General features: G+C 35.6%; 1 protein-coding gene across 1 annotated transcript; it reads left to right on the top strand.

Moving 5' to 3' along the window:
* Window positions 1–17,330: 17,330 nt before the first annotated feature.
* LOC129244962 (uncharacterized) lies at window positions 17,331–60,702 on the top strand. Its single transcript, XM_054882892.1, has 4 exons — window positions 17,331–17,683; window positions 17,762–18,019; window positions 51,599–51,817; window positions 59,298–60,702. The coding sequence occupies exons 2-4, from the start codon at window positions 17,968–17,970 to the stop codon at window positions 59,708–59,710; spliced, it is 684 nt and encodes a 227-aa protein (XP_054738867.1). The 5' UTR covers window positions 17,331–17,683; window positions 17,762–17,967; the 3' UTR covers window positions 59,711–60,702.
* Window positions 60,703–66,531: the final 5,829 nt, after the last annotated feature.

Raw genomic sequence — 66,531 nt, 5'->3', positions numbered from 1 at the left:
TACTGACAGGACACTGCTTTACTCCACATCACGCAGCCAAAGTGAGATTAGCCCGGAGCGATGCATGTAACACATGCAACGAGGCGAATGTTAGAAATACTTTGGAACACTTACTTTACCCCTGCCCTGTTCTTTATAGGACTCGTCAAAGTTGCCTAGGATCAACAAATTTTTTAACCTTGAAGGATATTCTTGGCAAAATCCTGAATAATAGCACTAGTAACACAATGCGGCCGCCGTAGCCGAATGGGTTGGTACGTGACTACCATTCGGAATTCACAGAGAGAACATTGGTTCGAAACTCGGTGAAACACCAAAATTAAGAAAAACATTTTTCTAATAGCGGTCCCCCTCGGCAGGCAATGACAAACCTCCGAGTGTATTTCTGCCATGAAAAACGTTCTCATAAAAATATCTGCCGTTCGGAGTCGGCTTAAAACTGTAGCTCCCTCCATTTGTGGAACAACATCAAGACGCACACCACAAATAGGAGGAGGAGCTCGGCCAAACACACAAAAAGGGTGTACGCGCCAATTATATATATAACACAATGGACCCTAGAGGTATAAGTGAGATCTTTTTACAGAGCAACCAGCGCTACCTACTTAACCTAGTAAGGAAAAAGCACAAACAACAACAATTTTGTAGATATTCAAAAAAAAAAAAAAAAAGAAGCATCATAATGAAAAACTATCCCTTTTTACAACAGTTTCATATGCAATTTTCTTTTTTAATTATTCCTAAATGCAACAATCACAATACTAGGCAATTCCCTCGATTTCTTTAGCTTACAATTACAATGCTCAACTCTTCTTTTCTTCTTAATTTTTTAGAAAATGATCAGTAAAATATTCACTCAGAAGCATTTCTTACGAAAATACCAACATTAACACATTTTACTATATTATGAGTAATTTTGCATGATTAAGATACCTGTACCAAGAATCATTTTACTTTCAAACCTATTCGTCATCAAGCTTGTATATCTACTTACATATATATATGTACATATCCACATGTGTGAATTGAAGAGGCGAATCGAAGCTTTTGGTTTCAAATAAATGAAAGCGCGCAGAATTCGGCGACATGGTAAATAAATGTTGGTTCAAAAGAGTCGATTCATTTAACGAGATTTTAGAGCCAGTTGAACCAAATATGTGCCAAATTAACTACCGTTAATTTTTGAAATTGATTGCTTATTTTGCTTTCCCGCTTTTTGATGAGCGACGAAAGTTTTCCTTTGTACAAATATTTACGATTTCTGAAATTGGTATACGCAATACAAAGTATTTACTTATGTACATCTACGAGTATAAGTTTGGGGAAAAGAAAATCCATTAGGTAGGTAGGTAGGTTAGATGGCAAAAGTACCACAGGTACACTTCAAGTAGCACTTACGTGACGTTTTGATACCACAATGTGGGCCACTACCTGCGGAAAAATGTAGGGAAAAGAAAATCAGCCATCCAGTGCTGTTGATGTAGTGGATCTAGGCTGGAGAATTTCCTCAAGCCATCCCCAAAGGGCACGCTAAGGAATATCAAGCATCTAGCCGCCAGAGCCGGACATTTGCAAAGAAAGTGCTCAACAGTTTCTTTCTCTGCGGGATTCCCACAGCTTCTGCAATAGGGGTTGTACGGAATTCCAAGCTTCTCCGCATGAGTACCGATCACCCACTGACCAGTGAACACCGCAATGAGTTTGGAAATTGAATGGCGGGGAATTTCCATCACCTTAATCATTCTGTTTCTGTCGTTTTGAAAGAGTACACGATGAGACAGACCTCCATCTATCTACCTTGCGCTTTTTTAGAAAGAAATTATACAATTCCCCTTTAACCTTCCTATACCCGCGTTAATTTTTGTAACACATATACCCGCGCACGGTCTCACAGACCGAAAGTTCAAACTACATAAAATATTAGTTTTTTCAAACAAAACTAAAAACAAATTATTATTTTTTACTCCCGTAGATGTAATAAAAAAATAAAACTACGCATTAAATTTGTATTCACTTATTTTATTGATTTTAAGTGATTAACAAAAAAGCCATCAAAATCGATAATTTTTTCTTAAGTACTACAAAAACAAAACAATAACATATTTTTTCATTCACATAAATAAAAATAAGTTATAATAACTTAAAAACACTTCTTGGACAATACATAAATTATAAATTATATTAGTTTTTAGTCTTGAAATAAAAAATCATGGCATATCGCAATTCATGTAAAAATCTGCCTTAAGAAGAAAACTTACGCTTTTACCTCTTCAAAAAAAAAAAAAAACAAAAAATGCCTTTTCTAGCTTAAAAAATATTTATTTGCAATAAAACGTCAAACTAAACTGGGAAACACTGTAGTATTTTTCAAACGCGGCTACAACTTCTTCAAATGATTCCCTTATTGGAGCTAGTTTATCTACGGCAGTCCTTTCCGCTCGCGTGAATTTATTGTCAAATCTTAGACAACGCATTAATAAATAAAATCGATTCCAGCTCATAATTAATCGAAATATCTCCGAAGAGGAACCATCTGTTTTGAATAAATCTTTAGCATTGAAGCGACTATTTCTCCTAACTCCAGCAAAGATTAAAAGGCCTAAAAGGGCTTCGATTTCTATGTTGCCTGTATAGGTACAGTCGCTTTCTCTTGAAAAATTAGGTTTTATGAGATCAATATGTTCATTAGTATACTTTACAATACGGTTTATAACAACTTCAGTAAAAAATAATCTCCAAACCTCGCCTATTTCCTTCAAGTTTTTTGCTGCTTTTCTAGGCCCTGGCAGTTGAGTGACTATATTCCTAGCGAGACGTCTTAAACGATTTGACGGAGCATCACCACCTAGTGTGTCCATCTTTACCAAGATAAAATTCTCTATCATCTATCTCATTCAACTCCTCGTCGATTTCTTCATCATCTGCTTGCTGGGTATCATAACTTTCTACATCTCCTGCAACAAAGTTTTCAACGTCGCTGTCATTTTCATCCTCATAATCAGAAGTCGAATTTTTTTCCTCCAAAAGTAGTCTGATTTGCTCTTCATTCATTATAATATTAAAAAGTACCTGCAAAATAGTAAAACGTAAAAAAATAAGAAAGAAACAAAAAACAAAATAACTGCTTTAACTTCACAAAAAATTACACATATACCCGCGTCGGTCTCACAGACCAATTTTTATAAAAATCACCAACACGCCTGTCTAGTGCAAACGCCAAATCAGCACTAATATAGAGCTTGCAAGAAAACCGGAAGCTAGCAGTAAATTCAAATTCTGGAAAAACAAAAATTTAGGTAAAATCATTTTCTCGGTCTCACAGACCAACGCGCGGGTATAGGAAGGTTAACAACGGTCAAGGGGACACCGATGTCTGAGAAGAGGAAAACTGAAACCGATTCTGTCGACCCCTTCCTGGCAAGCGCATCGGCAATTTCATTTCCCTCTATATTCCTGTGCCCAGGAACCCAGACAAGGGAACTGTTTCCTGCACGTTCGAGACGTTTGAGTTTCTCCTTACAGGAATTTTCCGGAAGAGAGCTGCAATACGGCGACGACAGGGCCTTGATCGCAGCTCGACTATCGGAATAAATATTAATGTCTCCCTCCCAACAGCGATCCCTAAGCATTTTGCATGCTAGCAGGATCTCGAAGACCTCTACTTGAAAAACGCTACTCTTTTCCGGCAGTTGAAAGGAGACCGAAATGTTGGCTGATTTAGAGTAAGCTCCCGCTCCCGCTCCAGATGCCATCTTGGATCCGTCAGTGAAAACAGAGGTACGTAAAGGGTTTTCCAATAACAGATGTTATCTATCGCTATCGAGAGATGATTAACGATTTATTATGGCCGGAATTAGATGGTATTGAAGGGGCAACGTTTCCAACAAGATGGCGCTACGTGCCACACCAGCAACGAAACCATTGATCTTTTACCGGAAAAGTTCCCGGACCGTATTATCTCTTGAAGAGGTGGTCACAATTATCCACCGAGATCTTGTGATTTAACACCTTGTGCCTTTTTTCTTTGGGATCACGTGAAAGAGAAGGTCTACGCCAACCGCCCCTGGTCGATTCAAGACCTCAAAGATGGAATTCGTGAGGCTACCGAGGACATAGGGCAGCCACTTTGCAATTCGGTTATGGAAAATTTCATGAAAAGGATAATTTCCTGTAAGCTTGGTCGTGGTGGTAATTTGCCTGATGTTATTTTCCACTATTAACGACATACCTTCCTCTTTATAATGAAATAAATCGGATGTTTATTTTGTATATTAAAAAATAGCATTTTCTTTGAATATCAAAATAACACCTCTTATTGGAAAACCCTTTATATCCGTGCCGACTCTCCCCTCTTTCCAATCTTGCCTGCTCGGAAAGATAGCCTTAGCACAACCCTCAAAACCCAGTTTGCGGATGGAGAGATCAGTGCGAAGTATTGAGAAGGAAGGAGAGATCTGCTTCAAGATGCTACTATGCCCTACAGGGAGTTACCTCCAGAGGCCAATCTCCTTAACCTAATAGCGCTCTGAGCAGCAATGGATTTCACGTGCAGATCCACGGAAAGTAAGTGCAGAATGACGTTGAGGGCAGCAGTGGGACATGTTCTACAAGCACCAGTGATGCTCTCACAGGCAGTTCTCTGCAATCTCTCTAGTTTAGTGGTATTGTAGCCCTCCTGAAGAGCTACCCACAAAACTAGGCAACCATATGCCAAAGTTAGCCGAACCACTAAGTTGTACATCCAGAGTACGACACGTGGCTTGAGAGGAAATCCATTATTTGTACGTAAAATTTTTGCGTAAAGGGTTTAAAGGTGTTTATGGTCGATATTTAGCTCCTGTTCGATGTTACGACTACTAAAGTGCGGGTCAACTTCGATTATTTCTATGATTTTATCGACATTTTCGACAATATCGGCATTTTCTTCAACATTAAAAATGACTGAACGGAAGCGACGAATCAAAATCGCACGTAATTAGCTGTTACAGTATCGGCACCATAAACACAATTCAAATTCAATTTCAGCGGCCTAGCTTGTATTTTCTCCTTTATCAAAGAAGAACTGTAAAGTGTACTGAATTTTCTCTTTGTTGACTTCCATTGTTAACACTTTATAACTCTCAACTGAATGGAACAAACAAAAAACAACAAAAGAATTTTTTTAATATGAAATGTCACCCTGACAACGAGCATACTTTATTTTAAATTATTTGATCGATACTTTACGTGATATCGATCGCTATAGCCGTCTACCGAGAAAATAATGGATTTCTATTTTTCTGTTAGCTTTCTATTTGATGAAAGAAGTATAGTGGACGACTAGCGTTCGCAATTTGAGCTGTCAATTTCTTTGACTTTGAGTGAGAAATTTAGTTTATGGTTAGACATTTACAGAAGGGGTAACTTTTTGCTTGAGCAAAGATGGGAAACATTGAGAACATTCGAAAATTCTGGAATATCGAATAATCAGAAAAAAAGGCGATGCCCATTGACGTACAAGGTGCAATTTGACCCAATTAGACTATACTTTATGGGAAGGATAAAGGAATATACTTTATGGGAAGGATAATAAGGATAAGGAATTAAGGATAAATTATTCAGAAACGATTCAAGAGCTCAAAAATAAAATAAAAGTTGCCATTGGTGAGATAAGTGCCGAAGTGAAAAAGTGAGTTGTTAAGATGGCAAATTTAGAGTAAAGCTTTAGAAATGAACTATAAAACCAACTATGGAAGCCAATTGATTGCAATGGCAATAAAATTTGATTGAAAAGTATTCACGTGCTTTATTTATTGCCGAATTTAATTATATTCCAAGCGATAGACGTATCACCCTGTATAATAATGGCCCATTATTGTACGTTTAGATGTTAGTGACTTTGTCTTATGAATATTTAGAAATAATTGGGGGAAATGTAAGCCAGAGTTTTCATGTTGTGAAAAACTTTTTTGAACCAGGGTTGGGCATTTTTGCACTACCACTGTCTATTCAGTTAAAATGTAAAATTAATTATCATTATCACTAAAAATTTAGTGATGATGGAACAAAAAACAAATCCTCCTGTCATTAAGCAGAAGGGACTGCACACAGCTGGTAGGACTGATGACGGGCCACTTTCTGTGGGCGAAGCACATGGAAAAGGTAGGCATCTCACACAGTGCACTCTGCCCAGCTTGTGAAGAGGAGGATGAGACGTCTGTGCGTCTGCCCCGCCTTTGCTCGGATTAGGTTTGAGGTCCTTGGCACTGATGTGTTAAGAAGTGACCACCTTGGCTCCTTGGCAGAAATTTAATATTTAAAAAAATATGCAAGAGTAATGCAACCTATCGCGGAAGCTGTCAACTTTTCTTTGGGAATTTTATTCATGCTTTAGTGCCTATCAAAATAAAAAAAGCGACGTTTAGCTTCCGAAAACTTCAAATTTATTTCGGAAATTAATATTCAAATGCAATCAAAGTTACTGCAAAATAGTTTCGCTTGCACCCTGACTCCTGATGCAGTTATTGCAGCAATCAACATCACCGACACCAAATTAAACTTTTGCAAAGTCTTGCTGGAAAGTGCTGAGTCATACGCTCTATGTGATTAAAAGACAATCGATAGGAGAAGAAAGTAATTGCAGCCTTCTATAAGTGCTAATACATCATTTCTCAAATTTGAAGAGAAGGTGAAATTTTTGTAAATAACTTCTTTTTCTTAGATGAACATTATTATAGGTACACTTATAGACTCCCATGGCGGAAGTAATTTTGTACTTGAGGAACGATGATCGCTTTGGTGCGGTACAATAAAAGCTTATACTCAAAATTATGATTTATTGTGAAAACATTTCCCTAAACTGCTTCAGCTCATATATTCTTGCATTATTGTTCAAGAAGCAGTGTTCTGTTACTTAAAAATGTTAATTTTCGCTAATGATAGAGCTTTAGCTTGTAATGCAATTTTGTTTTCACTGTCACTAAATATTCAGTGATAATGAAATTCATGTTTTAACTACCACTGAAGAAGTAGTGGTAGTGAAACGCTTGTTGCATTTATTTTGTAATGTATTATGCCCAACCCTTATAAATTTCTAGTTCCTCCACGTATCATGAGCATGTAGATGCTTGCATTAAAAAAAAATTAAATATGCAATTACATTTCATTCGTGGTTCTTATTGCCACATTGCTTGCGATTCTATTTTTAGAAGCACAATTTATGGCACTTTGATAAGGCTACTGGCAAATAAACAATAAATTTATGAAAACGTGTTTGTGTATTTGCGCTTGAACAAGAAACCGTATTAATGAACGTTAAGCAATAATTTTGATTCTTATCGGCGGCGCAAGGCCACTGACCAACAAATCGATTTTATTTCTTAAGATGTTGAATTTGTACAATCATCAGTACTCAAACGCATGCACTTTGCGTCACGTAATACGCCTATTTGTATGTACATATGTACATATGTATATTGTTTTTGCATATTTTTATTCGTATGTATGTGCGTAATCCTAGAGTACAATGTTTGAATTTCGGGGAATATAAAGGCCGTTAGATATGCGAAAGCAACATCGCGGACAATGTCGGCTACGATATCAATTATTCTTCCCCATACATACAGGTGCATGTGTGTGGCTGTATTTATCCGTAAGAGCTAAAGTAGGTTAATATATAAGTCAATTGGTCATATCTTAAATGGCAATTAGCCTGAGCAACGACAGCGTGACAAAGTTCACGTTCTGGTTTGCTAAGGAAAAAGCGAAGGTGAGGTCATATCCAAATGAAAATGTGCATTGCCGTTAAACAATACGAGGTGTGTTCTATAAGTAAGGTGGCTTTTAAAATTTCGCGGAAAGCGTGCATTCGATTTTTGTTTTTTTTTCTTGTGTTGGTACACATGTCCTAAACATACGAGGTGTGTTCACAAAGTATTGCGAATTTTGTGTTTTTTTCGAAAATTATTTATTTATTCATTAATATCTATTTTGTCCCCTTCAAAGTAATCCCCATGAGATATTAAGCACTTGTGCCAACGTTTTTTCATAATTTTCATTTCAGCGCCGTCAGAATTGGGAAGGACCTCTCCGAGCCGTTTGATACCAAACGAGGTTTCAGACAAGGTGACTCGCTGTCGTCTGACTTCTTTAACCTGATGTTGGAGATCATCGTACGAGCCGCAGAACTTGATCGCTCAGGCACAATTTTTTATAAGAGCGTACAATTGCTGGCGTATGCCGATGATATTGACATCATCGGCCTTAACAAGCGCGCTGTTAGTTCTGCCTTCTCCAAACTGGATAAAGAGGCAAAGCGAATGGGTCTGGTGGTGAACGAGGACAAAACGAAGTACCTCCTGTCTTCAAACAAACAGTCGGCGCACTCGCGCCTCGGCACCCACGTCACTGTTGACAGTTATAATTTCAAGGTTGTAAAAGACTTCGTTTATTTAGGAACCAGCATTAACACCGGTAACAATGTCAGCTTTGAAATCCAACGTAGAATCTCTCTTGCCAACAAGTGCTACTTTGGACTAAGTAGGCAACTGAGCAGTAAAGTCCTCTCTCGACGAACAAAACTAACACTCTACAAGACTCTCATCATGCCCGTCCTAACGTATGGCGCAGAAGCTTGGACGATGACAACATCCGATGAAGCGACGCTTGGAGTGTTCGAGAGAAAGATTCTGCGTAAGATTTTTGGACCTTTGCACGTTGGCAACGGCGAATATCGCAGACGATGGAACGATGAGCTGTATGAGCTTCACGACGACATAGACATAGCGCAGCGAATAAAGATCCTCCGGCTTTGAAAGTATTCAATGCGGTACCAGCTGGTGGTAGTAGAGGAATAGGAAGGCCTCCTCTTCGTTGGAAAGATCAGGTGGAGAAGGATCTGGCTTCACTTGGTGTGTCCAATAGGCGCCGGTTAGCACGAGAAAGAAACGACTGGCGTGCTTTGTTAAACTCGGCCAAAATCGCGTAAGCGGTTATCGCGCCAATTAAGAAGAAGAAGAAGAATATTCCTTATTGACCGTTTTACCCTGTGGCAAGAACTCATGACGCATAACGCCCCTGCAATCGAAGAAAACAGTAAGCAAATTTGGCGCGCTTTTTTCGGTCTTAGCTCGTGCGGCAGCTTCCATTGAGATGATTGAACTTTGGTTTCCACGTCATAACCATAAATCCACGATTCATCACCAGTTATGACCCTCTGGAGCAAATTGGGATCGTCGCGGGCAGAGTCCAACATTTCATTAGCAACGTTCGTCCGATGCTGCATTTGGTCGAAATTGAGCAGTTTTGGTAAGAATTTTGCGGCGACCCGTCTCATGCCCAAATTGTCGAAAAAAATCGAATGGCACGAATGTCTAGGACCTCAGCAACTTTTCTAACGGTGATTCGACGATTGGCCAATACAATTTTCTTCACTTCATCAATTTTTTCGTCTGTTGTTGCAGTCCTCGGGCATCCGGCACGCTTTTCGTCGTTCACATCATCTCGGCCTTCTGAGAACATTTTGTACCACCGATAAACGTTGCTTTGATCCAAAGTAGCTTCTCCGTATGACACAGTCAACATTCGAAATGTATCCGCGCACTTAATCTCGTTTTTCACACAAAATTTGATACAGGTTCTTTGATCCATCTTTTTGAATAGGTAAACATCGAAGACGAGCCGAAACACGTGCAAGCAAAGCAGCTGTCAACAATTAACTGAACATTCAAAGTTGCCGAATTCGTCAGCATAAGTGAGAGACATGAGTACCAACATATCGCCACAAAAAAATCGAAATTCGAATATACGTAACCTGCGAAAATTCAAAATTCGCGATACTTTTTGAACACACCTCGTACATATGTATAATATGACCTGTTTAGTTTGCTTTTGACAGATATAAAGTTTAGAGGTGTTTTGGTGTATTCGACGATTTTCGGATAAAAAATGTGATTTTTTTTGGAAAAAATAACACCGTAATCTTTCCTCAAGCAACCGTATTCAACGGGCTTGTTCTGTACTCGAAACAGAAAATATATTTGAAAGAAGGGAAATTTGCGACAATCGACCGCTTTTTGGTTAGAGGGGATTCGGGTATTGGAAAAATCATTAGCACAAATGTATTAGGTCTGAGGGGATCACTTTGAAGGGAGCCAAATAGGTATGTATGAATATATAAATATTTTTCGAGAAAAATAAAAAGTCCTTATTTTGTCAACACACCTCGTATGCAATGAGGTAATAAGATATTCCACAAAAAATAATTTATTTGGTTTTTTTGAGTGCTGTTGTAGCAACAAGCCATCTTTGACCGAATATATTTAGCTAAATCTGGCCAATCCAGTATTCGCATACAACCGCCGTGGGAACGTTTCTTTATTTCGGGTGTTGTTTTGTGAGCTTGAGAACGTAAAATGATAATACAAAGCACAAATATTGTTGGAATGAACCAAATGACGTCGATGTTTAGCTGATTATTTTTTGGAAACGTTCGATAGCGTTCGCCATTCACCGTAACGGCAGCTGCTTCATCATTTCGAAAGAAATAAGGCCCGATGATGCCGCCATTGATCTATGAAGTTCGCAAACATTTAGTTTTTTTCCAAGTAAATTTCCGGATCGGAAGCGTTGTTCTTCCGTTAAACGATTCATAATGACTTGCTAAACCTTACTGAACGGAAATGTCAACACAGTATGCCATTCTCCGCTGTCAAACCCTAGTTAACGATATCAATAGTTCTCATGCAGTTAAAAACCACCCGATACACACATACTAGTACGAGTATGCACATATTTTTGTATTTATTGAGTGCATGCCAATGAGACCAATGTGACGCAATTCGGGTTGGGAAAAATTTAAATTTCAGCACAAAAAAGCAAAGTTTTTGAACTCTTCAATTAATGAGTTCAATTGAATCAACACTGCTACCGGTTTCGTATTTTTTTTACTGGCCGTGATTGCTTATTGTTTGGAGCTTGTAACAATGCTTCTATTTCACTTGTTGCTTAATATTTTTATTTTTCTGTTTACACTTCATGTGAGTGCCCGTTAATTATGTGCACACGTCTTCTCAATTACCTTATGTGAGATTTTTATTACTTTCACACACTCTTGTCACTTCTTCAAGAATGCCCATTTTGTAGCTTATTAAGAAGTGCCTTAAGTAAGTCGGATGCTGCAGGCATCTACATAAGTACGAGTACATATGCATATGAATATTTATGTGTATGAATATTCATATGCGATTCCATGTGCACACCTAAATATGTTTTAAGTAGAACCCAACCAGAAAAATTGTGAATGCTGAGAGAGGTGTCTTTCGTAAAAATCTCATATGTGCATATGTATTTATGACCGAAAAAAGGGATAAGTAAAAATGAACATAAGTAAATTAAATTATTAAGCGCCTTAGACTATGCAACCTATTTTGTAGCATTACGTAACGCATTACACATGCAGCCCACATTAAGCCACATTCAATAAGGTAGGAGTCATTTCGACATTTTTCTATTCTGAACTGCGACTGAAATGCCAATTCTTAACCCCTTACAATTCGTAATTTTAATTCTTTGACTTCAATTTCAAATTGTGAGTTGCGAATAATAAAATGAAAAGGAATTACGAACGGTGCGCTGTGTATGAGCTTCAATACATAGCTGGGTTTTATTATACGAAAGTTATTGATTATTTATATTAATATTCAAATAGTGGTATGATAAAATCTACACCAGAATAGCTAATGGATATACAGGGTCCGGTAGTCGAAGAGCAACCAACTTCAGACCGCTCGCGCAGCTGATGCACGGGCGCTTGGCCGAAAGCGGTCAATTTCCGAGCATTGTGCTTTCTGACGAGAAAATTTTTCAGATTGAGCAATTCGTAAACTCCCAAAACGATACGGTTTATTTGACCGACCGTTCATACGAGAATTTGACCATGATCATCGATTGACCACCAGGAGGCAGCACCCGGCACAGGCAATGGTTTGGGTCGCTATAGCCGCAGGTGGGCGCTCTCCAATCGTTTTCATCGAGCCTGGTGTCAAGGTAAATGTGAAATGTTATCGGAAAAGTATTCCGGAGGTTGCTTTGAAGTCGTGGGCAGACAAACATTTCGGTGGCAGATCATGGATGTTTCAACAGGATTCGGCACGCCTCACAAAACTCAAGTTAACCAAGAATGGCTCAAAAACAACGTTCCGAACTTCATAACGTCCACACAATGGCTCTCAAATTCACCAGACGCTAATCCGATGGATTATTCTCTTTTGGCCATTTTGGCAAGGGCCGAACTGAAAGATTCACCAGTCTCGAGGCGCTGAAAAAAGCCATTGTCCCCGAGTGGGCCAAATACCTGCGAGTCACAATTTGGGCAGCTTCCGATTCGTTTCTGGGCCGTCTCGAGGCCATAGTCAAGGCAAAAGGTGATCATATCGAGCAAAAGTAAATGGATTATTAATTTTTTATTATTTTCACATATTTTTTACTTTAATTTTACAAAGCAAATTTATGACCTTTTTAATTGGTTACACTTCGAGTGCCGGACCCTGAAGGAAAAATGGAAGTAATTTTTAATGCTCTTTTTGCGAAGGAAGTTTCGTACAACAAAAAATTAGAAAAATAAACGATTTTTTTGCGGCCGGAAAAGATATATATCCTTGGATTTCTATCAGCTCTACTCAGGAAAATATTGGATTGAAGCGATGAGTACCTGCTATTAAGTACCAAAGCAGCAGGTACAGCAACGTACAAAGAGTCCTCGAAAAAAATTCTCCGAAAAACCTTTGGTCCTTTTTGCATGGGCGAGAATGAGTTTCGTATCCGCTGTATGAGTTATACCGAAATGTGGGCATAGTGAAGCGTATTAAAATACGGCAGTCATTTGAGAGGGAATCCACTTGTGGACGACGAGGAAGAGGAAAACTTAATCTACCAAGTGGGGAGACCAAGTGAGAAATAACCTGGGAGCACTCGGTGTCAATAATTGGCGCAAGCAAGCAGCGAACCGAGTTAGATGGCGCAATGTTTTAGATTCTGCCAAAACTGACATACGGTTGTAGTGCCATCTGAGTAAGTAGGTATGTGAAGCGGTGAGTTTATGTTAAGCTCGAATGCTAATGCAAGTGTAGAGCTAGTATTTCGATTGGTTTGTCAAGTGACTTTTAAAGACTTGATGCATAGCAAAAATTTGATATATTGCAGAATTTCGAAGTCTCAAAAACGTACTTATAGGATCTAATCAGCTGGTTCACGATTAACTGCATCCATTTACTCAATATCAGCGATAGGGGAGTTGATACGTTATAGAGGAAATTAATCCAAAGGCTACAGGAATATAGGATTGAGGATCCCACTATTCCTTATCATGCTTCCAGTCGTGGAGTACGGACATATAGCACTGCTGTCACAATCCAATAGTACTTCCACACCTCAGGTGCGCCCCGAAGTAGTATTTCCCTATTTTGTCTTGTTTTTTGGTCTCTTTGCGAGCACTGTTCTATAAAAATGTAAAAACTATAATTTGTACATATACAAGTACATATAAATATGTTAGAAAAAGTACAAGACAAATTTTAGTATAAAAAATTTATAATGCACTAGAAACTTTGAACTAACCTAATATTTTTGGCTTACAGGGTAAAAATAGCAGCCAATCGTCTAAAACTACCAGCGCATATGTATGCATGTATGTGTGGTCACAAGGTAAATGCAGAGCAAAAGCTGTGCGTGATGCGAGTCGTCTAGTTAAAAGCATCTCCGAATGGAGGTATTCGGCAAGCGACCGATTGTATACTAAGGTTGTTGTTGTTTTAGCAGTTCATCTTACACTAAGGTGGTCAATTAATCCACAGTCATAGTTGTTTTTTTTTTACAAAATTGACGTAATATGATATAAAATCGTAGAAGCGAATTTCAATTAATAATTAATATAATGCATATCTGTTAGTCTGTAGGTATAATCATAATGAGTTCCGAAATCACTGAACGGATTAGGAATCACGGATTATAGGAATGTAATAAAAAATCAATAGAAGCGAAAAATAGTTTAGAACAAAATTTACATTTTACATTATAAAATAATATTAAAATGATGGTGAAATTATATTAAAAAACATAGTTCCAATTTGAAATCAAACAATTTTAGAGAAAATCATATTCATTCTATCCAAAAGCATTTAGGCTTTTTATTTTCCTATTAACTTTTTCTGTACATTCTCTTTTTCTTTATATTATTACATTTCATAAATTCACTTATCGCAAAATGTTTTTATAATATCCATAATAAATGGTAGCCGCCGTAACCGACGTGCGTGACTACTATTCGGAAGTGCAGAGGTGGGGAACCTCGGTCACAAAACACCAATTGGTAAAAAAAGTTGTTTCTAATGACGGGAAAACCTCCGAGTGTATTTCTGCCATGAAAAAGTTCCTCATAAAAAATCATTTACAGTTTGGAGGTGGCTCAAAACTGTAGGTCCCTCCATTTGTGGCAAACATCAAGTAGCACACCAGAATGAATGAATTTTCAGGAGAGAGTTTGAGTAGTCGTTTTTGGGGTAAATTTAAAATATTTCCCAAAAACGATTAAATCGAAAATAAGACAAATTATAATTTGTAGCAAACGAATTAAAATTAATAGCAAAATATAAAACGAAAAATCGAACCAAAGGTCAAGTAAAATGGCGATTCAGCCAAAATTGCCTTGTCAAAAGGGAAGCACTTATCAAAGTACAATTTATTACCATTTTGGTACATTTTATTTCAACTATGTTAACGTGAAAATAAGTAGTGTATCCACAGATTACAAAAAAAAATTGATAATAGATATATTTTTTATAACGCGTTTTGTAATTAAAAGCTAGTACGGAACTCTCAAGAAAAATATTGCCATTATTCTTTGCGTGTGAAGTAGTACTCGCAGTGCCGAAGAAACTTTGACAAGCTCATAGAAGAGGAAAACAACACTGTCAGTTTTTTCTCAGAGAAATAATGAAGCACGTCCATCTTTCTGTTCAAAGCTTGGTCTTCCTTTTGCTCTTTTCCCAAAAAAAAAGTTGACAACCTTGGAAAATCGTAATACTAAGTGTAGCAAAGTTTATGACAACTGCGTACTGCATAAGAAAATTTGATACAACATTTTTTGTGGATTCCTTAAGCGTTTTCCTTTAAGAGTTTTTTATATGGAGTTTTTGAGTTTCTTGGGATCTGCGTAAGGACTTTAACAAAAAAAAAATTGCATTCAGCTTATTGCACTAAGCGTGATCTTTTTTTATTTGATAAAATGCTTGAATATATATATGTTTGTAGTATAAAAAATAATTATACGAGGTGGGTCATCTTGCAAATGGCGTCGTAGGTCAATCATATTTGAAATTTGTGAGAGCTAGAGAGCTGTAGTATACAAACAGAGAAGCAATGGAGCGCTTAAAGGCTAAAACAGATTTCCATTGCCTAAAATCAAATTTTTCATTTATCTAAAAAAAAATATTCAAAATCGGATGATAATTTCCATGAGTATGCATGGAAACATATTTTTTTTTTTTAATTTTATACATTTGAACCCAATATTTGAGTACAAATGCTTTTTTTTCTTATGTTTTTCTTTTTTTTAATTTGAAAGTAAATATCATTTACTTCGATAGTCAGGCAGCTCTGAAATCGCTACTATCATGTAAACACTCGTCTGAAACAGTAAAAGAGTGTTACAAATTATCAAAAATACTTGCACAGTATTTTTCGAAATATCTATTATTTTTGCCTAACATTTGTGCGCAAATGCTTTAAAACTGTTTTATGGTCGATTTTTAGTTCCTGGACGAAGCTACGAAGATGCGGTCAACTGTGATTATTTCTGTGATTTTATCGGCATTTTTTTGACATCAAAATTGCTGACTTCCATTGTTAACACCCTGTAACACAGAACTGAACAGAACACACAAAAAATAACAAAAGATTTTTTTAGTGTGAAATGTCACCTTGACAACGAGCATAAATTTTAAATTGTTTGATCGATACTTTACAAGATATCGATCGCTACAGCTGTCTACCGAGAAAATATTAGATTTCCTCCAAACTAATATTAACATCGAAAAAATAGAAATTAAAAAAAATTAAATTAAAACTCTAAAAATCCGGTAAAAAAAATCGTCCCGGTCAACTTAATGTCTACTGTCTTGCGTTCATCACTTTGTTAGTCAGCTGAGCTTGACTTGCCGGCGCGGGCTTGGTCATTCGAGAACGTGACTCCACTTAAAACGGGTGTGTCGTACCAAAGCACTTACTTGTACGCAATTTAGGTGGTATTCAGTGGAACAAAACGCATGCCTGTAAATCTAGAACGTACGTATGTATGTATTTACATACGTGCACTTTTGAAAATCGACGATTTGGCAATGCACCTTTGACAAAATAAACAAACATTACAATAAAAAAATACATACGAGAGCAAGAGTAAAAAAAACTAAACTAAAGTAAAAAGTAAATGGAATAGAAAAAAGTGTCAGTGATAACAAATTTAGAGCGTGATCTAGAAAATAGCGCTAAAACTTATTTACTGAAATACGCACATATTAACAATGTTTAACGTATACATAGATATATATGCATAGGTATTTGTATGTGTATATGTATAAGTATGTTTCTTAAATATTAATTTTAGGATTATTATTTAATAGATGTTTGCCATAAATGCGCTGACAAAGATAAGATTTCATCACTTTATGTATTAATTGCAACCAGATACAGGTGCACACACACACATACGCATACATGGGCATGAAGAGGGATTTTTTCCTACTGACAATAAGGATCATAAAGCAATCAGTGCTAGCGCTCATTAATATGAGAACTTCAGACTTTAAGATCATAAGAAAAAAAAAAAATGCAATCCGTCAATAAACTTTGCAAATACCAACAGCAGCACAAATAATATAAAAAAGTTAGAAAGCGACAGTTAAACTTAATTGCAGTGAGCCCCTTTACCCCGCGTCGTTGAGTTAGCTATGTATATAAAATCCGGTTGCGCGCCTTCTGTAGCCTGTACTACTTATGTATGTATGTATGTATGTATGCAGAATCAGCAATTTGTGATACGTACATATATTCGCGGTTTCCAGATTGCAATCAAAGTCATTCTTACGAAAAAAAATTTATGCAAATTTATTATTTGACTATTTGAAACAAATGCCACAAATTTATTCACCGATATTTGTTCACATATACTCGTATGTAATATATGTACATATGTATGTAAGCATGCACACATGGAATTACATAAGTATGCACAAATGGCATTAGTCATTAGGGATTTTGCATGATCACAAAAAGGGTACCTACATTTTTACGAACGCCAGCGGGCAGTGATTCAGTTAATGCTTATGATTTTTTTAAAGTCATTGGTAGAGGCTGATAACTGCTATATTGGCTTGGGGACGCCCCGCTCTTCGGCTATCATCTCACTTCCCAAGATCGGCTGTTAGCGCTGAATCGTTAGCTGCGAGATGATCAACCGACCAACCGCCCGACCGGTCGACCTACCGCTTAGCCAGTCTACATAAATGATCTCTCAGCCGGTTTAGCTGCTTTTTGCATTTTAGTCGCAAAGTGTTATCGTTGTGTGTCGCACGTAAACAAAATTTTATGTGCTAAACAAAATTTATTTCACTTTAGTGCGTGACTGTGTTGCTTAGACAGAAAGACAACATATGTAAGTACATATGCATGTACTCGAAAAAAGCGGCTAATAAAGAATAAATTCTAAATTTTATTCATTCTTCTCAATCAGTGTGCCGCCGCCAGTAGGCGATCAACAAGTGCTGTAGTGCGCGTGAATCGAGGAAGTAAAAATATCGAAGAAGTGTGAGAAATAAAACCACGAAAGTCATTAATCAAAACAATAACAGCGAATACAATAAAAATAAAACAATACATAGTAAAACAATCAATTAATTTAACAAAAAAATAAAGAAATAATAACAAACAGGTGCCAAGATGTCAACGTACGCCAATCGAAAGCTGAAATTTATTTTTAAATTAATCACAGGTGAGCCTCAACATTTGAACTTAGCAAATGCTTATAAATAATACTCGAAAGTCTTTATATTAAGCTCACACTTAAATATGTACTTGCTCCTGAAATTTCCTTAATCTAATTTTATAGTTGTTAAAAGCTGATAAAAGATGATTGGTTTTCTAAAGAGTTTTGTGCGCAGATACATACGTACATACATATATATTGAACCAAAGGTATGGCGTTTTCTGGGAAATACAGCTGAGCTGTATACAGTATCCCCCGATTAAAGTGCTTCCCCGCTTATTTTGACCAGCCACTCGGCCAAAAATATAATATAAAGTTTACAAAATACTCGTTTATCGCATAATTGGCACGTGTTGTCTAAAAGAAATGCGCCCTTAAGTATCTCTGGTGAAGCGAGCAAAAAATACCGGTAAATATACGCAATATGGCATTACAAAAACATCCATACAGTGGCTCAATAAAGAACTCGGACATACATAGCATGCAGCTTCAAATTCAAAATTTTTGTAAGAAATGCAGTTAAATATTTTTTATTTTTATATTTTTCTATGGGGTATTCAAATAGTATTTAGAAAATAGTGCAGCATTCGCGAAATTGGTGTCAAAAAAGAAGTCCGACATCTGGCATTAATGCGGTTGTTTGGGAGTTTAAAACGAGGAGTCCCACAATTTATTATCTCTCACTAGAACAGTGCAATGAAAGAACCAAACGTAATAACCTTAAATCAAATTTAGTCGCGTTTTGTTGAATAAAAGTCCAAATTCTAAACATGGGTAGGCAGCTTGGACAAAGCTCAATTGAAGTCAGAAATTTAATTATTAGTCATCATAAAAAGGGTAAAACCGTTCGGGGAATAGTGAATAGACCCTGGTCGACTGTGTACCACGTGATATAACGTTTCAAAGAAACAAAATCCGTGGAAAATAAGAAGAAAACGAGACGAGTTCTGGAAACACGTTTTATTTGCAGATGAAAGCAAGTTTAACATATTTAGGTTAGATAGACAATCATATGTGTGGCGAAGACCTCATTAGAGCTGCTGGAAAAAACTAACGTCCGACAGTTAAACATGGGGGTCGGTAATAGTATATCCACTGCTGGTACTAGAAATTTGTACTTCTTTAACACACACCACAAACAATACCTAACAATTATGAAAGAAAATTTGGTCCAAAGTGCTAACAAGTTGAGAATTAAGGACAATTTTTAGTATTATCAAGACAACGATCCCAAGCATTAGGCACTTGATGTCCGTCTATGGCTTATGTACAACGGCCCTAAAGTACTTGAAACTTAAATGGACATCTGTGGGGGGGGGGCTCATTTTGAATACCAACTGAAAAAGTATGTTAAGAAAAAAGAAGGAAAATATATCCTTTATCATGCAAAAAGCTGGTCGAATCCATGCCAAAAAGACTGAATGCTGTGAGAAAAAATAAAAGCTTGTCGACTAAATATTAATTATATTGTTTTTTCTTAAATATTATTTATAATGTTCGCGTTCTTATTTTGCCATGTATATTAGTTTGCTAAGTTTTTATGTTTGTATTTTCTATGTACGAATAAGTTGAAGTTTGTTTATGTTTTTTGTTGTTTTGAAAAATACGTTTGAAGAACGAAAATAAATGTGACCTATAAACGCATTAGATTTGCATTCTAATATATATTTTTTTATTTAAAACCATATCACTTGGGTGTCCGAGTTCTTTATTCAGCCACTGTACATATACAGTTGAACCAAAAACAAACAGGGACTAATATTCAAAAAAATCAAATTTATATACATAAGTAAAGAAATTATTCACGGTTTTTAGGAATTCATTTGCGGGGAGTATATTTCATTTTTAACTATTCAATATGCACAATTGTTGTTTTAATATTAACGATAACTCCGTTTATTTAAGTAATAGCTGCAATAGCATAATTATTCAAACAAAGAGTGGAACACCAACATTTTTTAGCACATTTAAGTAAAATATGTGTATTCCGTTATTTTTTTCATAACGGCATTGACGAAGTTACTTCTATTTCTCACATTTTGCCATTGACGTTGGAAGTTTTTAAGAGTGCAGATGAATAAGCAAACATAGAGTTATTTAAAAAAAAAAAATGTGGGAAAATGGGAAAAATGTGCGTCGAATCGCGGAAATTTTGAAAAACTTAATTTCGACAGTATTTAATACATTGAGAGCATATAATGAAAACCAATTTTTTTTTAGAAAAAGTGGTACTGTAAAAATTTCCAAAATTAGCTCAAAAACAACCAAATGAATAATTATACGTTTAATAAAAGAGAACTCGAAAATGTTTGCAATTAACATTTCTAACTCAATCGAAAAGTCGTGAATTGTGGACGTACACCCACAAACTATCAGAAATTTTCTGCACAGTAACGAATACGGCTGCCGAACCGAATGGTTTGAGCGTGACTACCATTCAGAATTCAGGGAGAACGGAGCCCAAACAATCGAAAATGTGCTTAAAAATTGGGTTGATCGAATGGCCTACTGTAAAGACAGTCGTGGCAGTCATTTGAACGATATTATTTTTCATTCACAAATGACAATGTTCAACCTTCAAAATAAAACAAAAAGTTTGAAAAAATATTGATTAGTTTTTTTTTATAGCCGATTCAAAAAGCAAATTTTACATGGCTCACCCTATAGTTATGTATGTATGTTTGCGTTTGTGTTAGGCATTTATGCTCATTGATGCTCATGGTAGAAAATTCCATTATTATACATGATGTACTGAATGCAGAGGTGTGGCCAATATCAGATCGTTAACCGGCTTTCAGCGATTTTTAAGGAATCAGCTGATTTCCTGATGTAATTGGGATTATGGCGGGGGTTTTTTTACGAAAAAACTGAGATTGTGTTGGTCATATACGAAAAAAAATCAACGCAGTTACTCCCCATTTTATTTCCTTGACGTCTGAACAACAACTGACAAAATATAGTACAAAAATATAAGTACAAACACTCTTCTTCTTTCTATTTTTTGACAGGCACCTAAGTGTGTAATAGTATGAGTGCTTGGTCTGTTTGCTTGAGTGTATTGGCGGGATTGATATGCCAAATTAGAATTTTATTGTAACATTGAGAACAATAGAATATCGACAAAAAAAATACAAAATAATATCTTTGACTTGGAAAATTTACAGTAACAAATATTTCTTAGCTATAATAACTCCTTTTTATTGAGATATATTTAAATTCGTACGACAATTTTTAGCATATTGTATACTATTTTTGTTTTGGAATTGTAATAATTTTTCATGCAAACATGTTACATAAAAGTGCGGTTTGGAATCAGGTGATCTCAGCTGTGGCCATTTTTGACGACCAACTGAAAGCGTTTTTACTTATGGATCTATACAATGGTTACTCTTATAATTTTGTTTGGCATGGCCAAACCTGGTAATTTATCATTCTTGAGTATCATAGTTATTGAGTGAGAAATCACACTTAGGGCGAAAAATACAATATAGCACGTAGAGAAATCTTTCAGATCGTATAAATTCGAAATTTTTATGTCCCAGCCAAAACGAATCTATTGAAAGTGACATCTCTTGAGCAACAATAACATTTACATGTACTTTGCTTTTTTAAAAGTGATGCTTAATGCCAAAATTTCAATAGGAATGTCAACAAACAAGCCAGCAACAAAGGAACAGGCTGCCTCGACAGTCAAGACACAAATCAGCTGCTATAGTGATTGACCAACTTGAATGAATTCAAGTTAATCCCAGCCACAGTCTTATAGAATCATCATTAATTGTTGCTCGGGCTAGATAAGTGGGTAGACGCACAGTGGTGGTTTATCTCTAATTTCTTTATACATATTTCAGATATTACCATTTAAATACCAAAATCTAAAAAAACACCATAATACTAAAAATACTAAAATGAAATGCAATGCGGGTTGAAAGTGTTTGTTAAAGATGTAACAGTCGTATTCTAGAAATTTAAAAAAATCAATCAATTCTTCGGTTATTATAGTAATATTAATTTTTTAAAATTATCTCATTTTTGATATTGAATACCTATCTCAGGCCACAGAGTAAAAGGTCGTCGTTAATATAGATCAATTTTTACTGAAGTTTACTGTGCACGGAATGATAGTTAGACATGGCTCGATCGATTTATTCCATCATTCTGAATATTTTTTTTTGAAAAAATGGGAAAATTGGATTGGAAAAAAACAAAATATGTGAAATTTAGGTGAATTTAATTCATTACTACATATTTGAGACTTGATTATATCGCTTTATGCCCAATAATAATAAAAGGAATAAATTGTCTACTATTAGCCATTACTTTTCTTTCCTCTTCCTTCTGTTGTCTTTCGAAAGTCAGGTTGGAAAAAAGTATCATTTCTAATGAAGTATGGGTCAAAAAATTGCACCAAGAGCCATATAGAGGTGCTCTTGGATTTCTCAATTGAGAACTTTCACGTACATTGCAACCAATTCCGTCGCATGTGCGCCGAGCGTGGTCATATTGAGAAATTATTGCGCCGTGTCCCACTTCATATGGCGGACATTTACTATATTCTTCATAAATATCAGCTCTAAAACATTAGTTTCAGCCTTCGTTACCTACTGTGATGGATTCGCAGATTTTGAGGATCTTAAAACTAACTATAACCAGTTAATTTTTGCTTTATTTTATTTAGCTGAGGTTGACTGCAGTTGACGTTTTGCTCCTCTAATTTATTGCAAACGTCTTTATGTTGCTTTATGGCTTATTCCGCCGTTTTATGCCGCTTGCGAACGACATTTAATATTTTCTTATATGCTTTTGACAGAAATGCATTGGAAGGTTTGCCATTGTTGGCCCCTCTACCTCCTCATGGAGAGTGGTAACCACTATTATTCAACCTAAAAGTGTCATTTTGAAAATTATTGTGAAGTCAGATGAAATTCCGAAATTCCCGAATATTTTTATATTATATATATATATATATATTCTGTCAAAAAAGTAGCTGGAATTGTTCAAAAAAACGCAAAATAATTTTTTAATAATCAAAATTTATTGTTCGATGATATTTATCGAGTTGTTGGGCAAAAAAGTCTTCAATGGTGTAAGACCCATGAATTTTCTTTCCACAAATTGGGCCATTTCCTACACACATTCTCTCTCAAACGTCGCATAATTTCCAATAACTTTATTTACCGTAGCATCATTTGGAACGAATTCCGAGTAGCATGACTTTCATTTTTGTCCGACTTTGACGTCGTTTTTTTGGGATTCGGCTCATGTGGATAGCGACATTCAACCGCCTGTTGACTGGATGGCATGTCAAACTCATATACCCACGTCTCATCACCTGTTATGACGCGCTGGATAAAGGTTGGGTCCGAATTCACTTGCTCATGCATGTCTTCAGCTACCTTCTTCTGATGAATTTTTTGAAAGAAATTCAACTCTCTTAGAACGAGTCGAGCAGCCACGCCTCTCATGCCCAATTGGTGGTGTAAAATGTTGCGAATTGATTCGTGAGACACGCTAAGGTCACGAACTATCTCCCAGCATCATTTCCTTGACTTTGTCGATGTTTTCATCCGTGGAAGACCAGATCGGGGCAAATCTTCCACGACTTCTCGGCCCTCTGCAAAGGCCTTCCACCACTCATGTTTTTGATATGGCAAGACTTTCTGTAACATTTTAAACGATTCGGCACACGAAATCCCGTTCAAAACACAAAATTGAAGACAAATTCTTTGTTCGATATTTTCATCCATAGTGAAAATCGCAGTGCACACCTTCGGTTGACTGATAAATAGTATTTAAATGCCAAAAACAAGCTAATTGACAGATCCCGCTCGAACTCTGCGATACTAATTAATTAGCCATATGCGTACCGCGCTTTTTAAATAAACAATTTCCGATGTTTTTTTGACAAAATGTATGTAAGAGAATTAGTCTGCCATTCTGCATAATTGTACAAATCTATAAGAAAAATGATAGACGTGACTGCAACAATTATCGTTGAATTTCGTTATTAAGTACGGCGTATAAAATTTTCACGAACGTTCTACACTAGAGGTTGAATGGGTACGGGCGAGTGCCAATGTGGTTTTAGGAGTGGAAGGTCGACGACCGATCACAGCTTTGAAGTTTGCCAAATTTTTAAAAAGTTTAGTGATTAGAAAATCAACGTGCATGGCCTGTTTATAGATTCTGTTTCACATCAAGCTCTTGAGTAGAAGAATGAAAATGAAAATATATAAAACACTGATTCGACCAGTGGCGACATATGGATGTGAAACCTGGACTCTGAAGGCAGATACAATTACACAATTAAGCATATTGGAAAGAAGAATATTGAGGAGAATACTTGGTCAAGAAAATGGTCTCTATCGCATCAGATATAAGAGCGAGCTAGAAGAATTCCTAAAAGGGGAAAACGTTGTGCGGTTTACCGAATCGCAGCGAATCCGATTGCTAGGACACGTTTGCAGAATGCCAGATGAAAGAATACCTCGCAAAGTTTTGGATGTATGCATGTATGGTGAAAAGCGAATAGGGCGATTGCGGAAAAGATTGTTAGACGATATTATGGACGATATAGAAGCATAGGAGTGACCAACTGCAGTAGTATGGCTATAGACCGAGATGCATGGAGAAAAATGATGGAGGAAGTTAAAGCTCACACTGAGGGGTAGTGCTCTACATGATGATGATGATTTGGCAAAAAATTACGATTTTAATGTGGATAAACCTTTTTACTTTGAAGACCAGCGTATCTAAATGAAATCCATTATTTTAATAGTTGTTATACAAATTCTAAACTTATGGCCATCTAAATAAATACATAAATGCATTGAGAACCTAGTTGCAGAATAATTGCTGAAATATTGTAATATATGAATAAGAATGATTTAAGATTACTTTCAGACATATGTTACTTGTATATACCGTATATAATTGGCACTTACACCGCTTATTGGATATTCTGCCAAGCTTTTTCTCAATGTGTGTCGTGCGTCTAGATGTTTTTCGACAAATGAACTGACCTACCATACAGTTCCATGCCATTCCGAACGCCAAATGGTTTTTTAGGAGGAGCATTTCCGTGGCAGAAATACACTACATTGCACTATGGGCTGGCATCAAGGAAAAGCGGCCATAAATCGAAATCAAAACATTTTTTCGTGAAACTTGGTATATAAATGTTTTTGGGGTCGCTGATGTCGAATCTGAAATCAGATTTTAGAAATTCAATATGGCGGATCCAATATGGCGACCGAAAATTTAAAAAATCCATATTTTTATACAAATATTTGCATACATGGGTTTTCGAGGTCGCTGATTTCGAATCTGGACTCAGGATTTAAAAATTCAATATGGCGGATCCAATATGGCGACCGAAATTTAAAAAAATCAATTTTTTTATACAAATATTTGCATACAGGGGTTTTCGAGGTCGCTGATTTCGAATCTGGACTCAGAATTTAAAAATTCAATATGGCGGATCCAATATGGCGGCCGAAATTAAAAAAAATCAATTTTTTATACAAATATTTGCATAAAGGGGTTTTCGAGGTCGCTGATTTCGAATCTGGACTCAGAATTTGAAAAATCTTTATACCAAGCGCCTAAGTTGAAAATTCCAGCACTTTCATAAGCCTGTTATTAGCCTGCAAAGTTTGGTGAACATTTGCAGTTTCCAGAGCCTACCACGAGGAGGTTACAGGTTTAGAAGACTCCACTTTTATTTTTTTTAATTTTTTTTTTATTTTTTTTTATTTTTTCTTTATTTTTTAAATTTTTTTTACGGTTTTTTGGTTTTTTTTTATTAAAACGATTTTTTTTTAAGATTTTTTTATTTTATATTTTTCTTAATTTGAAAATTAAAGATATTTTAGGAAAATAAAATTGATTTCAACTGAAAATATTTTTTTTTGCTTTTTTAAGATTTTTTTTTTTTTAATTTTTTTATATTTTTATATTTTTTTTATGATTTACTTTTTTTTATCTCTTTTGAGGAGTGGCCGTTACTCTTCACTTTGCGGAACCTCTGGTAATGCGAGTAATGCAATTACTGCAGATGGAAGAGGCAATTTTTTTCGTTTTTGTAGTCGTGAACTCAAGCTATGAGACGCTATTAGTGGATCTGAGGAATCCATAGAACGCAAGAACATATCTTGCATTGTAGCTTCTCGACTACATTTCCGACTGTGCCGCTCACGGTAACACTTATAATTTTTATTGCGGGCTTCAGAAGCTTCTTCTGCAAACATTCCTACAGGTAAAATACTATTTTCTATAATCGCAGAGCCGTGAATTAATATTTTATGAACCGTCGCAGGCATAAAATACCAATTGTAGTTCGCAACATAAATTCTTGCAGTCTGATGGCACAGTATATTGAATTTATTAGGATCTATCGGCAGATGGCAGGATAAAGCCATTAATATTATTGAAAAGTTGGTTACTAATTCTGTATTCAACTCTAAACAATTTGCAAAGACTTCTGAATTTTGAAAAGCCCGACGAGCTGAATTGCCATCATTACTGTTTCCGCAACCTCTATCCTTGGGCATGTCCACTTTCAATCCCAATTTCTTCCACAAAATATCTTGTATTTCTGCTTTTCTGCGCGAATATTCTTTTTTATCAACTTCGTTTGAGACTCTCCACTTTCTTATATTTTTCCTGTATGAAATATTTAAACAGCATTCCAAAATTTTAATCCAAGCGTGCAATGGACTTATGCCATGCTGCAGGGAGCCAGTAATTGGTAAGAAAACATCTGTCGCAATATTGGAAAGATCATTGAATTGTTTTGGTGTCGCGTGGCAAATTGGACATGACTGTGATGATGTTGTGTCAGTACGTGCATTTAAAACTTTACCATCTATTAGAGTCATATGCAAAGAAAAATGTAAACGTATACGAAAATGTTGTACCTCAATTTCCAAGCACTCGAGCTTATTAATTTGTTCGTCCATTATTTGCTTTTGTGATTTAATAATTTCAGTAGTTTCTTTTATCCATTTAAGTGAAATTGGGCGACAAAATTTTTCAGATTGAGAAATAGCGTTGTTCCACAAAATGGTCCCATTTGACGTTACTAATCTTAAAGGAATGCATGTACAAGCAAGTAAATTTGTATCAACTTTTTCTACACTTGATTCAGAATAAGGTTGTTTGAATGATGGAAATCCACTGGTTCCATCAAACCCCCAAGAAAAAATAAAAACAGCTTCAATGTCGCAAAAATTAGACTTCTGTGCATATAAAAGTACTACTTCTTGCTGCAACTCGGCAATTCTTCTGGCAGTATGATTTAAAAGCGCTTGAAGATCGCACTTAGCTTCATTCTCATTTATTTGAATGAATTCTTTTAGAGGTCTACATTGCTCTTTAGCTTCCTTTAATCGATCGTAAGGAGGCCAAACATCAGCTCCGCTTAATTTTGTTGCTAACCTTATATTTGTATAAACTGATTTTGAAAGCCCATTATCGATCAAAAAAGCCAGAGCTTCTTCAGGAGATTTCACAATAAGTGAAAGCGTGGCTTTACTGGATTGCTTTATTTTCACGCAATACTCTGGGTTTTCTATGATTTTCTTCAAAACCGAACTTAATTCGCACTCCTGAGACTTTATTGCAGCTTGTCGTGCCGCCAATAATATTTTTAGAGGATCGTTTTCACATTGCTGGCTTATTTTTGCAATTGCCCGCCGCTTCGATCGATCTGACATTTTTTCAAATTCAACACATGGGCGACCACGTTTCAAGGAAGAAGAATCGGAACTAGACTTTATTCTTAATTCTGGAATGAGAAACTGTGAATTAATCCATTCGACATTTTTCTCTGTAAATGATTTATTATTTTTTTTGGTTTTTTTGTATTTAACCTTTCTTTTAGAAATAAGAGACGCAACCATCTTAACTAAACGCTTAAGATCCTCAGAATGTACCTTATTTTCTTCAATTAGTAATTTATTTAAAATATATTTTACACCGCTTCCTTTTTCAGCATCATTGGCATCTAAAATTTCCTTCTTCGTGAATGTCGCCATTATAATGAAACAGCTTTGCATTTAACAATGAGCCGACCAACTAAGTTTCGAATTTTCTGAAATTTATTTTTGATTTAATGCCTACTATGTTGTTAGAAGCAAAATTCTAGACATTTAAAAAAACCTTCCCCCAATCAGAATTACGTTCTCCCAACGATTTTTTTAATTTATCATGGCTACTTTGTTACTTTTGTAATGTAAACAAAAAAAACATTTCTATTGGCTGTGTAACGATTTTTTAAAAATATTTTTAATATATCAAAAATGACTCAAATCTGTCAATTCAGTAAAACGTTATGGGCATTTGAACATAGACACAGTACAAAAGCTGTTCAGAGCGCACATACGTTTTTACCGTTATCTCTGAAAATACTAAAAAGCGCACATTTGCGCATTAATAGGTAATAATAGATACTTCAAAGAATATTTTCATATTGAAATTTTGTTAATATCATGGAGTGCCAAAAGTTGCCAGCATTCGACGGCTAAAACTTTTTGGTAAAAAACAACATTTTAAGAATAAAATTAATTTTTTTTCGTCAAGTTCCTTTATTTCAAAGCTTTTTCAGTATAATCTGTGTTGGAATATTCTAACTGAATACAAAAACGTAAAATTTACCAAAAATATTTTGAGCGATATTCGAATTTCGCACTGTTTTTAACTATATGACCAAGTGCAAAAAAAGCCGAAGTATGAATGGTTATCGCCCTTTAATGGCAAAACTACTAAACGAAATTCTCTGAAATTTTGCTCATAGCTGCTCTAAAGTGTATAGATATCAAAAATATACTCCATTGGTCCCAGTTCCAAAACCGACTTTTGGCCACCTTTCTTGATGCCAGCCCATAGTGCATTGCCTGCCGGTAGCCCCTTTTTGAAAAAAACTTTGTGATGATTTGCTGTTTCATGCCCGTGACTTCGAGCTTAAAGACAAAAGCTCTGGCTGTGTTGCTAGATAATTTTTAATTAGTAAATAATGAAATGTCAAATGACTGGCGCGCCGTGGACTAAAAAGCAAGGAAAGAAATCTATTTAAATTTTTATGGGCATTCTTAATAGATTATTTTATTTTTTCTCTCCATACATTTTTTCACCATTCACCATTAGTGTATGAGTAAATAAGTATGTACATTTGTTTTCGTATAAGTCATTGATATCACTTTATTTGTATGTCACTTGGGCATTCAACGAACCAAAAGCTAATGTAAACATTTGAAATTGGTGTGACAGTGAATGAGATGCTGAAATTAAAATTATAAACTTTACTATGCCGATAACTTTGTGTGATGCATATACGTATGTACACACATACTTGTGCATATTGACACTAATTTAAACAAACAAAGTGAAGCTAAATATTAATAATGGCGCGCTAATAGCGAGTGCAATGCATCAACTTGTACGAAGTTGAAGTGTTGTGGATATTTTAATAGCAATCATACAAATACAAATAGCACTGAAGTTTGTTGTTTACCCGGCTAACTAAAAGGTATTTTCTGTTTGTAATTGAAAATTCAAAACATTCATTGATGCATATGGAGCCATCTCCTGTAGGTACTATTAGCAGCCCTACCTATAGTCTATTTATTGTTTTGAAGTTCAACAGTCGACTGTTATTATCTGTGCGGCGCTAATTTGATATTGAAATACTGTATGAACATTTTCTAGCTTAATGATAATTACACTGTGGTACAAAAAAAAAAGTTGCAAAAAAACTTTGGATCGGACATGGTGAGGGTTGTAGCTTATGAAAAACTGAAAATAATGGTATAGTTGAAATTTCCAATACACCCCCAAAATCTCATTTTATGGCCATAAAACCGTTTTTCAGTAGGTTGATATGAACAATCCCTCCTAACTTCGCCAATTTCCATCCGATTTCGAATTTGCTTTTTTAGTTCGAAAGAACAAAAACAAGCCTTTTTGACAGTGTGTTAACATTTTTTTTGAAATGACAACTGACGAGACTGTAGACGGAAGTATTTGGAATTTTTTTATTTTTTCTCTATTTTTTCGACTTTGACATAATTTTTACGATATTATCCGATATTGAGGATTTTTTTTTGTACACTACTGTTATAGTAAATTTAATTTTGCGTCGAATGAGCTATATTTGACTGTAATTGAATTAAAATTAATAGAGTTGTGTGGGTTTTAAGATTTTTTCTTTTTTTACTACGAGATTTGGTATGCGTTTCGAAGCATGAAAATAATAACAAGTGTCATTATAAACGCATAATATTTATTGGAGTATTGTGCAGTGCAGCACTGTACGGTATGGTACGGTGCAGTACACAACGTCACTGGTTCCAAACTTAAAAATGCATTGGAAACGGCCCTTTGGAGTTTAGTATGGTACGGTACATTTGTCATTTCTTCATCAGTCTTGAATACTTCTCTGTAAGAAATTCGATCATCATCATTCATCTGAAGTCGTCATCAACTAAATTCCATTGTTTAAATCGAGAAACGAGCGTTTCAGATTGTCTTCCCGATAGAAGTATGTAAATCACGAGAAAGATCCTGAAAATCTGAATTTGATACAATGTCTCGTTCTGAAGACTTAGAACCAGACGGAATGTACTCTTCATCATCAGGTTTATTTTTATCAGTTTGATCATCGTCAGGAATGAGTTGAAGTTCTTGCAGTTGAGTCAATCATATCGTCCAAGACTACGTTGTTCTTAACAGTTGCAACATCAGCATACTTTATGTGCTTTCGAGTTTTATAATGATGACCGTTTACGTCCGTTTTACAAAAATAACAATCATCTGGTTTATGATAAGGCTGATGATGCCATATCATCGGAGAATATTGAGAAATTTGACTTTTCTGGCAACGTTTTGATTTATATCTCTTGAATTTCAATGAAACAAACAATAAAACTTTGACGTTTTAATAAGGTTAAATTATAATAACAAACTTCTTCTGTTAATCAATGTACAGTGTGAACTTTGGTATACTTTTGAGCTTTTTCATATTTCTATTCAAAAAAAAATGTGCTATAATATGTCAGATATTTTCGTAAATTCTAACCAGTTCTGTTGTATGCAGTACAGTGTACTCTTATGTATACATATACACTCCAATAAATATTACGTATCTATAATAACGCATCAAAACACGTCCTTATTCCCATTTAGCGTAAGCTATACCAACATTCCAAATTAATAAAAAAAAAACAAAAAATCTTAAAACTCGCACAACTCTACTAATTTTAATTCAATTACAGTCAAATATAGCTCATTCGACGCAAAATTAAATTTACAATAACAGTAGTGTACTAAAAAAAATCCTCAATATCGGATAATATCGTAAAAATTATGTCAAAGTCGAAAAAATAGAGAAAAAATAAAAAAATTCCAAATACTTCCGTCTACAGTCTCGTCAGTTGTCATTTCAGAAAAAATGTTAACACACTGTCAAAAAGGCTTGTTTTTGTTCTTTCGAACTAAAAAAGCAAATTCGAAATCGGATGGAAATTGGCGAAGTTAGGAGTGATTGTTCATATCAACCTACTGAAAAACGGTTTTATGGCCATAAAATGAGATTTTGGGGGTGTATTGGAAATTTCTCCTATACCATTCTTTTCAGTTTTTCATAAGCTACAACCCTCATCATGTCCGATCCAAAGTTTTTTTGCAACTTTTTTTTTTGTACCACAGTGTTATTTGGATAATCGTATGAAATGAAATGGGGCAGATTCCCTAGTCGGAGATAAAATGTACACTTGTATTTGCACACAGCCAAACTTCTACCCAGAATTTGTCAGTAAAACCCAGAAGATTGATTTAATCATCACACAGTTTATTTTGTTGCTTACAAAGTAATGCCCTCCAGATGGAAGAGCAAAGGTTGCCGATGCTTGTTCCATTTTTTGAGACATTCAAAGATGGGATGGAATTTTATTTTATGTCTTCAATAGAGTCAAAGCAACTGCCACGAATCAGTAATTTCAGTTTTTGGAAAAGAAAACAGCCAGTTGGGGCCAGATCAGGCGGATAGAGTGGTTGAGTTTGCAAGAGCATTTATAGCATTTTCATGACTTAGTGCATCAGCGAACTTTTTTTAGATAATATATTTTTTTTAAATCAAGTATAGACAGTGCTGCGAATAACTATAAACTCAAAGCCATTTTGTTTTTAATTTTAAGAGTATTAATTACGCTGAAGTCGGCTCAACTTATGTATTTGGGTATGGCAATGGAATGAATACCGAATGGTTTTTGGAATGCCAGGATGTTTCACCATAGTGTTTTCTTAGACAGCCAAAGGCTTACTAGCAACTCATCAGATTTTAAAGGGTTTTCCAATAAGAGGTGTTATTTTGATATTCTAAGAAAAATGCTATTTTTTAATATATGTAGATGAAGGGATGTTTATTTCATTATAAGGAGGAAGGTATGTCGTTAATAATGGAAAATAACATCAGGCAAATGACCACCACGACCACGCTTACAGGACAAAATCCTTTTCATGAAATTTTCCATTACCGAATTGCAAAGTGGCTGCCCTATGTCCTCGATAGCCTCACGAATTCCATCTTTGAGGTCTTGAATCGACCCTGGGCTGTAGGCGTAGACCTTCTCTTTCACGTGGCCCCAAAGAAAAAAGTCATAAGATGTTGAATCACAAGATCTCGGTGGCCAATTGTGATCACCTTTTCGAGATATAACACGGCCCGGAAACTTTTCCCGTAAAATATCAATGGTTTCGTTGCTTGTGTGGCACGGAGCGCCGTGTTGTTTAAAATAAATGTTGCCCAGATCAATACTATCCAATTCCGGCCATAAAAAATCATTAGTCATCTCTCGATAGCGCAATCCATTCACCAATAACACCTGTAATTGGTAAACCCTTTACTATCGCTGTCCTAGACTTTATTATAGAGTTTAAGGTAAAGTTTCCCACGTGAAAGGAATGGAACTATGTATTTTTTTCAGATAGTCAAGTAGTAATTTTAGCTTAAAGTCATCTATAACCAATTGAAAAATCGTCATATAATGCAAAGAAAAACTTAATGATTCAGCGCGCACGACAGGCATTACTCTCATCTTTGTACCTGACCAAAGGAACATAGAAGGAAATGAGAGAACTGATAAGCTGGAAAGACAGGGGGTTTCCTTTAGAGTATTCGAAGTGGTAGAAATGGGTTATCCCCAAGGCGTGAGCAAAAGGGAGACCTTCTCGCTATTCCATAAGCAGGCCGTAGACAGATGGACTAAGACAGATACCTGCAAAATAACTAAACAAACGTGGCCCAATTTCAACAAATACAGAACTGACAAGCATACATATTCAGAATTACGTTTACAATAACTGGCCACTCGCCTTTGGCAGACCATGTCAGGAAGATGGAGCGAGCATACTACAATAAATGTAGAAGCTGCAATCAAGAAGAATCTAAAAATCACTATCTGTGTGAAGGCCCAAGTCTGGGTGCTCTACGACACAGAATGCTGGGCGAATTCTCGATGGTTAACTTGAAAGAAATTGCAGAAAAGAAAAAAGACGACGTAAGCAGATAGTCAAATATGATTTGACCATAGTCAAATCAAGATGGTTCGACTAATAAAAAACAGTGGAGTATCAAAATGGCATCTTTGTGCTAATTGGGTTTGGGGTGTGTTACTGAGACCAGTCCTCTACCACCACCATGGCGATGAAAAGTGTTGGATTTCTAAATTTGCACATTTTTATATCATTTGACACCGGCTGAATCTTTATACGCCTTAAGTTCAATCCATTTTATTGCATTTAAATTTGTAGATTCTTGTAAATTCAGTGCTAGCACAAATTTAAATATTTCAAATTATTTAATTTCTTAACTATCTATGAGAAAGATGTGGAGATGACATTTGAGTTCAGAAAAAAAGCAATAAAAACATATTAGGTAATAAACCATTTTATGGTTTGTATGTTTTAATTTTCAAAAGGTACTAAATCTAGTGTTGGCAACTATGTTCATAAGTGTATGTACTCACCTTAGCTGCCAGGGCAAAGTTTATGTGAAAGATGTTTGTGAACAGGCCTTTAGGGGGAAGAGGATGAGCACGACCAATGGATGCCAGCCGCGTGGACTTTAGTTCATTAGCCGGTTGAGAATTAAACACATGGCATACGAAATAATGAACAAATAGCATAAGCTACTTAATTATCGGATATTGTCTACCTCAGGTGATTATTTAACAATTTGGCGGAAGTAATAATTAAAACATGCGGATACTCGGTTAAACAAAATTCTATTTTATTTTTTAATCATTTACAAACAATAACTGTTGCCTTCGTTTTTAATTAATTTAAAGCTAATTGACTAATATTTGCTGATAAAATTAGATGCAGTAACGTACGAAAAATCTAGATAATGGCATTCTATTTTTAATCTTAGCCAAAAAGGCACCTTATTTTTTGGTACGTATTTTTTAGCACATTTTGTTTTTTTTTTACTGAGGTGAATAAATATTTGAGCTTAAGCTTCTTATACGCCTTACTAATTTTATTGTTTACCCATTAGCAAATCTTTTTCTCATTTTTAGACTCATTACATTTAATGGCCCTTTTTATATGCTTTTATGATTTTATTACATCATTTTTTCATTATAAATAAATTAACGGTATATTGATTGCTTATTGCGCTTTAAACTTTCACCGCTTCGTAAGTTTATAATACAGTTATTGACTTTGGGCTTCTGGTTTTATGAATGGCAGTAAAACATTTATATGGCGTATCAATCAGTCATAAAAAAATTTAATTGCATGCGTTCAAGAGTGAAAGAAAATACTTTATATTAGCATTAATAAAATACTTTATTAGAACACGCCACTTTATTAGTAAATACAAAGTTCACGCAATTTAGCTACGTTCAATCAATGAGTAATAATATACCCTCTATTCCGGAAAAACCGAATTTTTAACTTAAAAGAGCTTATGGTGCCATCTTTTAAAAATTGTTCGAATTTTGTTTGAAAATGTACGAAAATCCCACAAAGTAAATTATTCTTAGAAAACAATGATAAGATACATATGTGATCAATCAATTATATGTGAGAACCATTGAAATGGATTTGGAAATTTGTCAGACTGGAGTGTGGATTGCATTTTGTAGTAGTCTTTAGATTTTCGCAAGCTCAATTCGAGATTTGACAGCAGACAGATTACGATAAGCACCAACTCATCGGTTAAGAGTGGGGAGTGAATTTCTGAATTTCGTTGCATCTTCCATTTACTGGATTTTCCGGATTTGGCACCCTAAATTTACTTTCGCATTCGCATAAACACATGCAGATGAAATTAAGGGGTCCGGTGAAATTAGCGAAAGTTGGGTTTTTTTTAAAGATATGTAGCAATAATTTTATTGTATAAAAGTTTTTATTATTGGATATTACAATGTTTAAAGAAAAAAAAGGCTTTGTTTGTGTAAAAATATTTAAAAATGGCGGAGTTATGGCGTTTTCCCCCAAGACCCTTTTTTTGGAAGAGGCTTGCGGTGGACGCGATTCAAGTCCACCAAGTCAACTGAAATCAAAAAATCGAAAAGATTTTATTAGTATAGGGTTATATCTTCTTAGTGAACGATCAATATATTAAATATTTTGATTTTTGTGAAAATAGGAACATGTTTTTAAAAAACTCCACTTCTACAGTCCTAAAATTGGCATTAAAAAATTCATATCTGCAAAATAAAAATTTATACATAAAAAGTTGATCATTCACTAAGAGGCGACATCAATTACGAACAATTTAAAAAAAAAAATTATAAAAATCGGTTGAATACTTTTTTTGCAATCGCGTCCACCGCAAAATCATTTTTGGAAAAACACGTTTTTGAGATAATCGCGTTTAAAGTTTCAAGCGCCGCATGAGGCCGTACGCTCAGGACGTGACGACGCACAATTTAAAACGCTGTAACTTTCGATCTATTGCTCAGATCTCTATGAAATTTTTGTAAAATGTTCTCAAGGGATTGTACTTTACGATAAAGAAATAAAATTTATTTTGATTTTTTTGAAAAACACAAGGTATATAACCCCTTAAATTTGCTTCAGCAGGAGTCCGCGAAAGCAGGACTCAAAATTAATATTAAAAAGACTAAATCTATGCGTATCAAAGCTAACAATGCTGCGCTGTTTACAATTGGTGACGAAACCATTGCAGACGTTGACAGTTTTTGTTACTTGGAAGTACGATCTCCATAGACGGTGGTGCGAAAAGTGACATTTACAACTGAATAAATAAGGCACGTAACACATTCGCTAGGCTTCGAAATATACGGCGCTCCAACAACATCAAAATTAGCACAATGGTTAAAATTTTTAACGCGTGCGTTAAGTCTGTGTTGTTGTACGGATCGGAAACTTGGCTTGTGACATCGGCAACGAACGCAAAGCTGCAAGCGTTTATAAACAGGTGTCTGCGTAATATACTTAAGATATGGTGGCCAAGAGTTATAACAAACGAGGAGCTCTGGAGAAGTACGCACCAAAATAGCATCAACAGTGAAATAAAGAAAAGAAAATAGGGCATATTCTGCGAAAATCTTATGAGGAAATACCTACCTCATGCCGCTTTGACTTGGAACCCGCACGGAACGAGAAGAAGAGGCAGACCAGTGATGACTTGGCAAAGGACTATCCGCAATGAAACTGGAAAATCGTTAAAGAACTGAGATTTATGTCTAGAAATAGAAATGTTTGGAATACTTTTGTTGAATCCTTAAGCTCCTAAAGGAGTATGGAATAATAACACTCAACTCTGCATTTGACGTAGCAAAAAAGAACTTGGAAAAATGCACAAAATTGTTTATCGAGGTAGTTAGAAGATACTGATTTAAAAATATTTGTGACAAACTACCTATGCATTGGTTATTTTTAATTATAAAAAGTTCGGGTTTTGGTTTTTTGGAATAAACTCTATACGAATATCATAACATATTTATTTATTTCTGCTATGAAAAAGGTTCTCATAAAAATCATCTGCCGTTTGGAGTCAGTTTAAAACTGTAGTTCCATCCATCAAGACGCACGCCGCCAATAGGGGATGAGCTTCGCCAAACACCGAAAAAGGGTGTAAGCGCCAATTATATAATACATATTCTTCTTCTTAATTGGTGCGATAACCGCTTACACGATTTTGGCCGAGTTTAACAAAGCGCGCCAGCCGTTTCTTTCTCGTGCTAACCGGCGCCAATTGGACACACCAAGTGAAGCCAAGTCCTTGTCCCCCTGATCTTTCCAACGAAGTGGAGGCCTTCCTCTTCCTCTGCTACCACCAGCTGGTACCGCATCGAATACTTTCAAAGCCGGAGCGTTTGTATCCATTCGGACGACTTGACCCAGGCAACGTAGCCGCTGGATCTTTATTCGCTGCGCTATGTCTCTGTCGTCGTAAAGCTTATACAGCTCATCGTTCTATCGCCAGCGATATTCGCCGTTGCCAACGTGCAAAAATCCTAAGATCTTGCGTAGAATCTTTCTCTCAAACACTCCAAACATCGCCTCATCGGATGTTGTCATCGTCCACGCTTCTGCGTCATACGTTAGGACGGGCATGATGAGAGTCTTGTAGAGTGTTAGTTTTATTCGTCGAGAGAGGACTTTACTACTTAATTGCCTACTTAGTCCACAGTAGCACTTGTTGGCAAGAGAGATTCTAAGTTGGATTTCAAGGCTGATATTGTTATCGGTGTTAATGCTGGTTCCTAAGTATACGAAGTCTTTTACAACCTGGAAATCATAGCTGTCAACAGTGACGTGGGTGCCAATACGCGAGTGCGTCGACTGTTTGTTTGATGACAGGAGGTACTTCGTTTTGTCCTCGTATAATAATATATATTATATATAATAAATATTTAAAATTATTCTATAAGAAATTCATGCAAATTGAAATCCAGAAAAGCAAATTGAGGCAAGAAAAAAACATTAAAAAGGGCACTAGACACTAAACAACATGTTTTTGGCGTTTTAATTTTCAAAAGGCTCTAAATCTAGTGCTTAAACACCAAGTTGGCAACTATGACTTTTAGGAGTACAGAGTATATCCTGTCAAGATAATCTCCGGTATAGTAATTGAAGTAAGACCGGATTTGCAGTAATTTTCTTTGAAAGCTATGGAGTATAGGTTTCTCTAAGGATACTAGAATTGTAATATTCAAGAGCCATTCGTGTATATAAATACAATTGATCAGACTTAGAAAACAAATATGGACCCAAATGTCATACTATTTATAAATCATCCTATTTAATGGAGTCACATTGCGGTAGTTATCTCTCGAAAAGGCACTCAATAAGTCCCACCACAGATGAAAAGCTTCAGCTGCCTCGTGAGACCCGCGTTATACTGGCACAATTAGGGGGCGTCCATAAATTACGTGAAATGTTTAAGGGGGGGAGGGGGTCGAGTCAAATCTCATCTAATCTTACGTTGGAGAGAGGGGGGGTCTCGGCAAATATCACGCAATTTTTTTTCTGATTGAAACAAAAAAAATTATACTATTTTGGTCCATTATCCAGATTGAACATGCTTAAGATTTAATTTTAAGCGTAATCGTAGTATGATCATTATATATATAGATCATTCACTAATTCGTTCGAAAGAAAATAATTTCATTCATACTTCGACGTTATATGTACATTACTACTGTCAAACCACCATATTTGTTTTATAATATACCAAATAGCTCAATTTAATCTGAATTTACAGTACAGTGTAGCCCGTCGTTTGTTTTCGCGCCACTATCAGCCGAACGCGCGACTCAATGAACAAGAGCGTATGAGCTGAGTGGCAGCGACACACGGACAGGTTCCAACCTTCTTTGTTTATTATTGTAAATGTTTTACTCGACTCAGTTCATGCTCTTACTAGTTTAAAATGAGTTATCCAGATTTTTATAACGCATACGTCAAAAGATACGTCTATAAGGCGAAGAAGTACTGCCACGACGATGTGATAAAATTATGAAATACCTCGAAGCAAAAAGAAGAGTTAATACATCACATTAAACATGAGATTGAACGGCTTCTCAGGGAATCCACTGAGAGAAAAGTTCGGTCCACTTTAGCATTCCTTCAAAAGGTAGGTTAAATATATATGTTTTTAAGAAAATACTTTTTTTATATAAGTGAAATTCTTGATAAAATATGCTGAAATCATAACTACAAAATATTAGCGCGGTCATTTCCTTCACTGTTTTCACATAATTCAAAATCAGCTTCTTGTGATCAGCGATGATGTGGATGAAGCTATGTCGAGCACTACACCATCTAACGTACGTCCCACTCCAGCACAAGATACTATGAAGAAACAGATTGCTAAGCTGCATATGGAGCTTGACCTAAGTGCTGCAGCGCACGCCGGAGTGATCTGCATATGATTTTTCACGACCGTTTTCTGCCACCTCAATACCCTATCACTCAGGTTGATGGACGTTTGACAATTTCGGACTTTAAAGAAGAGCTAAGCAAGCGCGTATGTTCCGCAAAGTGCGACCCTCACGGATTGTCACAAGACGAGCTAATGAGTTACTGTGCGCAAGCGTCAACGGCTTAGAGTGGCTAGATCAGAACGAAGCAGATGATTTTACTGAAAATCATGTGGACATGTTGGTCCCAATAGTCTCTCTTGAAACCGCGCATGATGCTCCATGGACTGAATTAGAGTAGATATTTTTTTTTTAATCGCAGTAGTTACGATTTAAGTCTTCTATTGTTAACTTTTTATTACACTTATAACTCTCAGCAATATTGATTACTAGTCTTAAATAGTCGTAAATAAAAGCACGGAGCAAATTTTTTTTTTCTTTTTACAATAACAATCCAACGCGTTTACATAAGAAACCCACATTTTGAAAAATCTCACGTGAGATTGGGGGATGGGGAAGGGGGTTGAATAAAATCTCACGACATCTCAGCAGGGGGGGAGGGAGGGACCGAAAATATAAAAAAACACCTCACGTAATTTATGGACGCCCCCTTATGTACCGGATATTGTAATAGATTAAATTCCTGCTTATGCAGAACTGAAAAATACTAAGTCCGGTTCTTAACTCCCACTGAGACCTTAAAAATTCAAAAATAATTACTCAAACCAACAAGTGCATATCTACTATGATAAATTTTTTCATAAAAACCATTAGTGGCACGAAGGCGGAATATAACCGTAAATTCGCCCGCTCATAAGATAACACTGTTGAATGTATAATAATGAATAAATGAATTACGCAATACTTGAGAGAGAAAACGACCAGTGATAGAAAAAATTTACGAAATTCTTCTGATCCAATATTTATTGTCTAAAGTGATATTCTCCAACCTTTACCATTTTTTCTGCAAAACCTTAGTGCCGAGTGCCAATTATTGTTTTACCAGCACATTTCTATACCACATCCATTTTTGTGGACATTTTGATAAGCAAGTTTTTGCTCGGCACTCAACAATTTGTATGTACATAAGTTATATTCCGCAAAATCCTAGTTGATACCTATTTGACAGCAGTTTCCATAATTCTTCATTCTTACTCGTAGTGGTTGATATAAACTTTGATAGTACGCGCAGGTAGAATTGTAGCAGATGTTAGGCAACCATAAAATTTCTTCTAATCACCAGCTGAGTTGAAATTAAAAAAAAATTATCTAATTAGCTTCGTAAAATTAAAATTTTCAGGCAAGTAGGTTAGTAACTAAAAACAAAGTAGAAGAACAAGTAATTAAAGAGGTCTGAGATTAGATGGAACTACCGTTAAACACCAAAACTGATGGCGTTTGGCGCGTGTGCACTTCTTCTACAACAGCTTTAGTATCGTTATTTAATAGTCACACATCGTATTAGGATACGTTCTGTAAAAGCATACGAGTGAATAATTAGAGAGGTGTAACTAGTCAGCTCTTTAACACGTTAAAGTACCCGCCCAAAGATCAAATAGTATTGACTATTGTTGAAAATGGACTGGATGAATACGAAGGCCCAAAAGTGCTGGGAAGCACGGAATGTAACTGAAAAGCAAAAGCTTTAACTCCTTGGGTACATTTGACGTATGAGATACTTGCTTGTTCTAGGAGCGGATGACGTGTTTTGTTTTTATTAATTTATTTTTGTTTTGCAATTTTGATTACCTGAATCATCTTAATACTAAATATTTCCCTAATATTCTAGAAATAAATGAATTCTTATTATGCAAAATGTACTGCTTTTACATTTACTTCAACCCAATGGTAAATCCGTTCCACATGCAAATATTTTCTTAAATAAATCCACACTCAAAGGGCTAATTTCTGAAATATTAGCAAGGAAATACAAAACACGCCTTGATCTTGTCAGGCTTGACGTTATAGTGGTTTTACTATGTATTGGAACAGACAAGTCGAAGGAGGAAGCAGCTGAGTAAATAACACATACGTTTTTTTATGCTCTTACCAGGCCAATACTTCACCTCCTATGACCATAGGATTAGTGAAACTGAAAATACACGACTAAAATGGTGTATCGCCCAAGGATATTGCGAGACTTCTTAATAAGATTCGTAACCGAATGGTGCAAAAGATTAATTCTGGTCGCAGTGACTAGTTGACTTGCTGCCCCTTCACAGACCTAATCTAATTAGAAAGTTTAGGATTTGAGAAAAAAAAATAAAATAAAAACAAAACAAGGTTAGGTGTTCGGCCATTTTCTCATCCTACCAACAAATTACGCTTTATTAAGCGAGACAATAAATTATTCCTCACTTTAAAGTACCCTTTGACACTTTTCGTTTTCGCATCAATTCGTCAAACAAAACTTGATAATTAGGAAACGGGTAATTCCATTGAAAAACAAACAAACAACGTACACAATTTTAAAGGGAATATCAACAGGCCTTTAAATATATCGGCCCGAGAGTTGAATAAGAACGAAAATGCGTTTAGTGCCACGATAAAATGGCCTGTGAAGTTTAAGGTTGTAAGTTGAGAAAACAGCGACCGACTCGTAGTGGCATAAAAATTGTATGCCCCCATTTGCTAGAGAACATCAAGGCGCACATTCCGCTAAAAGTGTGCCGATATACCATCACATTTACCCACTGAAGATGACCGTTTTAGAAATATTTATAGTATCTTGACATCAGCGCCTCCTTGTGGTTTCAAGCAAATCGCAATCGAATAAACGGTATAGAAATGTAAGTGGGACAAACAGAAAAACAATTATTTATTATTTGTATACAAAAGTTTATAAAAGGCTTTAATGTGTATGTATGTATTAAAGAAAGTGTATTCAAAAATTACGGTATTTGCCTATTCCACGAAAATCGAAGTATCAGAATGTATTCAGCGATATTTAGGTCGAAATAGCGTGAAAGTGATTTCATCTTTTTTCTACTTTTTATTATTATTATTACGAGGAGCTTAAGCATTGCCAACTGAAAAATCTATTTCCCTGAGCCCAACTTCCTCAATAAATTTTAGTATTTGTCCCGTTTTATTGAGTTTTCCACTTAAGATTATCTCGATTTTTTCGCTTAATATTGTAATTTTTAACAACATCAACGTACATATAAAAATATATAAGTACTTTTTACCGATCAAAGTACTTTCTGTACGCACTTTACGAATATATCGAGAACAAGGTACTTGACTTGCGAATCGAGTACCTACTTGTATATAGCTATAATTATAATGGCACATGCTTAGGCTTCCCCTGATCTATAACCATTAGGAATGGTACCTTTATTTGGGTATTTGTCTGAATATTTCACCTCAAAAGGTCGGGTGAGATATCTTATCTCAGTGTAGTGCCTGCTTCTCGCAAATACTTGGAGTTTGTTTTTGTCTTTTTCACGTATTGTCCACGACTCTGAGCCGTAGCAAAGAACTGGTCGTACTTCAGATTTATACAACGTAATATTGCAAGGCCTGTTCAACAACTTTGATTTAAAAAGTTTGCTAAGTAAGTATAGTAGAACGCTCCATTTATATGCTGATTGTATTATTTAGGCGATCGTGCTGCTCATTGCATTGTCGCGGCTTAGTTTAAACAGCAAATGCGTAAAAGATTTCACCGCTTCACCGCATTTTTTCTGAACATAAACATTTACTGTAAGGTCTCGTTTAAGCAGTGGATACGTGCTACAGGAAAGCGCATTTAAAAAATTCACATTAAAAGAGACTTTACTTACCTTAAAAAAGTAGGGATACGTTCCGTAATTTTCTAAAATCGCATAAAACCAAAATAACGAGTTAAAATTTACTTAAAATCGCATAAAAAAGTTTGCAGCAATTAAAAGAAATAGGCTGCTTAATAAATTACCTATATAAAAGCTTAAAATAAACTTGTTTTCACACTTTATTTATTTTATTTTATTGAAAAGTTATATAGTTTTAAAATTTTTAATCATCACCGCTATCTTATAATGGTTTGCACCGTTTGCGAAGTGGTTGCAAATCACCTTTATCATCATAAGAGACTGTCTCGTTCTGTGTAGCTCTTTCTTTTCTGAGAACAACAATTAAAATTTGCTATATTCTACTAATTTTTTATGTAGCTCACGACATCCTGACATGTAGCTCTGCAGCTAATGTTGTAGTTTAAAGGCTCGTTCAGAATTGGCGTCATTAATAAGAAAATGATTTTCTAATTTGCTGCAACTGGAGGACCTTCGCGAATTAATTTTGCAGTGAGGGGGGTTCGTTTTTCTTTCTCAACATTATAGCCTTCTAGACCAACAAAGACATCTAAAGTTAGATCATTAATGTCATTGTCACAAACAATGCATCTAGATCATCATGGCTGAAGGTATTGAAACCATCTCCGATGCTTGAATCGTTGTATTGCTTGTAACACATCCTGGCCAAACCCTTTTCCAACAGGCATTTAAAGTTGTTGGTCTTATAGTTGTCCTATAGATCTAGCTGTCCTATAAACGTTATAAGTCAGTGGAAAAAATAGTGTGAGCTTTGGGCGATCTACGATTTTTGGAGGCAGTCTATAGGCGGATTTTTTTGATCGAATACAAACCACACAACTCCAAAATCGCATAAAAATAACCCTCATAAAAAGAGACCTTACAGTATTTTGTTTACCCCTCATTAATTCTAAATCCGTATTTACCGGTAAAAGATTAAACATGGTTGAGAAAAGTGTGTCGGCTTCTCTAACTCCGGTCTGCATTGAAAAGGCCTCAGATATTCTGTCTTGTACCAATACTCTCGATTCGATATTGCACAGAATCATCATATCCGCGCGCGTAAATTTTTTGGGTATTCCACATTGCTCAAATTTTACGGGTATATTATTGTAATTCTGTTAATGCTAGAGTAAAGTCTATGTCTTCTAAGTCTTCAGCATGTGTAGTTGATGAACGCATAGAAATTATCGATTGACTGCTCCAAGGATAATATTTGATCTGTCGTAAACCTACCAGGCCTGAAACCACAATGGTTGTCCGATAAAACTTTTTCAGCGTCACGATTAAACCTCTTGTTGACGATTTTTGCGAGAAATTTATATGTTTTATTGAGAAGAAAAATGAAGCGGTATTTGGTATTATAAGTGCCGTGTTCTAAACACTAGGTATCATTTCGTCTTTTCATATCAATGCCATCAGATGATGTAATTTTTCCATAAATACCACCGCTTCTACTTTTTGGAAGCTCGCACGTAATCTCGTCTTCTCCAAGAAATTTAAAGTTTTCCATTTGGTTAACCGTAGCTTCTATTATCCTGACGCGGTCGTTGTTATCTAAACTGTCTACATGAAAAAGGATTTCATTTGCAGGTGTGATTATATCTCCAGCGTTGAGCAATTCCTTAAAGCGCTCCACCCATCTTCCCATTACTTCTTGTGAGTTAGTAAGTTTTTCATCCTTCTTGTTGCTACATCTATTAGATTCAACTAGATTTAAAGCAAATAAATTCAGTATTACTTAGCAAATATTTGGTAGGTATGGCATTTTTTATAGAGAGAAAATGCGCAACGCCGCCAGGGGAAAAAATTATAAAAAATCAAAGTACTTTTATTTTATTTTACTAAAATTTTATGAGCTATTAAACTGCATACCAAAATTTTCTTTCTTTCTGATTAAAAAATTTAGAATAGTGATGAAAAATGTGTGAATTTTTTTTAATTTTTGCATTAAGTTTGAAAATTAATGGAACGATTAGATTTTTGTTATACAATGAGCTATACTTTTATAAACGAAACAATAAACATTAAAAATAAAGAAAAATAGTCAAAACTTGTTGAAAAGTTCTTCTTGGCGCTTTCACCGCTTATGCGATTTTTTCCGGGTTTAACAAAGCGCGCCAGTAGCTACTTTCTCGTTCTAACTGGCGCCATTTGGAAACACCAGAAGGCCTTCTCTGCCTTCCTGCTACCACCAGCTGGTACCGCATCGAATTCTTTCAGAGTCGGGACGTTTGTATCCATTCGGACGACATGACCCAGCCAACGTAGCCGATGGGTTATTATTCGATTCAGCATGTCTAAGTTGTCGTAACGCTCATACAGCTCACATCGCCTACGATACTCGCCATCTCCAATGTGTAAAAGTCCAAAAATCTTCCGATCTTCTATGTCGCAAGCATTCCAAGGGACGCCTCATCGGATATTGTCATCGTCCAAGCTTCTACGCCATACGATAGGACCGGCATGACGAGATCCTTATAAAGTGTTTTTCGTGGAGAGAGAACTTTACTAGTCAATTGTCTACTTCGTCTAGAGTAGAACTTGTTGGGATGATTATCCGTTAGATTTCAATACTGACATTGTTATCGGTGTTGATGCCGGTTCCTAGATAAACGAAGTTTCTTACAACTTCGAAATTATAGTTATCAACAATGACGTGGGTGCCGATACGCGAGTGCGAGGTCGAAATGTTAATATGTTATCATTTTCCGCGGACTGTCAAGTGTATAATTGCTGCATACATCCTTTGTTGAGTATTTGACTAAGTTTATTTCCCAATTTGTGCTACTAATAAAGGGGTTCCTAAATTTGTATGAATGCCCGCTATTTTTATGTACTAGAGACTTATGCCTCCCAAGAGGCAATCGTAATTTGAAAACCGTTTCCTACCATTTGATGCCTCATAATGATCGAGCGCATGGTGGTCATGCACAAAGCACGCGGCTACAGCAACAGTACATTAGCACATGCATACACACATGCTACATATTAAGTACTTAGCTTCACATATAGTGGTTCCTAGTATCGATATCATTCCCGTCATTTATCATATGTAGGTATATTTGCTCGAACAATTACAACTCACCTTATTAACATTGAACTATACCCATATCGATCAGCTGATTTGCCAACTCATAGTAAACTGACTAAGGCAAACAACTCATAGTAAATTGAAGCGTTTTATTTATGTTTGCGATTGTCAATAATAACATTTAATTATGAGTGCCACTTGCTATTTATGTTTGCGATTGTCAATAATAACATTTAATTATGAGTGCCACTTGCTAGAACTATAGAATTGGCTGGCTAACAAACACCAAGGAAAGAGTCAATTTTGTGGAAAGTTGTGAAATTTTCTTAAATTCTTATTAGCGATAAAATGTCTGTATTGAGCTGTTACTAAGTTCCAGAAAAAGTTCTATGCAATTTACATATGTATGTGTGTACTTATTTATCTACTTTGTGTATACATACATATGTATATAAATTTGTCACCAAAGAAATATATGAATGAGAGTTTACAACCGGCCTACCTTTTTTGCGATTGACACGTATCATAAACCAAAAAATGGCAAAGTCACAAATATGGCTTCGATTGTTTGCATGTATGCGTAAAGCAATATGGTGTGGGTTTCGGTGGCAGCAAAAGAGTTAATACCAAAACAAAAAAAAGGATTAAATGAAGTGAAAAGCACTGTTAAAAAATCAAAATCTGTATGTACAATATTAAAATAAGCATATATGTACAAATATTGATTTATATACCTCTTCTGTGGTTGTTAAAAGCTTATGTAGCATACAGTGACTCACAAAATTTTCAAATTTTCCTAGTAAAAAGTCCAAAAAAATATTATTTTATCACGGGTTCACATTCAAAACTAGCTTTTTAATGCATATAAACCCTTGAAAGAAATAATTCAACATCTCAAACAATGTATGAGTGTAAGCTGCTATAAACATGTACTGACTTGAATCCACATTACATAAGTATTCGGAATTTCAAATCGAAATAGGCTTTGAAAGGGCGTCGTTATCCACACAAAAGCGCGTCACTGTAGGTACAATTTAACATTCATTCTGTTAGTAAAATTCGATACGAATACGAGAAGTTGTTTAAAATACGGGTAGAAGGTCAAAACAATTTTCTTTGGATGAAAGAAAAATAATATTTAATTTACGAAATGCAGGAAAAATATTAAAATAGTTATCAAATTCCACAAAAAGATGTTTTTCAAGCATCCACAGAATTTTGTATAGGAATTCGTTAAACTTAGGATAGCGACCAGGTAGGCCTGAGAAAGTAAAGTGCCACGATAAGGCCGTTAATATTAGGAAAATCAAGCCAGGACCACGCATTTCTGTCAAACTGTTGAAGCTGTGTGAAGAACGCATAAAGCTGCTGGGCTTTAATTCAAATATTAAACGAGAAGTTGAGTGCTAGCGCCAATAAACTTGTGCTTTCGTACATTCACAATACGAAGCTTTGGATATTATATTACATTCCGAATGTTTTGAAAACATCAGCTCAGTCACCGGATCTAAGTCTGACCGAGGGCTTGTGGTCAGATTCGAAGCGTTAACAGACGGCCTTAAAGCAGCGATACTCACAAAGAATGGACAGAGATATGAGCTTTGAGAACGCGAAAATTGGTTTTCTCAATGCAGAATAGATTAAGAGAAGTGAAGAAAAATGAAAGGATACGCTACTAAATATTATTTAAAAATATCATGAATGTTTGTTTGGAATTTTTTTTCCGAATACTTTTGTAACATGAATTCACATAGTTTTTACGTTAATGTATTATTTTCTTACGCTTCTGCATGAAAAAAATGTTTTTATGTTTAAATTAAAGCGTAGACCACAATGAAATGACTGAATTAGTTTTTGAGCAATAGATAAAAAAGGGAAAGAAACTTCTGATATTTTATAACCGAGAAAAAATACTTTTTTGAGGCACTGTATGTATACATTCTTATTTCGTTCTTATGAAAATATTTTCCATGCAGTAAATAATCAAATACGCGGCATGGATTGCTTTGTCATTAAAGTCCAGTATTTTTTAATAATTTAATGCGTAGTTGTACTTTTCACAGCAGATAAACAAAGAAATAAGGGAGTACTAGCGCTAACTGTGCGAATTATTCGCAGTTACCAAAGTGAAAGTAATACAAATTTCAATATTTATCAACGAAAGTAACTTTAGTTGGTTTTTTCGCTGTTTGATGTGATAAAGTGGCCATCGTTCTCTTAATCCAAACTCAAATATCGCTGAATCTACGTGATCGCGTGAAAAAGTTACATACACGAGCAGCTGTAAATAAATATAATAACGCAGTAAATGCTTATAATCCTGCCACTGAAGTATCTGACCTTGTGCTTTATCTATAGAAGCGAGGCCTACTTGTACAGGAAATTGTTTTCTTATCATTTTAAAGGTCATGGGTGGATTAGATGGATATCAGATATTTTATTGATGTGAATAAATTTAGCTGTAGTGACGTATTCAGTTCCAGATTAGTGTTTAAATTTATTATTGAAAATCTGATGCGCTTAAAGTTATAAACAAAGTCAAACAACAAAAGTTAAGAAATCAATATTTCTCGTAGATAGCACTTTCTGCACTGAAGTGCAGTGGAAATTTATTGGATTTTTTTTAAAATAAAGTTAAGAAATCTTGGAAAACTTTTTTCAGTGATTATCCTAATTTTGATATTTAAACCAGTTAAATTTTTTAGGTAGATGACAAACTGTTTCAAAAATACGTTTGGATTATTTTTTTACTTCTTTATGAGTAAATTCTTATTACTCTAGCCAGTAAAAAATTAATTAAATTATATATACATATATGTATATAAAATATAAAATAAGTAAATTCTTAAAAGTAGACTTAGAGTAAAAAAAATCGAAGTCTAAGCAAGAAGAATAAGCATTAAATTGAGTTAGCGTCCTCCTAGAATGCTCATTCCATAAACAGTTTTAGCAATACCTATAAAACACAATTCATTACATCAGAAAATGTGTGAAGGAACATTCAAATTAATTTTATTAAGCAGATACGGATAAACTATTGAACCCGCACAAATATCAAAGACAAAACACATCGTCAACGGAATGCGCCTAGACTCTAAGGACATGATTAATAATAAGCAAAAATATCCATCGCATATATTGCATTTATTAATAAGCAAAAATATCGATAGGACGGAATGGGATCAACGAATCCCAACGAGCGCAAAGCAAAGCGCACAAAAGCCCTCAGAACAGACTCTAATCTATTAATATGAACTGCATGAAGCGTTCTTCAATCGAACACCACGTATTCTAAACTCGACCGAACTAAGGACGGGTACAACAGTTTGATAGTATAAATACATTTTACACAAATACATACCTTTGGTCTGGTACTCCTAATAAAAACACTTATTAATATTATATATATATATATTTAACATAAATGTTTAGGTAGGTGGCATCCCTATTTGAAATTCTTATTTCTTGATAAAAGTGGATTTGAATGTCTTTCCATAGCTAAACGCACTCCAATATTTTATTTTAATTATATATTTAACTCACAGGTGGCAACACTATTCCAAATGTGGTATTTTTTGGTTTTTGCCTAAAGCGTTGAAGATGGCCTTCAAAATGGTGTTACAAGATACATTTTTCATCTCTTCCTTGAATGGTTACTCCCGCTTAGTGGAGTTTGGCCCAAAGCGAGCATTCACAAAAACAGCATGTTTTTGAAAAAATGTTCCTTTTGTTTTCAAAATTGTATTGTAATAGTAATAAGAAGTAATGATGGCTAATTTGGCCACAAATAGATATGAAAAGTTCAGGAGAATTGAAAACATCTCGAAGGTCGTGGTCTGCCTTAGCGGTCATTGACTGCTAAGTAGGCACTCTTCTAGGCTATGAGTATTTTCTTATGAATGCTGCAGAAGTTGTAAAGAACTGGAAAATGAAAAAAACAGTAGAACACTTCCTCTGTTATGTCCAGTCTTAGCTAGGAGTAGAGCAGAGTTGTTATGAAAAACTCTTTTGAAAATCTTACAGAACTATCCGGTGTTGGGATAAAACCCATCCTACGCTTCACAAGACCGTCTAAATATTCCATGATTAATACACTCTGAGGCTACCGTGTTATACTGTGGTACCACATCGGACCTACATGGTCGACGTAAGTTGGCTTTTCTAAAGCTAACCTCACCTAAGAAGCTATGATAAATTTAGTTATCTAGTTTTATAGCAATAAAACAGTGCTCCACTCGGTGGAATCCACTTTCAATTTGTTGTAGTTTGAAAATTAATTTTATGATTTTTTTACACATTTTAGCTTATGGCGAGTCTATATACCTATAAGCAAGTTTTTGCGAGTCTTTTGTAAGTTTGCGCAATTTATGTCGAAAAACACCTTAAAAGAGGAATTAGCTTAAAAATTCAATGAGCCCTTTGTAAATCGCAGCGCATGTAGTTATTATCGTACATGCAAATTTTTGGAAATTATTTTATAAAAAGTAGATGTAGATAGTTTAATAATATGATTATTTTTTTAATATGAAAATGATTGAATAAGTTTAAAGCATAAAACTAGAGAATTTCCAAACTAGGTAGACCGTTTTTTTTACTACCTCCTTTAAGTTTATTTGAAGGAAATTATTTTATTACATATTTGTTAAATTTTACAGTTCATTTATATTTGTAATTATTTTCATGTACGATTTGCACAAGCAGCGTTCCAAGAGAAATATAAGTTTTTAAAATTTCACTAGTCTTGCTAAAATCGCGCAATTTGCAACGTAATTTTCAGGGCAATATTGAATTCATCCGGGACTCCCGCGCAACGTACTTTGCGCACTTCCAGCCACATATGTGGATATGTATGTAATCACAAGTGGCACGGCCGTTGATGGAGGGTGAGTTTTGTTTACCTCTCTTATCACAGCGAAAGCGCGTGCACTTTTTGTCCAAGAAATTTGAAAGCGAGGTGCGACTCAATATCACACCTTACTCTCCTTCCTGTCCACACCAACGAACGCTGTGGCATATGCCAGCCGGTGATGACACGGTTGCTTTTGCAAATACGTATGTATGTGCAAATATGTATGTAGGACCAGCTGTGTCATTATATTTGTATGTGCACGGATTATTTTTGCGATAACGGCATTTATAGATATGTACTTAGCTCATATGCATCAATATTTGATTTTACCTTTGAGTATAAATTTTGGCTACGTCGCCAATCGTTATCGCGTTTATTCACCACTCAGTAATTGATAATGTTTCGTTTTTTTCATTTAAATTCACCACAGCGCACATAATTATTTTTTATCATATTTTTGTTATCATTTTTTCTGAAGTTTTTAGTATTGATTCCCTGTATGTTATTTCATTTCAGTTTTAACTGTACTAGTGCAAGGAACGCTCGGTCAATCGTTTTTACTCAGTTTGGGACAAAATCAACGCAACTTCTTTGCGGAGGGCAATTCACGGGAAGCTTTCTTGAATACACCTTTAAGTGCTCATCTGAATTACACGGATACAGTTTCGAATACACATTTGGAAACACATGACGAGTTTGATGACAACAACACAACGATAATTGTTATTAAAAGCAGTGAGTATTGGTGCCGATCTGATTGATGCAATCTTTAATAAGTGGAAAAAAGTGTGCAAAGTGCTTATGAAGGGGTGTTTATTTTATCGAAATGTGCAATTTAAAAAAAAAAAAAAACAAGTACGCCTGCTACTCAAAAAACAAAAGAAAAAAAGGTTTTTACTAATAAAAAGAAGTAGTGTTTCGCGCAAAATATATATTTTTTAATCAATATATTCGTCTGCTTCGATACACAATTTTGCGCATTTTTCGAAGTTATCAATGCACGCAAATTTTATGAATATTGTTAAGAATTCTTGTGATCGCCGTCTTGTATGGCTTAAATCGAGTCGTGATTTTCTTGCATCCGCAAATTGGTTTTCGGTAATATGATAGATAAAAGTGAAAGGTGTTAAATCAGCTCCATACGGCGAAAGATACAACGAAATACAAGTATTAAGTTTAGCTTTCAACTTTAGACTGTGAACTTTGTATATTATCGTCTTGTTAGTATGGCACAAATTTTTAACTGAACTTACGAAGTATCTAATTTTAATTCAAAGATTTTCATAGACGATTCATTCGATCGCATTCGCTTGTGCCTTGCGAAAACTTACGTACTGAATAAACAATACCGGCTTACAACTTTAGATATTTTTTGTGCCTCTTATTTTGTGTATAACTACATTTATATATATGTAAGTATATAAGTTTGAGAACAAGGATATACAATTTTGCCTTTATGCAGGCTTTATGCAGGGATATACACACATCCATTGATATTTCGCAAGTTGGGTATTTTCATTTGATTATTCAAAACTTTCTTATTTATCCATCGAGTTTCTTCCTTAGTTGCTTGATATATTACAAAAAAAAAAAAAAACAATAGGTTAGGTTAGGTTAGCCAGGTTGCTTGTCTAAGAAAAGACACTCGGTGTCTCTAAGGCCCATTGTGATACCTGCATTTGATTTCCATCCCCCAACTAAGTTGCTTAAACCCACTAGAACTTTTTAAAAAGGTAACTAGTCCCTCTAGTGAGACATTTTGTAAATATCCCAGGTATTCAAAGAAGTAATCGTCTAGTTATTTGCCACGGCTTCTTTGAAGTGTTGGACATTCACAGAGGAGGTGTTGTATCTACTCAATTTCTTCTTCATCTCCACAACTCCAGCAGAAGTCATTGTGAGGTACACCGCTTCTACTGGCTAGCGAGCCAATAGTGCAGTGACCCGTTATACCACTTGTGAGGTAGTTGATCTGTTGAATCCAAGCAGACATTTTATCTTTTTAAGATTCAATTTGGCCAGAGCACTTTTATTTGCTTCCACGATTACGCTCAAGTCAATCGCAGTGTACAGTTCGTTTAAAGGAAAGCTTATGTCCTCTACCCCTTGCTGAAGGTTAAGCTCAGAGCCTTTCCTTGCACACTCATTCGCTCTTTTATTTCCCTCTATTCCAGAGTGGCCGGGAAACCAAAAAAATGTGATGTTGTGTTGTTGGATAAGCGAGAGGGACCTCCTGCCGTATTTAACGCATCTTGAATTGACGCGCGCATTATAAGCCTTTTGACTTGACGAAGTTCATGTGTGCGAAAGTCCCAATGCCTAAGTCTTTGAGTATTCTCCCAACTATTTACCCTGCATTTAGCTTCTGTCCAGTTGATACCACAGTATGGTTCTGGACCGTGAAAACCTGCTGCCGAACCCGCCCTAGAGACTTCATCAGCAATTTCATTACCTACGACCCATTTGCGACTTCATATTGACATACTAACAAAGATGACATAACAACTAAAATTCTTTACAACCAAATATTGTACATACCTAACAGATATTGTATATACTTAGTTCACAGCATGACAATGCGTATTTCGCATTCAAAAATATTCCAATGTATGGTGCCATTAATTATTTTTATTAGCACACGTAAAAAGTTCGTATTTTTTGTGCTTTAGAGGGGATGGTTCAATTGACATCTAAATGTGCCAACTCAAATAGCAAATACTCTATGTTATACATACAAATATATGCGCCCATTTCGATAAGTTGATTGCATTGCAGTTATTATAGAATTCTATAAATAAACGCATGATCGATTTACTTTTCATTTTTATTTATAAGAAAGTGGTGATTACACCGATTCGTCAAAAAATGGAAATAATTAAGAAGACACATCGGAAACAGAAGTGTTGCGATAAGGTTAATATTGGCATGGTTTAAGCAGTTTTCTAAGGTGATTCGTTATTCGGCAGGGAGGGGCCAACTGGCCAGCCCACTAGAGCCATACTGAAGTTTTTAAAACCATCTAGTCAGGGAGTTGGGGCTTATGAGTCGTAAAAAACTAAGACCTAGTCAAAAAATAATCAAATTAGTTTAGATTGCCATAGAAGCGTTATTTCTAACAAATAGTACGTTTTCGAAATTCATTATTTTCTCGGTAGATGGTTGTAGTGACCGATATCTCTTAAAGTATCGATCAAACAATTTAAAGTTGATGCTCGTTTCCAAGGTGACATTTCACACTAAAAAAAATTCTTTTGCTGTTTTTTATTTGTTATATTCGAAAATGATTTGAATTGTTCTGCCATTAAAAATCATCGCATAAAAAATCTTCAATCGTTCAGAGGGGGCATACAACAGTAAGACCGACCATCTGTAGGGCAACCCCAATATCTTTACAGGGCATAAGAGAATAAACTCGTTTGACTATCTAGCAAAATATAATAAACTAGCATCACCCAGTGGGCTTCGCACCACCATACATAAAATGTTTGTTTTATATCGCAAGAAATTTTTCATATTAAGTTTTCTTTATAGAACTCGTAAAATGTTTAAACAGTTGAATTAGTTGATTTTTTTCATTCAACATACTTTCTAAAGATGTCACAATAGCCTTTTCTGTACTTTTTTTAAATTTTATTGTGGTGGTCACCTATATACAGGTAAGGTACCGGTTCAAACACATCCTAGGGTTATCCAGGTCCACGTTTTGGTCTATATCTCGAGACCCTAGTTACGGAGGGGCATTAAAAATACTCTATACTATAGAATCATCAGCAGCTTCCATTTTCTACCCATATTGTACAAACACATCCTAGGGTTACCCGGGTCCACGTTTTGGATTATATCTCGAGACCCTAGTCACGGAACGGTATGAAAAATACTCTATACTATAGAAATCATCAACAGCTCCCATTTGCTACCCATATTGTACGAACACATCCTTAAGTTATCGGGGTCCACATTTTGGGCGATATCTCGAGACCCTAGTTACGGAGCGGCATCAAAAATACTCTATACTATAGAATCATCAGCAGCTTCCATTGGCTACCCATATTGTACAAACACATCCTAGGGTTACCCGGTTCCACGTTTTGGATTATATCTCGAGACCCTAGTCACGGAACGGTATGAAAAATACTCTATACTATAGAAATCATCAACAGCTCCCATTTGCTACCGATATTGTACGAACACATCCTTAAGTCATCGGGGTCCACATTTTGGGCGATATCTCGAGACCCTAGTTACGGAGCGGCATCAAAAATACTCTATACTATAGAATCATCAACAGCTTCCATTTGCTACCCATATTGTACAAACACATCCTAGGGTTACCCGGATTCACGTTTTGGCCTATTTCTCGAGACCCTGGTATCCGATTCTTAAAATTTTAAAACACAAACCATCTACTGAATAGTCCAAACAAAGCCTAAAAATTTGGTTTGGATAGGTGAGCCCGTTCGCGAGTTTTAAGCGAATATAGGGACAGATTTTAACATTTATATATATAGATAGATATGTGCATCTAGGCAAGCTATGTAGACTAGCCGGGAGAACACAAATATGATTCCTATCGGGAGGAGCTCGGTCAAACACCCAAAAAAGAGTAGTAAGCGCCAATTATAAATAAAGGGTGATTTTTTAAGAGCAATAGGAAAGTTTTTCAAAAAAATGCACGTAAAATTCAGAAAAATGCATGAAATTTTTATTTAAACCGATAGTACATCCCATATAATTTAATGTTTGAAGATTATTTCATGCAAATGTTGACCGCGACTGCGCTTCAAATGGTCCATCCGCTTCGCTTAGTCCAATTTTGGCATACTCTTTTCAATGTTTTGGCCGGTATCTCACATATAAATGCTTAAATGTTGTCTTCCAATGCGTTAATTGAAGCAGGCTTGTCTGAATAGATATAGATATGAGCCCCACAAAAAATAATCTAAAGGCGTTATATCGCACAATCTGGGTGGCCAATTGACAGGTCCCGAACGTGAAATAAAATGTTCACCGAACTCGCCTCTCAACAAGTCCATTCTTACGCGTGCTGTGTGGCATAATCACATGTCAAGCAAGTCAAGCTCTTGCATTTTGGGCAAGAAAAAGTTGGTTATCATTTCACGGTAGCGGTCACCATTCACAGTTACGTTACGATTCGCAGCATCTTTGAAGAAGTACGGTCCAATGATACCTCCAGCCCATAAACCGCACCAAACTGTGACCTTTTCTGGATACATTAGTAGCTCTTGCAATTCTTCTGGCTGATCTTCACTCCAAAATCGCTGAACACAATTTTTCGATAAAAGAGTGGATCTTAAACTTTCTTAACAGAACACGCATCTTTATAATAAAATTCAATAATTTGCAAGCGTTGTTCGTTTGTAAGACGATTCTTGGTTAAATTATAGCTCAAACTGAAGATGTTTGATAGTGAAACAAAACAAGAAACGTGCGTCAGCTGTTTAAACCAACGGTTTAAAAAGATAATAGCTAAAAAATTACCTTTTATATAGCCCATAAAGTCAGTCTGCGTACACCTTAAAAATGTTTTTTTTTTAAATTGATTAGAACAACAATAAAAATTTACAGTTTTATTTATATATTCTTTCATTACATTCTTAAGTTACAAAACCAAAAGAAAATAGCAAGTTTCCTCACTTCCTTGTTTACAACGATAAGCAATTGCAGCAACATGTAAATATAGCAAGCAAAAAGTCTGCGTACAGTTTTAAAACATATTGAGAAATTTTTATAAATAATATAAAAAAACAAAAATAATTATTTGTTGAACAGCCACCATGTTTTAGGACTTCATTCAATCTATTTGGAATTGAGTTTACTAACTTCTCTGTTTCCTCAGTTGTAATGTTCGACCGTTCTGCCCACATAACACTTTGCAAAACCTCCTTTATTATTATTATGATACATGCTGCCAAACTCGTTTTACTAAAAGATCCCACAGCTGCTCAATAGGATTGAGATCGGGGGACTGTGGGTGTGTTTAGAGCTGTTTTGGATCGCTGTACAAGATCCAAAGCTTATCAATCTCGTCTGTGGGCTTTGGATCGTTATCTTGTGGAACCAAAACGTTTTTGGTAAGACAAGATTTTTCGCGCTATGTTTCCAATTCCTTTTTAAAATGTTCAAATACCTCCATTTATAAATTTTTGATTCAATAAATTCTAACTGACCCACACTTGCCGCCATGCATCCCCACATCATAACTATCGTCGCCAGTTTTGACTGTACCAAAAATATTTTATTTCTCAAGAGCAGTTCCTGATTTGCGTCAAACAATTTGAGGACCACTTATCCCAAAAATACAAAATTTACTTTCGTCTGAAAAAATAACTTGTTTCCAAAACTCGGGAGGCTTATTTGTATAGTTATTAGTAAATTCAATGAGTTTTATTCTGTTCAAAAGTGAAATAAACGGGTTTCTTCGAGCGACTTTACCATGATATCCAGGTGTTTGTAAACATTTTCTAGTATTCTTCTTGCCAATACATTTAATTTTAGCTAAACAAGACACACTCCGAGTATGAACTAAATCGGACCGTATTTATTTCGGTATATCTCGATGTACTCACAATAGCTCAAATTTCAATGTAATCGTATGAGCGGTAAAGGGGCCTATAAATTACAAACAAACCAACAAACTTTCCTATTTGTATATATGTATTTACCCTAAGGATGCTTTGTACTATTTGAAGTTATAAATTATTTTAATTACTTTTTGGTAAATTTTTTTTTTCTCTTTGGCAGTCAGTACTTTTCCCCCTCTTATGCCAGTCAGTACTGGAAGTAAAATTGTTCCCATTAATTGACGTTTCGTCGTTTATCAGTTAATGACACGCGACTGACTCAGGTGTAATTGAGAGAGATTAAAGTTATAAAGAACTCGCAATTGTAGCTAATATTCAGCTTGCATTGACGGCATATGTGTATACATACACACATTTGTATATAAGTTTTATTGAATATCACTTTTGCAAGTCAGCAGAATCATTTGTGGTGAAATTCTTTGTAAACTGAATATGAGATTATAACATCAAAACAAAGGTAAAAAAAGCATATACAAAGCGCAACTTGAATGAGTGAGTGGGTATTCGCTTTTATCCATGACTCATTCTACTGCTGTATAACTAAATGACGTTTTATACGCCCAAGCAGTTTTGGGCGACTTTAAAAATGCGCGCAAAGCATTTTGTTGGCTTTTTTTTGAAGAACTGTTGCCAATTAGGAAAATCATTTGTAGTCAAGTTCTCTTTCACCTGCAGTCACCGTATCAGGTGCAGCCAGCGGAGATGCTGTATTTTAATTCGCATTATTGATCTGTGCCATCGTTTCATTTCGCAGCTCAGCGGCGATGAAACTTGCGATAATCGCAGTTGCCGTAGAGACTCATAAAGCATCCACAGAATACTTTCCACGAACTCTCTAATAACCTAGACAGACGGTGGCGTTAATCGGGATTAACGACTTAATTTGGAATTATTTCTGGAATTACTTAAGAGACTTAGATTTAATTTTCATGTTTTAAGCAAACTTCGGGAGTTTTCGATGGCAACATTGCCGAAAAATTGCGGTTAATATCTATTGTTAATGAAATATAATGCAACTTTTGCATTATTTCTTAGTACCGGGGCAGCTAATACTCGTATTTGTTGCCTGCGGTTGATCTTTTGCTAACAAAAATATCCAATAAGCAAATCAGCTGTTCACTAATCCACGTAACAACCGTCTGTCAGACTACAATTCTAATTAGAATTAACTGCGCCGGTTATCCCGATTAACGCCGCGGTCTGCCTAGGGGTTAGCTGATGTGGATTGTATGACTTGTTCAGAGCTTACTGAGTTATATATGTAATCTAGTTTGTGAAATGAATTTACAAATTACATTATTACTATTCATATCTGCTTTTCTTATTAAATTGGTGGTCTTGCAGTTCTGAAACATCGCAGTTTTACATTCCTCCCACTTTTGGCAGTAGTCCAGAATATGAATTGTTGAGTAGTCGCTTGAGTGAGGATTGGGCAATATTAAAAATACAGACTGGACATTGACTGGCACACACTGTAGAATCACCATTCCTATAGGTTGGGCACACAAAGCACACTTAAATCCCAGCCGTCAGCTTTTGTATTTACTTGTATAATTTTATCTTTTTGCTCATTAACGCCATTCACCATTTCCTTTTTTTACTTCTTTCTTCAGCATTGCGCGAACAATCCCACGAATTATCACAGACTGCCATGGATATCATAACGATCGTTTGGTATGTGGCCACATTTCTGGCATTGGCCGCCTTCTTTCTACTAATGGCTTGCTCAGAAAGACGCTGTACGCAGAATCGGCGCAATGTTTTGGACAATGAAACACCAATCGCGCCGCCCACACCATCGCCATCGTACAGCGAATTTGCGCCACCCAGCTATGAGACAGTGATCAAAATGCAACACGATGCCAAAACGAGCGTATTTGTGATACCTTTTGCGCCATTGGATGTGCCAGGAAGCAAAGACGTTAGCAACAACAGCAATGGCAGTAGTTTGCATACGCCGCAGACGCCAACAACACCAGCAATAAATTTCTACACGGTGAATGAGTTGGAAAAATTCGGATGTTAGTTTAACAGCTAGGCAACAAGCAGATATCTAAAGCAGTTGCCATTAGATGATGAATGACATGGAAAATGCTCGAGTTAAGTGGGCGATCATTATGTAGGCCTTTTGAGTTTGAGCGCAAGGCTAAATCCTGATAAAATATCTGAAACATGTCAAAATGATCAATGCCGCGTCGCGGGTTAAGCCATGCATTATTTTTTATTTAATTTAGTCAACGCGCTAGGGCGACTGCTTTAGCCCTAGATAAAAGCTAATTACCTGTAAACATGTGTACACAAGTAGTATATATGTACATGCATATGCATGTTTGCATATGTATGTGGGTATTTCCAAAGCGAAACGAAGAAAATTGTCTCAAATGAACTGTGATATAATGGTAGCTGAAGTTGTATACGCTTAAATTTCTTTGCATGTTTAAGTAGGCTTTGATGCTTCATTGCAAGTCAATAAAGTTAACAGAAAAAAATAATATTACATATAAAATGCATATTTTTATGCATACGAACGTAGTTAATACTTTTGTAACTCACCTTGACAATCGCCAATGATTGCCATGCAAAACGTAGTTAAATAGTTCTAAAAACATAAATCATTAACCCTTTAACCCTTTTACTGTGTATACTGCATATATTCTAATATATAATAATATGAATTGTATGTATGTATGTATATATATGCTTGTATGGAAATATAAATTATATGTAGTTATTGTTAGTTCCATAAATATTGTAGATGTATAAGCTGAAGACTGAATTAATTGCGAGAATATGCAAATCCGATATTTTCCAGTGTAATTAGTCGTAGCTTTAAGTTTTTCTACTATTCATGAAAATTTTGTTTCAAAAAAAGTTAGAACAAATAACAAACGTTTTATTAAATTGTAAAAAAAAAAATATTACAATTAAGCGCACAAAGGGCGAAACAAGTATTATGGAATAGTTTAAGAAAAAGTGGATAAATTGAATTAAATCAACTGAAAGAAATAATAATAAGAAAAAATTGTAATATAAAAAACTGCACTTGTTTTAATTTATAAGTACCTAAGTACATGGGCATCCTGAGTTTGAACGGTGTTTAGTGACTAATTGGCGTAGGGTAAGAAATGAATGGTTCTTAACTCATTAATGTCCATTAGCTATTTAAGTTACACGCCGAGGAGTCGCTTTTCTTTGAACTTTGAGGGGGTGATGGAAGAAAAATTTGAAAAAAAGCTTGAGAATTATAAGAACTAAATTGAAACAATTTTCAAAGAAATTTAATAATTTTAAGATTTATTCAATGCTAAAAATTTTTGTATAAAGTTTTTTTAAAGTGAAATATATTTCTATCTTTTTAACATTTAAAAAATTTTTGTTTATAAAATATTCCTTTTACAAAAAATTTTTGGGGAAAAATTTATCTCCTTCTCAAAATTATTAGGTAAGAAAAAACCACTTGCAATTTTTGTTTTCTTTTTTTATTAATAGCTGAAATTACGCTCACTTAACCCTACAAGTTGCATAATGCGATCCCCATAACTCTTTGAGTAATTTTCAAATACGTACAGCTAACCAGTGAAAAATGCCGTGAATGAACTTATTAATGTTCCATGGTGAAAAGATTTCAAAGGTGAACTCTCTAACGACCGTTATTCGCCTCTGAGCGAAATTGACAGAATCAGCTGATGGGCTGACGTCACCTGAGGTGTGTTTAGAAAATAAACTGAGATTGTGTTAGTGATATACGAAACAAATCAACACAGTTTTCGCTCACGTTGCTCAGATAGCGACGACTTATTGTATATACAAGTCTATGAATAGATGCGAAATGTACATTCAGAATTCGGCTGCTTAATCCCCAAGTGACGTGGCAGCCAAAGTTCTCCTCACAATTTTCTCTTTCACTATAGCAAAATAGTAAACCTGATAATGTACGTAGAGTTTCTTCGCTTGTTTTGTAAATGCGCAAAATATAGGAGTACTAGCATTTCGCTGGAGCAGAATTTTTCACTGATTTGCTGATCAGCTATTCATAAAAAAAAAAAAAAAAAATCTTACTGTGTTTCGGAAAAATTACAAACAAAAAATTCACAAAACTTGATAACCAATTTTTTGTAAAGAGCTTTTAAATAAAAAAAAATTAGAAAAATATTAAAAAGAACCGCAGCTATTGTACTTTAAAAAAACTCTATACGAAAAATTCCAGCATTGAATAAATCTCAAAATTATTAAATTTTTTTCAAAATTTTTTCATTTGACTTCTAATTATAATCAAGACAACAAATAAACCAATTTTTAGAAGAATTAGCGACGATGTCTAAAATATTTGTTCGTTGCATCCGAAGAAAAATATTCGGCTAAACTTTCTGTTACGATTTTTTGGTCCAAATTTTCACTATTTTTGAAAGCATTATTTTATTGAAGATCAAAGGTCAATTTCACTCTTTTAAAAACCACAAAAGTTCTTCCGAGCCTCACTTTTTGGTTTTCTCCAGCGAAACGGTTCCCTACTTATATCTTAAAATATTAACATTTAGGCAAGGTTTATAAGTCATAATGGGTAAAAAGAGTATATTTTGAATTTTTCGAAAAAAGAGTGCAGAATAGCGATTCTTCATCTCTGAAAAAGTTAAAAAGTTGGTGTGGCTCGTCCGCTTGATGTCTATTGGCCTTCGGCCCACGGACGTGCTCAAGACCCTATCCCCTAACTAATATATAGAATTCTGCTTTCTGAAATAAATAGTATATAAAAGTGTTCCATTTTGGTCGACTGGGTTTTTTCTTTTATTTCATTTTTTTTATTTTTTCTTTTTATTTGTTTTTCTCACTATCGTTCCTATGACAGTTCGTCCCGCACATTTATTATGCACGGTATTATATAAAGGATTAGAAGAGTATATGTTATAAGAGAATTTTAATAGAAAATAAAATAATATTATTTAGTAAAAAAAGCTTTAAATCAAATGTTCAATCAATAAAGAGTGTTTATAGATGAATACCGTTCCTTCTCGGTGTTTGTATTTAAGTAAAATTAGCATTTATACAAGCTTCTGCAAAAAATAAGCATTTTAATGTAAAATATTCCTATTAATTCTTAATGATAATTTATAAAAAGTACTATTAAAAGGTTGATATCTTGGCAGCATTTGTGTGTTGGTTGGTTAAAGTGGTGATTCATCCAGAATCCAACAAGCACTTCCGCACCATTTTGTTGCCACATCCTCGTTACCAACTTATTTAAAGTTTATTTACAGCAAGACTATATCCAGTCTGTGCGATTTAGAACCTTGTTAGGTTGTTGACATTGTTCGAGACTCTCGAACTGTGGTTTGCCCAGGGTTAACATTTTGTCCTTCCATAGGGCAGGGCAATCACAGAGGAAATGGAAGATTGCTTTCTTTTTCTCCGGTTGTTTACAACTGCGACAGTTTGTGTTGTGAGGGATACCCATTTTGGCGGCTTGTTCTCCGACAGACCAGAACCAGTTATGACTGTCGTGAGTCTACAGGCGTCCCATCGTTTCATGTTTATCAATATTGGCCATTTGTGTGTAATAATTTTTTAATTAGGTCTACGCACTTGGACGTATAACGTAAACCGTGCGAGGGAGTAATGAAAAGCTAACCCAAAAATTTCCCTAGTATGCCATATAAAATTGTCAAACAAATTTTTTTTTTCTGACGTAAGGGTATAGTGCTTATGTGCGTATGCCATTTCTTTTAAAAAGAGGTAAAACTTAATCCACTAAAAAGAATGCAAACGCCAACCTTGTTTCTTGGACCTCTTTACTATATCCCATTGGTTATGCCGTTCTTCTTCTTCTTAATTGGCGCGATAACCGCTTACGCGATTTTAGTCGAGTTTAACAAAGCGATCTAGTCGTTTCTCTCTCGTGCTAACCGGCACCAGTTGGACACCAAGTGAAGTCAAGTCCTTCTCCACCTGATCTTTCCAACGCAAAGGAGACCTTTCTCTTCCTCTGTTACCACCAGCTGGTACCGCATCGAATACTTTCAGAGCTGGAGCGTTTGTATCCATTCGGACGACTTGACCCAGGCAACGTAGCCGCTGGATCTTTATTCGCTGCGCTATGTCTATGTCCTCGTAAAGCTCATACAGCTCATCGTTCCATCGCTTGCGATATTCGCCGTTGTCAACGTGTAAAAATCCAAAAATCTTGCGCAGAATCTTTCTCTCAAACACTCCAAGCATCGCCTCATCGGATGTTGTCATCGTCCACGCTTCTGCGCCATACGTAAGGACAGGCATGATGAGAGTCTTGTAGAGTGTTAGTTTTATTCGCCGAGAGAGGACTTTACTACTAAATTGCCTATTTAGTCCACAGTAGCACTTGTTGGCAAGAGAGATTCTACGTTGGATTCCAAGGCTGACATTGTTATCGGTGGTAATACTGGTTCCTAAAAAAACGAAGTCTTTTACAACCTCGAAGTTATAACTGTCAACAGTGACAGTGACGTCACTCGTTTTGTCCTCATTTACCACCAGACCCATTCGCTTTGCCTCTTTATCCAGTTTGGAAAAAGCAGAACTAAGTGCGCGGTTGTTAAGGGGTTATGCCGTTACTTCCCTATAATTAACAAACATCAACGCGATTCTTGAGTCACTTTGAACATATAGAATATTATACTCGTAACTAAATTCAATGTGTTATAAAACTGCATACCCGAAGTTTTTCTAAAAACTCTGATTTCAAAGTTTGAAAAATTAACTTCAAGTTTCAAACTTTGTACAAAATTGAACAAATCTACATTAATTTTTCAATTTTTTAATGCAGCGCTGCTATTATTGTGAACGCAGGTGTACGTATACTATCTATAATATATTTATACATATATAATTGGCGCGTACACCCTTTTTGGGTGTTTGGCCGAGCTCCTCCTCCTATTTGTGGTGTGCGTCTTGATGTTGTTCCTACAGTTTCAAGCCGACTCCGAGCAGCAGATATTTTTATGAGAAGCTTTTTCATGGCAGAAATACACTCGGAGGTTTGCCATTGCCTGCCGAGGGGTGACCGCTATTAGAAAAATGTTTTTCTTAATTTTAGAAAAATAGAAATATTTATACTCTCTATATTTATTTCTTAGTAATAAAACTATTCTACCTCGTTTGAAGTCTTTGATACTGCACAGTTTATTTCACACGAATTATTGATGATGCCAGTTGCCAAGGTAAAAAACTTCAGTTTCAGTCTGTTAATGCAAAATAATGCGCACACACACATACATAAGTATGCATGTCTGTATATTTTCACAATTTGCATTGTGATTAAAAGCGTTAAGAATTTCTTCGTACACTTAATTATTAGCTGTTTATTATTTAAAATATGTTACTTAGAACTTTGAAAACGAAAGGAAAAAAAACCAAGTAACCAGTTAAACTTGAAATCACATGGAGTGCAATTTGCGCACAATTAGTATTCTATTGCTGTTGTTTGTGCGAAGTTGTTAAATACATAGCGAACTTGTAATATTTCCTTGCAAATGCATGAGCTCGGACACGTGCATTTTAGAATTCAGGCTTTGCATATTATGTAAGTTTGAAAAACAAAAACAAATTAATATTTATTACTAAGAAACACTTAGTAAGTAATCGGTCGGTGTGTGGATGTGCAAGGTAGGGGCTCTGCCAATTTTAACGTATGGATGCCTGGTTTGGTGGGAAGCTCTTCGGAAGGACTATAATATCACTAAACTGGGGAGGGTACAAAGAACTGCCTGTATTGGCATCACTGGAAAATGTAGAACTTGCCCCAGTGCTGCCCTGAATGTCGTTTTGCACTTACTTCACATCGACTTTATATTATTTCAATCGCTGCTCAAAATGGAATCAGGTTAAAGGAGGTTGCCATTTGGAGGCAATCTCTCATGGGGAAATGATAGCCTTTTTAGGCAGTTAACCCTTTATTTCTCACGACTTCGGGCAGAGGTTGCTATCCACAAACTGGAGTTTAAAACGAGGGGAAAGTCTGCCCCGAAGCTGGTAGCTCCGCTTCACTTATGGCTCCAAGATGGAATCGGGAGTTGGATCAGGGGTTTTCTCTAAATCAGCCAATGTATATATATCCTTAAAATTGCCAAATTTTGCTAGTGTTTTTCAGGCAGAAGTCTTTGCAAGCATACAAAATGCTTATGGAACGTGGGAGCGAGGGAGATATTAACATTTTCTCCGACAGTCAAGCCGTGACATAGTAGTAGAGTACTATGGGAAATGAAATTCCTGATAAGCTTAACAGGTAAGGGACTGAATTGGTCTCAGAGACCGCTTACCTGATCATTGGCGTCGCCTTGTTAAAGAGGAATTGCACAACTTATTTCTCAAGAAAGCGCAGAAATGATGGAGCTCAATTTTTTCATGTGAAATTTCGAAAATTCTTTGGCCCCAGTGCAATATATGGAGAACGCAGAAAGTTCTGGAGACTCCCCGCTATTCACCTTGGACAGTTCGCCGACCTAAATACATACCATTAATTTTCTCTTTACATCAACAGCTCTGACTGGCTGTAGATATCTGTCTGTTGGAGATCTCATAATGATATCAAAGCAGCGATTTAATGCTACTTGGGGAGTGCCAGACTAGTACTTCAACCATTTAACCTACCAGACCTACACCTAAAAGGATAAAAATGCTGAAGGTAGGTAGGTTAAGGCGGTATTATGGTGACATTAACATTATGAATAGTTTTTCTCCCCCTTTCCTTGGATTACATCTGTAGGGTTTGTAAAAATCTAGGTCCGTTTTTATGATTGGCCTGTTTTGGCAGCTGGCACATTTCGATAGAGGCTTGCCAAATACACTCAAGGATAATAGAATACCAGGTTGAGCTTT

This window comes from Anastrepha obliqua, chromosome 4 (genome assembly GCF_027943255.1).
Source record: "Anastrepha obliqua isolate idAnaObli1 chromosome 4, idAnaObli1_1.0, whole genome shotgun sequence".
In the NCBI taxonomy this organism is placed as follows: domain Eukaryota; kingdom Metazoa; phylum Arthropoda; class Insecta; order Diptera; family Tephritidae; genus Anastrepha; species Anastrepha obliqua.
The sequence above is the reverse complement of the archived record's forward strand: the minus strand, read 5'-3'. Positions and strand labels throughout refer to the sequence as shown.

Coding starts and splice junctions, on each gene's coding strand:
- LOC129244962 (XM_054882892.1), top strand. CDS start 17,968: ATGTCAACGTACGCCAATCGAAAGCTGAAATTTATTTTTAAATTAATC. Junction 18,020..51,598: donor TATTTTTAAATTAATCACAG/GTGAGCCTCAAC, acceptor ATTTCATTTCAG/TTTTAACTGTACTAGTGCAA. Junction 51,818..59,297: donor GATAATTGTTATTAAAAGCA/GTGAGTATTGGT, acceptor TTCTTTCTTCAG/CATTGCGCGAACAATCCCAC.